The following is a 72,089-nucleotide window of genomic DNA, read 5'->3' as shown; positions in this document are numbered from 1 at the left end:
CCGGCGCTGTTCTAACAAGCTCTGAACAGGCGGGACCTCGGCGTTGAAGGGTCCAGCGGCGGCCTGTGGGGGGGAAGGGGGGGTCCAATCCCGGGGAGGAGTCTCTGATGTGGCCTGGCCCACAATCGGGGCCCATCGATCGGCGGGCCAGCCTCTCTGTCTCCCGGCCTCCTTTCTTCCGCGCCGGCGCCTGTACTCCTGCGCCATGTTGGGTCGGGGCCGGCGCGGACAAGGGAGACACCGCGCATGTGCGGGAGTCGCGCAGGTGGGACTGCGCATGCACGGGTTCGCACCGGACCCACTGCGCATGGGCATGTAGTGAGCCGCTCCAGCGCCCTGCTGGCCCCCTGTAGGGGCTAGAATTGCTGATTGTTTCCGACGGCGTCAACACTTAGCCTCAGGATCGGAGAATCAGATTTCTGTGCAGAAACACACTGTATTATAAAGATTGTTTGCAGATTGGGTCTTCCCAACCATTCAGATAGAGGGTTAAAGAATCGCAGGCCTGGTTGAGAAACTGCTTGCAATTTTCTACTTCCAAGATTTCCCTTCAGCGTTCTGATTGCTGTCTGTCTTTTAAACAGGATTGCCCTTACAGATCTGACTCGCAGCCTTTTAAGTCGCCTGGCAGAGAGAGCAGTGAGAGTGCGTCTTCCAGTTTCATCCTGGCTGAGTCGCTTCTTAGAACTGAGAACAAAATGGAGCTTGCCAGATGACCCGCCTTTCTTCTGGAAGATTCTGAATAGCTCCACCAATCGCAAGCAACAGCAGGAGATAGTTCAGAAGTCCAGCCACAATGATTGGCTGCTTGCCAAGTCTATCAAACTGACATCGCGGGCTCTACCACAGAACCTAAAAGGGAAGTCCTGGGCAAATCCATCAATGGTGTTTCATGTTTGACTAAAATCTGTAGTTTAAGCAGAAATCCCAATGGGCAGCAGCTAACCAGAAGACTTCAGATTAATGGCAGGCAGCCAGACAAGAATTCAAAGGAAGCACACAACAGATAAAGGTTTTACAACAGTATCCCAACATAACTCACCCCCCCCCCCCCCCCCAAAAGAATGGAACATCAGGACATGGACGTTTCATTTTGAGGTATGTCAGATACACAACACCCACACATACCTTTCTAAACTAGCTCCAATACAGCCCCCTGCCCAGTTTCAGCATTAATAACAATTTGACTTTTAAACACATGACAAAGTATTACCTGCAGGAAAGATGTACAATCTTTACATCAAACTATTGCAATAATGACTCTGACAGAAAACTCTTGCGTTCCAGGTGTTAAATGCCTCTGTAAACGTAGGGTGGTGCAGTGGTTAGCACTGGGACTGTGGTGCTGAGGACCTGAGTTCGAATCCCGGCACTGGGTCACTGTCCGTGTGGAGTTTGCACGGTTCTCCCCAAGTCTGCATGGGTTTCACCCCCACAACCCAAAGATGAGCTAGTTAGGTGGATTTGCCACGCTAAACTGCCCCTTAATTGGAAAAGAAAAATAATTGGCTACTCTAAATTTATAAAAAGTCAATGTCTCTGTAAATGCAAGTAGTTAGCGGTTTGGCGGCCAGCACCCATTCGTCCTCCGACATGACGGTCGATCTCTCAGACTCGCCTTGGCGTCCCATAGAATGAAATAGGTGAGGATTTCCTACAACCAGACTTCTCATAGGATTATCAATGCTGAATGAAGTGGTGGGTTCACTGTGAACCAATAGACTCTCTTCAACCCCACCAGCTTTACATTCTCTCTTGGCCTTCACAGGGCTACCTTCAGCAACAAGAGCCACTGAGGAGTCAGTCCACTCAGAGTTGATTGATTTGACAGGCACTGTTCCTGGGGTGATAACGGGTTACCTCCTCATTGAGGTTTTCGCAATCACTGCCTGCGTCTCCACTGTCAGAATCAGAATGTGGTACACCACTGACTCTATGAATGGTTTGGGTTTTCCTAGACCCTGTGATTGAAGAACCACTACAGGATTCGCTATCCACCTTCGCTCTTAACTCTCAAACGGAACTGATGACCCATTATTTCACTTTCCTGGCAATGTACCTCTGCTACCTGAAAGAGACATTCTAAGCCTGCAAAGATATGTGGGTTAACAAGCCGCTCGCTTGGTATCACTCCCCCAGTCCTTACTGTCCTCGTCCTGACTAACTGATGCTGCGCAGTCAGGTATTCTTGCCTTCAGAGCAAGCCTGCTCTGGGAACTTCTTTCACCCAAGCCCAAGTTCAATTGGTGATGAGTCTACCCGGGAACACCTGTCTATTATTGCATCATAGTCAGACCCGAGATCAAAGTTAACACTGTTATCTGACTCTTCCTCCCTACTATCACTCTTAAAACAACCAGCACGATGTTCACTACCATGGCCACTTGAAACATATCATAGAATCATAGAATTTACAGTATAGAAGGAAGCCATTCGGCCCATCGAGTCTGCACCGGTTCATGGAAAGAGCACCCCACTTAAGCCGACACCTCCACCCTATCCCCATAACCCAGTAACCCCACCTAATTTAAGGGCAATTTAGCATGGCCAATCCACCCAACCTGCACATCTTAGGACTGTGGGAGGAAGCCGGAGCACCCAGAGGAATCCCCTGCAGACACGGGGAGAATGTGCAGACTCCGCACAGACAGTGACCCAGCTGGGAATCGAACCTGGGACTCTGGAGCTGTGAAGCAACTGTGGTAACCATGTGCTACCGTGCTGCCTCAACATGGGCAGCACGGTAGCATTGTGGATAGCGCAATTGCTTCACAGCTCCAGGGTCCCAGGTTCGATTCCGGCTTGGGTCACTGTCTGTGCAGAGTCTGCACATCCTCCCTATGTGTGCGTGGGTTTCCTCCGGGTGCTCCGGTTTCCTCCCACAGTCCAAAGATGTGCAGGTTAGTTGGATTGGCCATGATAAATTGCCCTTAGTGTCCAGAATTGCCCTTGGTGTTGGGTGGCGTTGCTGGGTTATGGGGATAGGGTGGAGGTGTTGACCTTGGGTGGAGTGCTCTTTCCAAGAGCCGGTGCGGACTCGATGGGCCGAGTGGCCTCCTTCTGCACTGTCAATTTTATGATTCTATGAACATGCTCAACAGCCCTCAATATCTTTTTCTCTGAGCCATCCATTGCGAACAGCATGGCCTACAGTTGGCATTTCAGGTGCTAATTGCGGCACTTCCTCTGGATTCTCTGTAATCATAGGTGACGCTACAATCTTCACTCCTGCTAAATTGTTCCCCAAAACTAGGTCTATTCCTTCCACTGGGAATTCTTTAACCACTTCAACAACTACCGGACCTGACACTAAATCACATTCCAACTGATTTTTATACAATGGAACTGGGATATAACTTCCACCCACTCCATTCACAAATATCTCAGATTTCACTGAGCTCACTGGAGGAAAAACCAAATCCATGTCCAGCACAGGATTCTGAATAGCCCTTGTGCCTCTCAAAATCGTTATGGCTTTGGCTACTTGTGTCGATGAAAATGGGGTGATTTTCCCCTTAGACACAAAACCGGCATATCTATCGACTTCATTCTCTACACCTGTTCCCACAGCAGTGTTCGCCTTGGGACCCCTAAGTCCAGTTAACCTACCACCTGATCAAAACATTCTCCACCTTTGCCCCTTTCTCAGAATCCTCCTTCCAAATCCACATCAGGGTCATGGACTTTCCCTGCAATTTCCAACAGGCTGAACAAACAGGTCCCATCTTGTTACAATGGTAATATGTAGGCATCCCAATCTCACTTTCACCCCCAGTACCTTCATTTTTGGTCTGAGGCGGGAATCTTGGAGCCTTCCCAGCTATCCATTTTTTACCTTGGCTACCTGCCGTCTTCTCACTTTCCCATTTCCTATCCTTTTCAAAATAATGGGAGTTATGGAACAAAGGTTTAATTTTATGGATCAGCTCATAATCATCAGCCATAATTGCTGCCTGTCTAGCAGTTTTCACCCTCTGGTCTTCGACATGGATTCTTATTATCAAAGGTAAGGAATTCTTAAACTCCTCGAAGAGAATGTCTTCTCTCAGAGCCTCATAGATAGTCTCAACTTCCAAAGCTCGTACCCATCTATTAAAATTGTTTTGCTTAACCCTTTCAAATTCTGCAGAAGTCTGTCCCAGCAGTCTCTTCAAATTCTGAAATGTTTGCCTATATGCTTCAGGAACCAATTCACATGCATCTAGAATAGCCTTTTTTAACATTTCATAATCCCTAGACTCCTGCTCTGACAAGGTGGCATAAACTTCCTGTGCCCTTCCTGTCAACTTACTCTGCAGGGGTTATGTCCATTTCTCTTTTGGCCACTCCAATTGGGTTTTCTCGAAAGCCCTAAAGAATGTTTCTACTTCTTTCTCTTCAAATTTTGGGAGAGCCTGCATACACCTAAACATGTCAGCGCTAAGTTCTGTTCTAGGATTAGGCTCCCCTCCACATTCTGGCAGCGTGCCACTACTTTATCAGTACCACAACCTGGAACTTTCTCTCCCTTTCACTTTCTTTTTCTTTTCACTTGTTCTCTCTTTCCTCTCTCACTCATTTTCTCTTTCTTTTCTCTCGTTCTCTTTTTCCTCTCTCTTCATTTCCATTTTGTTCTGTTTTTGCTGCATTTCTATTTCTCTCTATTTTTGCTGCAGTTCTAACTGTTTCATCTGTAAGTGTATTTTAGCCAGTGCCACTGATAGTTGAACTGACCTCGGATGTATTGCCTATTTTCCTTCAAATGTAAATGTTGGGGCAGCACAGTGGCACAATGGTCAGCATTGCTGCCTACGGCGCTGAGGACCCGGGTTCGAATCCCGGCCCTGGGTCACTGTCTGTGTGGAGTTTGCACATTCTCCCCGTGCCTGCGTGGGTTTCACCCCCACAACCCAAAGATGTGCAGGCTAGGTGGATTGGCCACGCTAAATTGCCCCTTAATTGGAAAAAAATAATTGGGTACTCTAAATTTTAAAAATAAAAAATTTTTTAAAAATTTTAATGTAAATGTTGCGTCATTGCATCAATTACCTACGCCTTCTTAGCTCTAGCTGGTACAAACAGTTATAATTCCCTTGACAATTCGATGAACTGGTCTTTGCAAACCTCCTCCAAGTAATCCAGTGATATGTCGTCCACCTGGAGTTATTGCTTGGCAGCTTCCATAGCCATCCTGCTATATTACTACAAACCTGGTATCCCTTTATAATTTACCATGTACCCCAATTCGCCGTCTAACGTTTCCAATACCAGACGAGCCCCCAATTTATCATAGAATTTACAGTGCAGAAGGAGGCCATTCAGCCCATCGAGTCTGCATCAGCTCTTGGAAAGAGCACCCTACCCAAGGTCAACACCTCCACCCTATCCCCATAACCCAGTAATCCCACCCAACACTAAGGGCAATTTTGGACACTAAGGGCAATTTATAATTGCCAATCCACCTAACGTGCACATCTTTGGACTGTGGGAGGAAACCGGAGCACCCGGAGGAAACCCACACACACATGGGGAGGATGTGCAGACTCCGCACAGACAGTGACCCAAGCCAGAATCGAACCTGGGACCCTGGAGCTGTGAAGCAATTGTGCTATCCACAATGCTACCGTGCTGCCCCAATATATTACGACACCCTGGGGGAATGCGTGTGAGTTCCAGCCCCACAGACCCCGGTGTCCCAACATTAGTAAATTAACCAATAATTCCGGACAGGCGCCGGAATGTGGCGACTATGGGCTTTTCACAGTAACTTAATTGAAGCCTACTTGTGACAATAAGCGATTTTCATTTCATTTCATTTCATGTGTCCGGAGATATTTAACCCCTGACTGCTCCAATGAGTTACAGACAAAAGATTTATAAGTAAAACATTAACAAAATATTTATTTATATCAAGAGTAAAAGATGAACATAGAAAGTAAATAATGAAACAATGATCTACTAGTCTACCTACACCCAGAACCCCGTCGCACCCTTCACCCAGACACACACTAAACAGACACACAGTGAAGCAATGGGAAAAGACTTTGGATAGTGAGAACTGAAGAGAAAGGGTTGAGATGAAACTTCGCTGCTGCAGTTGTGACCTCTGAGGACTCCTCCAAATGCAACCTTGTAGGGAAATGTGTTTATACGAAAGTTTCACATCAGTGCAATTCATTCTACCAGATGAAGATTTACACAGGAGAATCAGGTCGGTGTAATTTTGACCGTCGACCACCAGAGGGAACCTCTGCCTCCCTGAGATATTGCTGGGCTTTAAATCTGGGAGTTTGCACTCTTTTCCCCTTTGCCAGATTTCTGTGTTGAAACACCAGCTGTATTATAAAGGTTGATCGCAGATTAGATCTTCATAGCTATTCAGATAGAAGGTTAAAGAATCACAGACCTGGTTGAGAAACTGCTTGTAATTTTCTACTCCAGAGGTTTCCCTTCACAGTTCTGACTGCTATCTGTCTTTTAAACAGGAGTGCACTCACAGATCTGACTATCAGCCTTTTAAATAACCTGGCAGAGAGCAGAGAGAGAGAATGTCTTCCAGCTGCATCCTCGCTTAATCTCTCTTAGAACTGAGGACAAAATAGAACTCGCTAGATGACCCGCCTTTCTTCCAGAAGATTCTGAATGGCTCCACCAACTGCAAACCACAATAGGAGCATTTCGAAAAGCATCAGATGGGGATGATTGCCTCACTTAAGGCGTGGCTGGGAAATACCCTTGCCCCATTGAGATGGGAGTTGGTAAGAACTTCGGCAACGGTGCGGGAGCAGGAGGAGAAAATGAAAGGGAAAGAGGAAGCCTTGTCACAGCATAGTGACCATTTCACCACGATGGATGAGGAGCTGCAGGGTGGCGGAGGTTAGCAGAGGGCTGAGAGTCAAGGTTAAAGAGCTGTAGAACAGGTCGCGAAGGCATAACGTGAGATTCATGGGTGTGCCCGAAGCGGTGGAGGGCCAGAGGCCTACAGAATATTTTGCAGTATGATAGCGAAGCTGATGGGGGAGGAAGAGGAGCCTTCCCAGTACAGGTTGGACAGGGCCCACCTGAAACCAAGGATGAATGAGCCACCGAGGGTAATGATCGTCGGTCTCCATAATTTTCAGGTGAAGGAGAGAGCGCTTAGGTAGGCGAAGCAGAGGCACGAGTGGAGTGGGAAGGCAGGAGTATACGCATATACCAGGACTTGACGACAGAGCCGGCAAGAAGGTGAGCGGCATTCTGACGGGCTAAGGCGGCGTAGTATAAATGCAACGTGCAGTTTGGTGTGGTCTACCCGGCGAATCTGAGGTCATGTACAATGGCAGAGACTATTATTTCAAGATGGTGGTGGAGGCGTTTGTGAAAGCCTGGGATCAGACTGTATTTGAACTTTTGGTGTTTTTTTGGCTGCATTTTTCCCTTCCCTTTTTTCTCTGTGTGTTTCTTCTCAGTTGTTTTTTTTTTCTTGTATGGGTGATGTTATAAGCTGCCTAATTACTACTGGCTGGGGACTAACGGCAATCCCACAATCCTTAGTGAGTATGAACTTCCCCAATGAGGGGAGCGGAGAAATCATTAGCAGAGTCCCCTGCATAAATAGAGCTGGTCAGTGTGGAACCGGCTTGAGAGGAATGAGCAGTGGTGGAGTAGTGCTGCTGCTGTGGTATATATGTAATTGTAAATAAAGTTATTTTGTTTCGATTCTACAATCTCTTGGTGGACTCTTTGTGGCCCTCGCAAAAGGAGTCATGGATAACTTTGTTATGGGGGGATTGGATGTAATGAGGCTTGGAGAGGTGAGGGGGCATTTGGTTGTTATGGTTTTGTTTTCGTATGGGGGAGGGGGCTCTGGTAGACACCATCGTGCTAGCAAACGCTACTTTGGTTAGTGAACAGGAGCGAGGTGGAGGGAGGGGCTGCAGCTGCTGGAACCTGAATGGACTGGTTTGGATGAGCCTGGGAGGTGTGAATGGCGGGGGGTGGGCTCGATCCTGGATGAGGTGTTTTCAAGAGGAAATGACGGAGGGGTTGGTGAGGGAGGGTGAAGGGGGGGACAGTGACCAGGACCAAGGCAGGGTACTGCTTGTGGGGTGGGGCCTGCAAGGATGGCCATGACGGATAGGAAGGGCGGGGGGGGAGGGGTAAGAGACCCCCAGTCAGAGTGAAATGTACGAGGGTTGATGGGACTGGTGAAGAGAGTGCAGTTGTTCTCGCATCTGTAGGGCTCGAAGGCGGACGTGGTTCAGACAGGAGACCCATCTGAGGGTAAAGGACCAGATAAGGCTGAAGAAGGGTTGGGTGAGACCAGACATTTCGTTCTGACTCTGATAGCACGGTTGTCTATACTGGTGGGTAAATGGGCGAGGTTCCAAATGGAGAAGGTGGTGGCAGACCAGGGGGACAGGTATGTGATAGTAATGGGTGGAGGGGAGGGAGGTGGTATTGCTCTGTGTGTATGCCCCAATCTGGGACAAGGTTGGGTTTGTGAGGAGGATTCTAGTGGCCATACCGGGATTGGATACCCACCAGCTGATAATGGGTGGGGATAGGAATATGGCGCTGGACCCAAGGATGGATAGGTCTCGGCAGGGCTGGCTGGCCCCCTCGAGGGGACGGGGGCAAAGGCATTTGGAGGATTTGTGAGGGAAATGGGAGGGGTGGATCCATGGAGGTTTTTCCACCCACAGGACAGGGAGTATTCGTTTTTCTCCTTGGTGCACAAGATATATTTGAGGATCGACATTTTTGTGGTAGGGAAGGCATTGCTCGCTGGGGTAAAGAAGGCGGAGTACTCGCCGATATTGATTTTGCGCCGCACTGGGTAAGTGTGGTCCTGGAGAAGGGACCGGCTCAGAGGCCGGCATGGAGGCTGGATATGGGCTTGTTGGCAGACCCAAACTTTTACATCAAGGTGTGGAGTATGTTGGAGGGTGGAGTTTAACCGAAATGGGGAGGTCTCGTCATCGGGGGTTTGGGAGGTATTAAAGGTGGTAGTGAGGAGGGAGGTCATCAGATTTAAGGTGAAGGTGGATAGGGAGTTGCAAGAGGAGCGGCAGCATTTGATAGAGGGGGTGTTGGAGGTGGATGGAAGATATGTGGGGGCCCCAGAGCCAGGGCTCTAGGTGAGATGGAAGGAGTTGCAGGCAAAGTTTGACCTTCTGTCTACGGGCAGGGCGGTTCTACAGTCGTGACGAGCGCGGGGTGTTTGGGTATGAGCATGGTGAGAAGGCCAGTGGATTGTTGGCGGGCCAGCTCCGTCAGCAGGCAGGGGTGTGGGAGATGTTTGGATTTTGGATGGGACAGGAGGGGTGGTGGTGGCTCCGGAGCAGGTGAACAGGGTGTTTGAGAGCTTTTAGAGGGGGTTATGTAAGTTGGAGCCACAGGGATGAGGGAGTTTTTGGAGCGGCCAGAAGTGGGAGAGATGGAAAGGATCGGGTTGGATGAGCTTTTAGGTCTGGAGAAAGTGAAGGCAGCGGCAGGAAAGACGCAGTCAGGTAAGGTGGCGGGGCCAGATGGGCTCCCAGTGGCGTTCTATAAAAAGCTTAAGGACATGTTGGCACCGCTGATGGTGGAAATGTTTGAGGATGCGAAAGCGAAGGGGGGCTTACCAGAGACTATGAGGCAGGCATCTATATTATTGTTATTGAAAAAGGATAGGGACTCAATGGGATGTGGGTTCTCTGCTGAATGTGGATGCCAATATGTTGGCAAAGGTATTGGCGGTGAGGCTGAAGCGGTGTCTTCCGAAGGTGGTGGGGAGGATCAGATGAGGTTCCACAAGGGTAGGCAGCTGTCGTCCAATGTGTGGCGGCTGCTGAATGTGGTGCTTTCTCCGGCAGAGGGGAGGAAGTTAAAGGTGGTGGTGGCGTTGGATGCGGAGAAAGCAATTTGACAGAGTGGAATGGATATATCTGTTCGCGGTACTGGAAAAGTTTGGGATAGGGCCTAGGTTTGTGGCTTGGGAAAAATTGCGACATAAGGATCCGACAGCCTGTGTGCGGACAAATGAGATGCAGTCGGAGTACTCCCGCTTTTCTGGGGAACGAAACAGGGGTGCCCTATGTCCCCCTCTTGTTCGCGTTGGTGATTGAGCCCTTGCTGATTACGCTGACGGGCTCGGGCCTATGGAGGGGGATAGTGAGGGAGGGGGGAATTGGAGCATAGTGTGTCTCTGTCCACAGATGATTTGCTGCTGTACATCACAGATGCAAGCTCTTTGGGGAGGCTGCTAGGGGAATTTGGGTCGTTTGCAGGGTATACATTGAACCTAGGGAAGAGCGAGTGTTTTGTTGTGTCCCCTTCGGGTGGAAGGGCGGGATTGGAGGGGTTGCCATTTAGGGTGGCAACAACTCACTTTAGGAACCTGGGGATGCAGGTGGTGCGGGACTGGGTGTATGGCCATAAGCTGAATTTCACAAGCCTGGTAGGGAAGATGAAGGTGGATCTGGGGAGGTGGGATAATCTCCCTTTGTCATTGGCTGGCTGGGTACAGGCAGTCAAGATGAATATTTTGCCATGCTTTTTGTTTCTATTCCAGTGTCTGCCGATATGGGATGGAGGATAGCTGCGAGCAGTGTGGGAGGGGCCCAGCCAACCATGTCCATATGTTCTAATCCTACCCACAGTTGGAGAGGCATTGGGGAATTTGGGTTTTGTTTATGTAAAAATGTGGAATAAAAATATATTTTTTGAAAAAGACAAAGACCCGATGGACTGTGCGCCATACAGAGCCATCTCACTCCTTAATACTGATGCTAAAGTCCTGGCAAGGCAACTGGGCAGCTGCGTACTAGAGGTGTTCGCGGAAGATCAGACGGGCTTTGTCAAGGGCAGGCAACTAACAGTGAACATCAGGGGCCTGTTGAACACAGAGGTACTGGAATGGTTTAGGGTTGGACCTCGTGGGTGAAACACTGTGCAGCGCTCCCATGGCGAGCATATGGACAAACACTACCAGCTCTGGATACTTCCGGCTGCACAGAGGCACGAGGCAGGGATGCCCATTATCCCCACTACTGTTCACCCTGGCAATTGAGCCTCTGGAGCGGCAAATGGATTGCGAGGTATCCAAAAGGGAGACAGAGAATATTGAGTCTCACTCTATGTGGATGACCTGCTCTACTCCATCTCAAACCCCCTGGCCAGCATGGTTGGAATAATGAAACTCCTGAAAGAGTTTGGAACCTTCTCGGGTTACAAACTTAAGCTGAGTAAGTGCAAAATCTTCCCTGTGAACCCGCATGGGGGGGTAGAGGCGGGAGGGTGGGGGTGGGGGGGGGGGGGGGGGTGTAGAGCTGGGGAGTCTGCCGTTCAAAGTGGCCCAGCCAAAATTCCGATATCTGGGGTCTAAGTAGCCCACGACTGGACGCAGATCCACAAATGGAACCTGATGAGTCTGGTGGACACAGTAAGAAGTCTTACAACACCAGGTTAAAGTCCAACAGGTTTGTTTCAAATCACTAGCTTTAGGAGAAGTGCATTCACTTGAGGGAGGAGCAGTGCTCCAAAAGCTAGTGATTTGAAATAAACTGTTGGACTTTAACCAGGTGTTGTGAGACTTCTTACTGTGCTCACCCCGGTCCAACACCGGCATCTCCACATTGAGTCGAGTGGAGGAAGTTAAAAGGGACCTGGAAAGGTGGGACTCACTCCCGCTCTCCCTGGCGGGGAGAGTGCAGATGATCGAGATGAACGTGCTGCCCAGGTTCCTCTTCCCGTTCAGATCCCTCCCAACCTTCATCCCTAATGCCTTTTTCACCACAATTGATAAACTAATCATGGCATTTGTTTGACAGGGAAGAGCCCGAGGATCAGGAAGTAGATCCTACAGAGAGAGAGAGAGAGACATTAGAGGCCCGGCCCTTCTGAACCTCCAGTTACACCACTGGGCGGTCACCGTGGAAAGGGTATGGGGTTGGGTCAAGGAACCAAGAGCAGAATGGATCAGAATGGAAGAGAGTTCCTGCACAGGGATATCCCTCTAAGCACTAGCCATGACAACACTCCCATCCCTCCCCGCCCCACAACCAAATACTCAAAAAGCCTAATGCTAGTTAGAAACCTGGAACAAATGCGACATCACTTCAGTTTGACTGAGATGTCCACCATCTGCAAAAATCACAAGTTCATTGACTCCCATGAAAAAGGACCCCCCCAACCCCCACCCAACAAACCAGTGTTCCAAGCTGGGATATCCTTACAGATACCATCAGCATAGTTCGTGAGAGAAAATTAGGGGTTTCGAGCCCGGAATCTCTTTGGGTGTCGGGGATTGTTGATTTTTTTTAAACATAACAAGAGTGAGGAACAAGTGGAACCAAGTGTAAAGTAAGAAGGCTGGAAAGGTAGCTATTGATCTCGCTCAATCTTATCAGGAAGTAGACATTATAACCTCAGCTAATTTGAAAAGTGTACCTAAATCTAACTTGATGGAATTAGCAGAGAAATTGGAATTAGGATTATCGACAGGAGCTAAGAAAGCTGAAGTAATTGAAAGCCTAGCAACCCATATAAAGATACAGGCGGGGTCAGACAGGTCCAATATTTCTAAAAGTGAGGAAATTGAATCACCTAAAACTCAATTGCAAAGAGACATAGAAATTAAGAAGTTACAGATCCAGGAAAAAGAGAGGAAAGGGAAAGGAGAGATCTTTCCAAAGAGAACAAAAAGAAAGAGAGACGGAGTTTAAAAGGGAAATGGAGCAATCCGCAAGGGAAGAAAGAGACAAAAAAAGAGAGAGACTTCACATGCAGGCAGCAGAAACCAGAAGGTTAGACCAGACAGTGGAGGACGTTGGTTCTAAACAGGAAACCAGTGGGGAGATGTTCAGATAAGTACTAGCTCCCCAAAATTCGATGAACAGGGGGACAAGATATCTTTTTGTGTGTTTTTGAGATGAAATGGCCACAAGACATTTGGACCTTATTGTTATAGACTGAACTTGTAGGTAGGGCTAGTGAAGGATAAACCGTGGAGCTTGTGGGCGACTGTGAAGTGGTTCATAGGCCAAAGTCTTTCTTTAGACCCGCTTTTAAATCAGAGACAGCTAGAAACTAGGAAGGCTTGAGAGGGTACAAGCCAGCAAGTGAAGGAGTGGACGAAAACTCCAAGGACGTTTCACCTCAAAATAAAACAGAGTCTGTTGTAGTGGTGAGGGATATCAAAATAAAACAGAGTCTGTTGTAGTGGTGAGGGATATCAAAATAAAACAGAGTCTGTTGTAGTGGTGAGGGATATGAAAAAGGTTGGGTGTTTTCACTGTAAACATCTAGGCCACACAAAGTTACAATGCTGGAGATTAAATGGGTGGCCAGTTGGGGTTATCAGTTTGAAACAGGGAGAAATGGACTTCGACACTGGAGAAAAGAGAAACCAGTTGGATTGGTACACCGAGAGACACCACTTGGTACACCACTGGGGCAGCAGGGTAGCATGGTGGTTAGCATAAATGCTTCACAGCTCCAGGGTCCCAGGTTCGATTCCCGGCTGGGTCACTGTCTGTGTGGAGTCTGCACGTCCTCCCCCTGTGTGCGTGGGTTTCCTCCGGGTGCTCCGGTTTCCTCCCACAGTCCAAAGATGTGCGGGTTAGGTGGATTGGCCATGCTAAATTGCCCGTAGTGTCCTAATAAAAGTAAAGTTAAGGGGGGGGGGGTTGTTGGGTTACGGGTATAGGGTGGATACGTGGGTTGAGTAGGGTGATCATGGCTCGGCACAACATTGAGGGCCGAAGGGCCTGTTCTGTGCTGTACTGTTCTATGTTCTATGTTCTAGAAAGGACAGACACTAGGGATCAAAATGTGTGCACAACTTGTACAAGGGTAGAGTGACAAGCAGGTGGCAGCTGTGTTTAAGGATTTTGTGTGGGGGGGGCAGCACGGTGGCGCAGTGGTTAGCACTGCTGCTTCACGGCGCTGAGGTCCTGCCCCGGGTCACATTCTCCCCGTGTCTCTGTGGGTCTCACCCACATGAACCAAAAAAAAGGTAGGTAGATTGGCCACACTAAATTGCCCCTTAATTGGAATAAAAATAATTGGGAACTCTAAATTTATTTTTAAAAAGATTTTGTGTGAAATGGTAAAATGTATCTATGTGGGCAGGATTGAATGGGAAAAGATGATAAAACTTTATCAGGTACAGGTGCAAGTCAAACCCAAATGTTGTGGGTTAAAGATATTTATTGTCCAGAATGGATAGTGAAAGAAAAGGTCCTAGTCATCAGCATTCACGGTGAAACAAAATAAATACTTTTAGTAAAAATAAATGTATGGTGTAGCTTGAAGATGAGGGAAGCCATGGTAGGTGTGGTAGCAATCTTATCCATTGCAAGCGTTCTGGGGAATGATCCAGCAGAATCCCAAATGGTAGTGGTGCCTACTGTAGTCGAACAGCCAATAGAGAATCCCGCCACAGAGAAATTACAAACATGTCATCCTGGGGTATTTATGGATCATGGGATGACATGATCACAGGCTCAGAAGCTAAGACAAAAGAGGGAGGAGTTACAGGCCCTGGGTGAAGCTAGTGAGGTATGGTTATCTGATACCATCTAAGCAAGTTAAATGAGAATGAGACAGACTCAGAGTATTCAATTCAAAGAATGACTAAGTTAATAGTCATTCATAATTGTTACACAATGACTGAGTTAGTTATTCTCATTGGGTCTTCATCTGACTTTTCACACCATTCCAAAAACAAAACTAAACACCCCTATGAACCAGTGTTCCACCTTGTTATAAACTAGAAAGACTAGTTGAAACAGGAGTTATTGAATCAGTTACTAGCAGTGGTTGGGCTACACCAATAGTTCCTGTATTGAAACATGATGGCTCAGTAAGGATATATGGAGAATTTAAAACCACAATTAACCCAGTATTGTGTGCAGACCACTATCCACTGCAACTGATTGAAGATTCATTCACTGGACTTTCTGGAGTTTGTTTCATTACAGGAGACTTCCATTTGGGATAACCTCAGCACCTGCTCTTTTTGGGAGATCCATAGACTAAATTGTGAGTGGGCTAACTAGTGTACAATGTTTTCGAGATGCTATCCTCATCACGGGTTCAAATGAACAAGAGCACTTGAAGACCCTGAAAGCTACCCTGGAACAGTTGCAAAACTGCAATCTTCAACTTAAAAAGGAAAAGTGTGACAATTTCAAGACATCCATGAACGATTTGGTCACATCACTGACAAAGATGGCTTACATAAAGAACCGATGAAGATGACCGAAATCTTAGAAATACCACATCCTCAAAATGTAATGCAACTGAGGCTATTTTTGGGATTGCTAAATTGTTACAGTAAATTAGTCCCAAATTTAACAATGGGGTTGAAGCCATTGCACACTTTACTATGTGCCAAACAGGAATGGCTCTGCACTAAAGAATGTGAAAGTGCGTATAAGGAGGTAAAAGTAGCCCTAAAGAAGTCAGAGCTAATGGTTTACGACCAACCGAGGGCCGAAGGGCCTGTTCATCGAGGGCCGAAGGGCCTGTACTGCGCTGTATCGTTCAACCCAAGCTGCGGTTACAGCTTGTTTGTCACTCATTACCATACACGTTTGACACAGTTGTCTCACACATAATGCCCTCAGGAGAGCAATAACCGATAACATTCACTTCATAAACATTTACTAGCACCAAAACAAATTACACTCAGCTAGAAAAAGAAGCTTTGAGAATTATATTCAGTGTAAGAAGGTATAGTAAATACCTTTTGCATGTCATTAGCAGGCCCGACCCAGTATTCTCCGGGGCCTCCACGATTCTCTGCCTCCGATGGGCCGAGTTCCCAATGGCATGGTTCACTTATGCTTTTAAAAATCGTGAAACCGCTGCATGGCTGCTGAGGGAGAGAGAGAGGAGGTAGGACCCGGAGAGGAGCAACTGCAGGCTGCCAGTCCGGACTCCTTATTACCAAATTGAATTTGAGGAAAGACACAGTCCGAATTTAACCCCTCATTTTCTTCTTCCTGCTTCATGACTACAAAGACCTTATATTGCTCCTTGTCATCTCTCTCACAATATTATTTAATTATGTTGATGTGACATCCTCAATGTAATTTACGTCTGTCTAGTGTGGATATCAAATAATTCATATTGCTCAGCTTCTTTTCAATTCGATATGGCCCACTAAATCTGCCTTTCAGTGTTGCTCCTGATATTGGTAATAAGAAAAGGACTTTCTGTCCTTCTACAATATTTCTATCCTGCGCTTTTCTCTCAGCTGCTGCTTTCATTCCTTGCTGTGCTACGCACGCCACGATTTGGATCCCACCTCCACTGGCCGTGATCCAGATAATCATATTTAAATGAGCCAATCGGCTCATCTGAATCTGCACATCCTGTTTGAGGCTGCGGTCTCCTCGCTCCTGGGAGTCACCGGCCGCAACGGCAAGGCCTCACTCGGGCGCCGATTAGGACTGGTCTCCACAAAGGGAGACCAGGTGTGATGGCCATGCCAGGGGGCACGAGGCCATTGGAGCCCATTGGGTGGTCGGGGACAGGGAAGGGCAGCACCCTGGCACCGCCCCAAGCACCCTAGTACTGCCAACCTGGCACCTGGGCATCCTGACAGTGCCAGGTTGGCACTGGCAAGGGACAGAGCTTGAGCGGGGCCCGGCCCATGGAAAAGGGGGTGAAGGACAGGTATGAAGGGTGGAGGTGAAGGGGGGGGTCCTGAAAGGGGGGCCCCTAAAGGTGGGGGTGGGGACTTTCAGCGACCCCATAACAGGGTATTCTCAATTGGGAGAGGGGGTAGTTGCTGCCCCGATGCCCACAAGCATGCATGGGTGTGGGGCAGGGTCACCTTCATGCCTGGGTTGTGGTGGGGCGGGGGGGGGGGCTCATGCTAACTTTTGGTGATGGGGTGGTTGCCCCTTGGGGGTCAGGGTTGGTGGTGTTGTCCATTTCTGTGGTGGTGTCGCATTGTCCGTGGGTGGGGGATGTGGGGGAACCTCAACCTCACTTTGAGACCAGAGCACCCTTTCAAAGTGGTGCCCCGATCTCTGAGGAGCTGGCCTGGCCGGCGAGTTTAGTTCCACACTACAGAAAAATGTTCAAGTATAGAGTTTACCGGTGAGAAACAACCAAGATCCAAACAAATGACTAAGTGTGGGTGAATACTGGTCTGGATCTCATCAAAAAGGCCAACGCCAATCACCTCGATAGACTCGTCCAAAATGACACTTAGTCAATTTGCGGGTGAATCGCACCCAGAAGTGTCGCTTCTGACTTTTTAATCTCACAGTTTTTCCTGAATTAATTTAAGTGTTCCTCTATGTCCATAGACTAATTCAAAAGGATGAAATTTGACACATCACGGATTGCAAATAGTAAAAATGGAATTCCTTTCTCCCACTGTGAGGGTAAACTTGATCATATGTTTTCATTGTGGTTTTCAGAGTTTGATGCCACCTCTCTAATGCTCCCTGTGACTCTGGATAAGCTGAAAAATGATATTGTCTTATCCCCAAATTATCCGTAACCTCTCTAAATATTTTTTTTTGAGAAATATTTTTATTCAAATTTTCAACATTTTAAACCATAAACATTTTTACAACCAATAAACCCCCCCCCCCTCCCCAAGCCACCTCCCATCTCCCCCTCCGAACAAACCCCCTCCGCCCCTTAATGCAAACCAGATCCCCAAAATGTAAGATAAACAAACGCCATCTCATGTGGAACCCCTCATCGGCCCCTCTCAGGGGTCAATAATTATAAAAGGTATTCCATCACAGAAGCACTTCTTGGCAATTCAGACTGCGTGTTTTCTTTCTGTCCAGCAGAGGGCAATCTGGTATCGTCAACAATACAGGGATTTTTAAAAACATTATACTCTGTGATCTCGCAGCCACGTTAGCTATGGGTGCAAATCCCGTAATGGCCGCTAAATCTCACGAGCAGCCAAAAATGGGATTTGCACTTGCAGGATCTCAGTTTGAGATCATCCCTGACCTACTGCCGGTGACATGATCAGGTTCATGCCCAGAGAGATTTCCATAAATTTAAATACATTTTAATTTAATTGCTGAGCTTGACGCCGTAACGTCCGCCCATGACATTCAGCGCTTCATTTGGCAGCAACCGGGGCCAGGAGTGTGAAGACTAGAGTGGTGTGGCCTGAGCCCATGGTTGCAAGGAGGGGAATTCGGGTTTGAGGTCGTGCCACCGCAGCATCTAGACTGCTGGGACTCAGATAGATGGAAAGGGGAGTGAGGACAGAGGGTGTGGCTGGAGGAAGCATCTGGAACAGTGGACCTCAACAGTGAGGGTGCCTATCTGCCATGGCCATTGTCTACTCAGGAGGTGCGTCCTCCAGCGAGGAGGAGCATGTAAGGGGGAAGGGCGATTCACTGACAGAATTTCAGACAGCAGCAATCTCATAGCCACCTGCAGCGACACCCCCGGAGAGAGGAAATGGGGGAAGGTCGAAGAGGAAGCTATGAGCAGCCTCCAGCATGGAGAAGGTCCAATGGTGTCCAGACAGTGGATGAGCTACTTCCAAATGTCGGGGTGGTGTGTCACCAAAGACTGTGCCTCTCCCAAGAGGCTGCCACAGATCTTTGTGTCATGATGGGGGATAAGTTGAGGCACAGTGATGTTGATAGTCACCTGGTGCCAGTGCCAACTCATTCCAGGGGCCCACTGGAGAAATGTGTGGAATCTCCCATTCAGCCGCACATCACTGCATCAAGGTGGTGACTAATGCACTCTACAGGAGGGCCAGCCAATGCATCCATTATCACCGGCCAATGCATCCATTATCACCGGCCAATGCATCCATTATCACCAGCCAATGCATCCATTATCACCAGCCAATGCATCCATTATCACCAACCAATGCATCCATTATCACCGGCCAATGCATCCATTATCACCGGCCAATGCATCCATTATCACCGGCCAATGCATCCATTATCACCAGCCAATGCATCCATTATCACCGGCCAATGCATCCATTATCACCGGCCAATGCATCCATTATCACCGGCCAATGCATCCATTATCACCAACCAATGCATCCATATCACCAGCCAATGCATCCATTATCACCAGCCAATGCATCCATTATCACCAGCCAATGCACCCATTATCACCAGCCAATGCATCCATTATCACCAGCCAATGCATCCATTATCACCAGCCAATGCATCCATTATCACCAGCCAATGCATCCATTATCACCAGCCAATGCATCCATTATCACCAGCCAATGCATCCATTATCACCGGCCAATGCATCCATTATCACCGGCCAATGCATCCATTATCACCGGCCAATGCATCCATTATCACCAGCCAATGCATCCATTATCACCGGCCAATGCATCCATTATCACCAGCCAATGCATCCATTATCACCGGCCAATGCATCCATTATCACCAACCAATGCATCCATATCACCAGCCAATGCATCCATTATCACCAGCCAATGCATCCATTATCACCGGCCAATGCATCCATTATCACCAGCCAATGCATCCATTATCACCGGCCAATGCATCCATTATCACCAACCAATGCATCCATATCACCAGCCAATGCATCCATTATCACCAGCCAATGCATCCATTATCACCGGCCAATGCATCCATTATCACCAGCCAATGCTTCCAACCTCATAGTCTCCCAACCCCGGACAGCCCGCTTTTACCTACTTCCCGAAATCCACAAAAAGGACTGTCCCGGCAGGCCCATTGTGTCAGCATGCTCCTGCCCCACCGATCTTATTTCCTCTTATCTTGACTCCATCCTCACTCCTCTGGTCCATTCCCTCCCCACCTACATCCGGGATTCCTCTGATGCACTGCGTCATATTGACAGCTTCCAGTTCGCGGACCCTAACCGCATTCTATTCACCATGGATGTGCAATCTCTCTACACCTCCATCCCACACCAGGGTGGCCTGAGAGCTCTTCGCTTCTTTCTCGAAAAGAGGCCCGAACAATTCCCATCCACCATCACTCTCCTCCGCCTGGCTGAACTCGTTCTATCTCTCAACAACTTCTCCTTTAACTCATCTCACTTTCTCCAAATCAAAGGTGTAGCAATGGGTACCCGCATGGGTCCGAGCTATGCTTGGCTTTTTATGGGGTAAATGGAACATTCCTTGTTCCAGGCCTATCCGGGCTCCCTCCCACAACTCCTTTACCGATACATTGCTGACTATTTTGGTGCCGCGTCATGCTGTCGCCCGGACCTGGAAAAATTCATCAACTTCGCTTCCAGTTTCCACCCTGTGGTGAATCACAGTCCGTGTAATTCACATTGTTATTATATATGATGTACTGTGTCTATGTAAGCTTGTTATACGAGCAGTTGCGCGGCTCTGCCCCTAGGGGGAGATGAGGAGTTTGTACTGGGCCCCACCCTTGGCTCCGCCCATGGCTCTGCCCATGGCCCCTCCCATTAACTGGAAGTATAAAGCCTGGCAGTCTGAGCCTGCCTGCCAGTTCATCTCGGCACAGGCAGGCTCCATTGTAAGATCATTAAAACCCCTGCTCACTTCCAACTACGTGTCATGTGAATTGATTGTCACATCAATTTAATGATCTTAGGAAACAAGAAGAAATCGATAAGAAGAAATTGAAGAAACAACTCAAGAAACAACTATGGAATCAGCCCTCAAACTTGACCGACTAGAACTCGACCCGCAGGCTGCAGAGGCAAGAGAAATCTTTCAGCACTGGCTCAGATGTTTTAAGGCCTACCTGGCTGAATCAAGTACTCCAGAAACTACAGAGGAGCAGAAACTCCGTCTACTGCACGCAAGGGTGAGCCACCGTATATCTTCTCAACTAAATAGTACCAACTCGTATACGGGGGCCCTAGCCATGCTCGATCGAATGTACGTGAGGCCCATCAACGAGGTCTACACGCGCCATATTTTTACGACCCGCCGCCAGCGCCCCGCGGAGTCGTTAGAAGAATTCCTGCGGGAGTTAAAGATTTTAGCTCGGGACTATAATTATCAGGCAGTATCAGCCAAACAGCACATGAAACTTGCCGTTAGGGATGTGTACGTGGCAGGCCTTGGATCGAATTATGTGCGCCAGCGGTTGTTAGAAAAAGGGGCCCAGAACTTAGAGGACACGGTATAACTAGCTACCACTATGGAGGTCTCATTCCGCAGCCTCACCTCGTTCCCCGCGGACCAAGCGACCCCATCCTGGGCCCCCGACCAGCGACTGCCCCAGGCCTGCGCCACGCAGCCACGCAGCCACCCAGCCATTACGCAGCCCCAGTGTGCCACTTTTGCGAGCAGCCCCAGCACCCACGGCAGCAACTGCGGTCGCAAAGGACACTATGCCCGGGTCTGCCTGGCGAAGAAATCCCCCTCTCCAAACTCTCCCGCAGCCCAAAGCACTCATTTCCAAAACTGACAGGCCCGCAGGCCCCAAAATGCTGCAGCATGTATGCCGACTCCGCCCCCACCTGACATCTGCGACTCATGGGAGTGGCCATCTTGGCAATCCTCCTCCATGCGGCCGGCCATGTGCGACTCATGGGGGCGGCCATCTTGGCAATCCTCTTCCATGCGGCCGGCCATGTGCGACTCATGGGGGCGGCCATCTTGGCAATCCTCCTCCACGGGGCCGGCCATGTGCGACTCATGGGGGCGGCCATCTTGGGATCCATCCTCTTCAAACTCTGAAATTCACCTCGACGAATACGAACTCAGAGGGCAGTCATCACGGGGCCACTCCTGCACAGTTGATTGACCCGCCGACTACCCGCAACTCAGCGCGGTCATGCTGGACCAGTCGCGTCAAAAGCACCTCCGCAACTCAATGATGACCATTAAAATCAACGGGTACAGGACACCGTGCCTCTTTGACTCCGGGAGCACCGAGAGCTTCGAACACCCAGATCTGGTAAGACACTGTTCGCTCCCTATTTTCCCTGCACGGCAAACTATCTCCCTCGCTTCGGGCTCACACTCCGTTCACCTCAAAGGGCGCACCGTCATGACCCTAACGATCCAGGGCACTAGCTACTCAAACTTCCAGCTGTACGTGCTCCCTGAACTCTACGCCCCACTCCTACTGGGACTCGATTTCCAGTGCAACCTGAAAAGTCTCACACTCAGCTTCGGCGGGCCCTTGCCCCCACTCACTATTTGCAGCCTCGCCACCCTAAACATCGACCCCCCTCCACTCTTTGCCAATCTCACGCCGGACTGCAAACCCGTAGCTACTCGCAGCAGGCGGTACAGCCTGCAGGACAGGGTATTTATCAGAACCGAGGTCCATAGGCTCCTACGTGAGGGGATCATAGAGGCCAGTAACAGTCCCTGGAGAGCTCAAGACCGGGGAAAAATTCCGAATGGTAGTGAACTATAGCCAGACCATTAATCGGTTCACGCTCCTTGATGCGTATCCCCTCCACAGAATTGCAGACATGGTGAATCAGATCGCCCACTATAAAGTCTTTTTCACGGTGGATCTGACGTCTGCATACCATCAGCTCCCAATCCGCCCGGAGGACCGCCACTTCACGGCGTTTGAGGCTGAAGGCCGCCTCTTTCACTTCCTCCGGGTTCCCTTTGGCGTCACTAATGGGGTCTCGGTGTTCCAACGAGCAATAGACCGAATGGTGCACCAGTACAGGCTGCGGGCCACGTTTCCGTACCTAGATAACGTCACCATCTGCAGCCACGACCAGCAGGACCACGATGCTAACCTCGATCGATTTCTCCAGACGGCCCAGAAGCTTAACCTCACATACAACACGGAGAAATGCGTTTTCCGCACGACCAGGCTAGCCATCCTCGGCTATGTCATGGAGAACGGAGTCCTGGGCCCCACCCGGACCGTATGTGGGTAGAACTCCCTCTCCCTCGTTGTCCCAGGACCCACAAAAGGTGCCTGGGATTCTTCTCGTATTATGCCCAGTAGGTCCCTCAATATGAGGACAAAGCCCGCCCACTATTTAAGGCCACACTCTTCCTTCTATCGGATGAGGCTCGTCAGGCCTTCACTCGTATCAAGGAGGACATCACCAAAGCGGCCATGTGGGCGGTGGATGAATCCGTCCCATCTCAGGTAGAGAGCGATGCCTCAGAGGTCGCTCTCGCAGCCACACTAAATCAGGCTGGGAGACCAGTCACCTTTTTCTCCCGAATCCTCTCCGCTTCGGAACTTCGACACTCCTCGGTCATAGAACATAGAACAGTACAGCACAGAACAGGCACTTCGGCCCTCGATGTTGTGCCGAGCAATGATCACCCTACTCAAACCCACGTATCCACCCTATACCCGTAGCCAAAACAACCCCCCCCCCCCCCCCCCAACCTTACTTTTTAGGACACTACGGGCAATTTAGCATGGCCAATCCACCTAACCCGCACATCTTTGGACTGTGGGAGGAAACCGGAGCACCCGGAGGAAACCCACGCACACACGGGGAGGCCGTGCAGACTCCGCACAGACAGTGACCCAGCCGGGAACCGAACCTGGGACCCTGGAGCTGTGAAGCATTTATGCTAACCACCATGCTACCGTGCTGCCCCAAAAGGTCGAAAAGGAAGCACAAGCCATCATGGAAGCGATACGTCACTAGAGGCACTACCTCGCAGGTAGGAGGTTCACCCTCATCACCGACCAAAGATCGGTTGCCTTTAGGGGCAGCAGGGTAGCATGGTGGTTAGCATAAATGCTTCACAGCTCCAGGGTCCCAGGTTCGATTCCCGGCTGGGTCACTGTCTGTGTGGAGTCTGCACGTCCTCCCCCTGTGTGCGTGGGTTTCCTCCGGGTGCTCCGGTTTCCTCCCACAGTCCAAAGATGTGCGGGTTAGGTGGATTGGCCATGCTAAATTGCCCGTAGTGTCTTAATAAAAGTAAGGTTAAGGGGGGGGGTTGTTGGGTTACGGGTATAGGGTGGATACGTGGGTTTGAGTAGGGTGATCATGGCTCGGCACAACATTGAGGGCCGAAGGGCCTGTTCTGTGCTGTACTGTTCTATGTTCTATGTTCTATGTTCGACAACTCTCAAAGGGGCAAGATCAAAAATGATAAGATCTTACAGTGGAGGATCGAACTCTCCACCTACAAGTATGATATTATGTACCGACCGGGGAAGCTCAATGAGCCCCCAGATGCCCTGTCCCGTGGCACGTGCGCCAGCGCGCACGACGACCGCCTGAAAGCTATTCACGATGACCTCTGCCACCTGGGGGTCACCCGGCTCGCCCACTACGTCAATGCCCAAAATCTGCCTTTCTCCACAGAGGAGGTGAAAGCCATCACCAGGGATTGCCCCATCTGTGCGCAGTGCAAACCACACTTCTATGGACCAGACAGGGCCCATCTGGTCAAGGCTTCTCGGCCCTTTGAACGCCTCGCTATCGATTTCAAAGGGCCACTCCCCTCGACCAATAGGAATGTGTACTTCCTGAAAGTCATCGACGAGTTCTCTCGTTTTCCCTTTGCTAACCCGTGCCCCGATATGACCTCCCACACAGTCATTAGGGCCCTGCATAGTATCTTCACCCTGTTTGGTTTCCCCAGCTATGTACACAGCGACAGGGGTTCGTCCTTTATGAGCGACGAGCTGCGCCAGTACCTGCTCGAAAAGGGCATTGCATCGAGCAGGACTACCAGCTACAACCCCTTGGGGAATGGGCAGATGGAGAGGGAGAATGCGACGGTCTGGAAGACCGTCCTACTGACCCTCCAGTCCAGGAAGCTCCCGACCTCCCATTGGCAGGAAGTCGTCCCTGATGCGCTCCATGCTATTAGGTCCCTCCTATGTACGGCCACCAATCAGACCCCTCACGAGCGGCTATTTGTTTTTTCCAGAGGCACTACCACGGGGGTTTCGCTCCCAGCATGGTTAAAGACACCGGGCCCGGTTCTCCTCCGGAAGCACATCAGGACTCACAAGACTGACCCACTCGTAGAGAGAGTGCTCCTGCTGCATTCAAACCCACACTAGGCATTTATAGAGTACCCTGACGGCCATCAGGACACTGTTTCCCTCCGGGACCTGGCACCTGCAGGATCCAACTCCAACACCACCGCCACTGAGATACCCCTCACACTATACCCCTCCCAACCTCCCGCGCCCGGCGCCCCCACGCCTGCAGTTCCGCTGCCCGTGCTCCGTGCCCCCACGCCATTGGGTTTCCGGTGCTCTCCGTCACCACTCGAACCAGTCGGATACGAAGATCTGGCCGAATCACCCCCGGAGTCCGCCATGGTTCCCTCGCTGACCGCCACTGCCCAGCCACCAGAAGAGGCTGCAGCCTCGGTGCTTCGTCGATCCTAGAGGACGACTCATCCGCCAGATCGACTTAACCTGTAATTTATAACCTGTAAATTGTAACTTGTAACTTGTAATTCACAATTGGGAATTGGTAGACACATCACCCCCGCTGGACTCAATTTTTACAGGGGGTGAATGTGGTGAATCACAGTCCGTGTAATTCACACTGTTATTATATATGATGTACTGTGTCTCTGTAAGCTCGTTATACGAGCAGTTGCGCGGCTCTGCCCCTAGGGGGAGATGAGGAGTTTGTACTGGGCTCCACCCTTGGCTCTGCCCATGGCCCCTCCCACTAACCAGAAATATAAAGCCTGCAAGTCTGAGCCTGCCTGCCAGTTCATCTCGTCGCAGGCAGGCTCCGTTGTAAGATCATTAAAACCACTGTTCACTTCCAACTACGTGTCGTGTGAATTGATGGTCACATCATACCCCTCCATCACTTTCACCTGGTCCATCTCAGACACTTCCCTTCCCTTCCTTGATCTATCTGTCTCCATTTCCGGCAATAGACTATCCACTAATATCCACTACAAACCCACTGACTCCCACAGCTATCTTGGCACCCTACACCCTGTAAGGACTCCATCCCTTTCTCTCAACTCCTTCGCCTCCATCGCATTTGTTCCGATGATGCCATTTTCCAAAATGGTGCTTCGAAAATGTCATCCTTCTTCCTCAACCGTGATTTCCCACCTACAGTTGTGGAAAGGGCCCTCAACAGTGTGCGGTCCATCTCCCGTGCCACGACCCTTGCCCCCTCCACTCCGTCCCAGAACAAGGATAGAGTCCTCCTCGTTATAGAACATAGAACATAGAACGATACAGCGCAGTACAGGCCCTTCGGCCCTCGATGTTGCACCGACATGGAAAAAATCTAAAGGCCATCTAACCTACACTATGCCCTTATCATCCATATGCTTATCTAATAAATTTTTAAATGCCCTCAATGTTGGCGAGTTCACTACTGTTGCAGGTAGGGTATTCCACGGCCTCACCACTCTTTGCGTAAAAAACCCACCTCTGACCTCTGTCCTATATCTATTACCCCTCAATTTAAGGCTATGTCCCCTCGTGCTAGCCACCTCCATCCGCGGGAGAAGGCTCTCGCTGTCCACCCTATCTAACCCTCTGATCATTTTGTATGCCTCTATTAAGTCACCTCTTAACCTTCTTCTCTCTAACGAAAACAACCTCAAGTCCATCAGCCTTTCCTCATAAGATTTTCCCTCCATACCAGGCAACATCCTGGTAAATCTCCTCTGCACCCGTTCCAAAGCTTCCACGTCCTTCCTATAATGAGGCGACCAGAACTGTACGCAATACTCCAAATGCGGCCGTACTAGAGTTTTGTACAACTGCAACATGACCTCATGGCTCCGGAACTCAATCCCTCTACCAATAAAGGCCAACACACCATAGGCCTTCTTCACAACCCTATCAACCTGGGTGGCAACTTTCAGGGATCTATGTACATGGACACCGAGATCCCTCTGCTCATCCACACTACCAAGAATTTTACCATTAGCCAAATATTCCGCATTCCTGTTATTCTTTCCAAAGTGAATCACCTCACACTTCTCCACATTAAACTCCATTTGCCACCTCTCAGTCCAGCTCTGCAGCTTATCTATGTCCCTCTGTAACCTGCAACATCCTTCCGCACTGTCTACAACTCCACCGACTTTAGTGTCGTCTGCAAATTTACTCACCCATCCTTCTGCGCCCTCCTCTAGGTCATTTATAAAAATGACAAACAGCAACGGCCCCAGAACAGATCCTTGTGGTACGCCACTCGTAACTGAACTCCATTCTGACAATTTCCCATCAACTACAACTCTCTGTCTTCTTTCAACTAGCCAATTTCTGATCCACATCTCTAAATCACCCTCAATCCCCAGCCTCCGTATTTTCTGCAATAGCCGACCGTGGGGAACCTTATCAAACGCTTTACTGAAATCCATATACACCACATCAACTGCTCTACCCTCGTCTACCTGTTCAGTCACCTTCTCAAAGAACTCGATAAGGTTTGTGAGGCATGACCTACCCTTCACAAAACCATGCTGACTGTCCCTAATCATATTATTCCTATCTAGATGATTATAAATCGTATCTTTTATAATCCTCTCCAAGACTTTACCCACCACAGACGTTAGGCTCACCGGCCTATAGTTACCGGGGTTATCTCTACTCCCCTTCTTGAACAAAGGGACCACATTTGCTATCCTCCAGTCCTCTGGCACTATTCCTGTAGCCAATGATGACCTAAAAATCAAAGCCAAAGGCTCAGCAATCTCTTCCCTGGCTTCCCAGAGAATCCTAGGATAAAATCCCATCCGGCCCCGGGGACTTATCTATTTTCAACTTGTCCAGAATTGCCAACACTTCTTCCCTACGCACCTCAATGCCATCTATTCTAATAGCCTGGGTCTCAGCATTCTCCTCCACAATATTATCTTTTTCTTGAGTGAATACTGACGAAAAGTATTCATTTAGTATCTCGCTTATCTCCTCAGCCTCCACACACAACTTCCCACCACTGTCCTTGACTGGCCCTACTCTTACCCTGGTCATTCTTTTATTCCTGACATACCTATAGAAAGCTTTTGGGTTTTCCTTGATCCTACCTGCCAAAGACTTCTCATGTCCCCTCCTTGCTCGTCTCAGCTCTCTCTTTAGATCCTTCCTCGCTTCCTTGTAACTATCAAGCGCCCCAACTGAAACTTCACGCCTCATCTTCACATAGGCCTCCTTCTTCCTCTTAACAAGAGATTCCACTTCTTTGGTAAACCACGTTCTCACATTTCATCCCACCAGCCTCCATATGCAAAGCATAATCCTCCGCCATTTTTGCCAACTCCAGCGTGATGCCACCACCGAACACATCTTCCTTTCACTCCGTCTGTCAGCATTCCGCAGAGACTGTTCCCTCCGAGATAATCCAGTCCACTCCTCCAAAATACCCAGTACCTCTCCCATCACCCATGGCACGTTCTCATGCAATCGCAGAAGGTGGAACACCTGCCCCTTTACCTCTTCCATGCTTAACATGCCAGGCCCAAAACACTCATTCTAGGTTAAGCAGTGTTTCACTTGCATTTCTTCCAATTTGGTTACTGCATTCACTGCTCCCAATGTGGTCTCCTCTATATCGGAGAGACCAAACGCAGACTGGGTGATCGCTTTGCTGAGCATCTTCGATCTGTGCGCATTCAGGATCCTGACCTTCCTGTTACTTGCCATTTTAACAAAAGACCCTGCTCCCATGCCCACATGTCTGTTGTTGGCCTGCTGCAATGTTCCAGTGAACGTCAACGCAAACTGAAGGAACAACATCTCATCTTCCGGTTAGGCACGCTGCAGCCTCAACATCAACATCAAATTCAACAACTTCAGATGATTAGCTCTACCCCACCTCGATCCATTTGTTTTCATCCCATTTCATTTTAACTGTCTTTTACCATTTCTTTCTTTATTAATATATATTTAATCACCCCCCCAATCTTATCTACCTTTCCTTAACCTTTCTCCTCTTTGCTTCCCCCTTCCCCTCCCCCCACATTTACAGTTCATCCTCTGATGTTAGTTTCTCGGCTGTTTGACCTTTCACATTTTTTGTTCTCTCTGGGGACTGCCATTAACACTCTTTCCCCTTGGTATCTGTGGCCATTAGCACCCGGTTTCCCTGGGTTTCTGTGGCTATGATTCATCTTTCATTCCTACTCCACAGTATAAATATTTCCCACTTTCTCTGTCTGTTAGCTTTGACAAAGAGTCATCGGACTCGAAAACGTTAGCTCTTTTCTCTCCCTACAGATGCTGCCAGACCTGCTGAGATTTTCCAGCATTTTCTCTTTTGTTTCAGATTCCAGCATCCGCAGTAATTTGCTTTTATATTTTGATAGAACCTGTCAATCTCATCGTCTACCAGAACCAGCGGTACCCAAGCCACTGCTCCCAACACTTCCAGGCATGGCCACTGTGTGCCCACCCCAAAATCAATGTGGCAGCCCCTGATTGGACTTGATTGATCAGGGTGATGGAGCTCTGATCAATTCATTGATAATGACCCAGAGACAGCCCACAAAAGGGGCAGGGAAATCCAAGCTGGTTAAAAGGTACTACGCAGGCCACCACACTCTCTCTCGACTGCAGCATCGACAGCCATCAACAACGGTGAATCCCTGCCCCCACATGGGGTACGGGACAGGGTGCTCTCGGGGGTGTGGGTCGGAGGGGGGAGGATTTCGGACGCGTACCACGTCATGCAGGAGGTAGATGAGGCCTCGGCGGGGGAGCTGAAGGGTAAATGGGAGGAGGAGCTGAGTGAGGAGATTGAGGAGGGGACGTGGGCGGATGCCCTGGAGAGAGTGAATTCCTCCTCTTCCTGTGCGAGGCTTAGCCTCATACAGTTCAAGGTGCTGCACGGGGCCCACATGACTGGGACGAGGATGAGTAGGTTTTTCGGGGGCGAAAACAGATGTGCTAGGTGCTCGGGGAGCCCAGCGAACCACGCCCATATGTTTTGGGCATGCCCAGCGCTGGGGGAGTTTTGGAAGGGTGTAGCAAGGACAGTGTTGAGGGTGGTAGGATCCAGGGTCAAGCCAGGCTGGGGACATGCAATTTTTGGGGTTGCAGTGGAGCCGGGAGTGCAGGAGGCGAAAGACGCCGATGTTCTGGCCTTTGCGTCCCTAGTAGCCCGGCGGAAGATTTTGCTTCAATGGAAGGATGCGAGGCCCCCAAGTGTGGAGGCCTGGATCAATGATATGGCGGGGTTCATCAAATTGGAGAGGGTGAAATTTGCCCTGAGGGAATCAGTACAGGGGTTCTTTAGGCGGTGGCAGCCTTTCCTGGACTTCCTGGCAGAAGGGCAGGAAAATAGGCCGGCAGCAGCAGCAACCGGGGGGGGGGGGGGGGGGGGAGAGAGGAGGGGGGGGTTTGTTGCGGGGGAAGGGAGAAATGTGTATATGTGTTTATTGAATATGCCGGGTGCTTATCTATTTCTTCTTTTTGTAGTTACTGGGGGGGGGGGGTTGGTTTTGGGGGTTATTGGTTTTTTTTCTTCTTGTTGTTAATATGGTTTTCTTGTTGTTATTTTATGTTTTTGATATGTTTTTGAAAATCTTAATAAAAATTATTTTTTTTAAAAAGAAAAAAAAAACAACGGTGAATCCACCACCAGAGGAATTCACGCCATCCACAGAGGGACTAGAACAGAGGACACAGACCACCTACAGGAACTTCAGAACTACCAGACGACCAGAATTCAGATAAGGCCATGGGCGGATGTGTTTTTTTTTGTTTTCTATTCTTTAAAAAAAAGTTTCTCGTTATTCGTTTTGTGGAAGCTGTTTGTAATGCCTTCTGTATTGATTTGGGACCAGTGGCAGAGCTGAGTGAGTTAAGGTTTTCATTTGCACTGTTGGGGGGTGGAGGTGTCCTTATTTAGATTTTGGTGTTTTTCTGTCGGGCAATTGTGTGGGGATTGTTTGATGTTGATGTATGTTTGTATGAGCTGGGGCGAGGGTGGGGAGAGAACAATAGGTGGGAGACTATCCGGTGCCAGGGATGGGGCCACCAAGGTAGCTGGGCAGGCTAGCTCCCGGAAGCACAGTGGGGGGTGTGCATATATTTGGTTTATTAAAAGGGTTGGGTTATAGTGTTGTTACGAGGAGGGGGGAGGGGGATAAAATGTTCTGCTGACGAGGGAGGGACTTGGGCAAAGGGACAGAGAGGAGGTTGGGGGCGGAGGCTGCCTGGGAGCGGGTCAGTGGAGGCGCGGAGCATGGGCTGGAGGCGGGCCCAAAAAAGCGGATGGCTGATGAGCGAAGGGGAGGCAATGAGCCCCATACTAGGCTGATCACCTGGAATGTTTGAGGGTTAAATGGGCCGGTCAAGAGGGCACATGTGTTCGCACATCTTAGAGAACTGAAGGCAGACATGGTAATGTTGCAGGAGACGCACCTTAGAGTAACTGACCAGATTAGATTGAGGAAAGGCTGGGTAAGTCAGGTCTTTCGCACGGGACTAGATTCAAAGACTAGAGGGGTCGCGATCCTGATCAATTAGCAGGTGGTGTTTGAGGCAGGTCGAATAGTCTCGGATGTGGGTCTCCATTATGGTCAGTGGGAAGCTGGAAGGGGTGCAGGTGGGATTAGTAAATGTGCATGCGCCAAATTGTGATGATGTGGAGTTTATAAAGAGGATGCTGGGGAAGATACCGGACCTGGACTCGCACAGGTTGGTCATGGGAGGGGACTTCAACACAGTTACTGACCCTGGCTTGGACCGGTCAAGCTCGAAAACGGGCAGGGTGCCAGCAATGGCAAAGGAACTAAGAGGGTCATGGAGCAGATAGGGGGTGGATCTATGGAGATTTGGGCAGCCAAGGGTGAAGGAGTTCTCCTTCTACTCACACGTGCATAAAGTGTACTCCCGGATTGATTTCTTTATTTTCAGCAGGGCCTTACTGGCAGGGGTGGTGGACACGGGGTACTCGGCGAGCAGCTAAGGAAATATATTCAGAACTACCTGCCAGTTAACGACATGGGGGAAATTTCAGCAACGGTGGTCTGGGAAGCACCAAAGGCGTTGGTTAGAGGGGAGCTGATCTCAATACAGGCCCTTAGGGAGAAGGTGAATAGGGCAGAGACGGACCGACTGGTAAAGGAGATATTACAGATCGATAGGAGGTATGCAGAGACCCCAGAGGCAGTGCTTTTAAGAGAACGGCGGAGGCTACAGGTGAAATTCGGCTTGTTAACCACAGGGGGGCGGTGGAGCAGCTGAGAAAGGTGAGGAGGCGATCTATGAGTATGGAGAGAAGGCCAGCAGAATGCTTGCACAGCAGCTTAGAAAGAAGGAGGCAGCCAGGGACATAGGGAAAGTAAAGGAGGGAGATGGGAACCTGGTTGGAGATTCAGCAGGGGTGAATAAGGCATTTAGGGATTTCTGCAGCAGGCTGTATAGGTCGGAACCCCCAACGGGGCTGGAGGGAATGAGACACTTCTTGGGGGGGTTGAATTTCCCAAAGGTGGATGGGGAGCTGGTAGAAGAGCTGAGGGCCCCGATCAGGTTGGAAGAGATAGTGGAGGGTCTGATGCCATGCAGTTGGGTAAAGCCCCGGAGCCGGATGGGTACCCAGTGGAGTTTTATAAAAAGTTCTCTGGGATATTGGGGCCAGTGTTGATGAGGATGTTCAATGAGGCAAGGGAAAGAGGGGTGCTGCCCCCGACGATGTAACAGGCCATGATTTCGCTGATTCTGAAGCGGGACAAGAATTCGGAGCTGTGTGGGTCCTACAGGACGATATCCCTGTTGAATGTGGACGCCAAACTGCTGGCCAAAATTTTGTCCTCCAGGATTGAGGATTGTGTTCCGGACGTTATTCGGGAGGACCAGACGAGGTTTGTTCAGGGTAGGCAGTTGGTGGCCAATGTAAGAAGGTTGTTAAACGTGATCATGATGCCCCCAGAAGATAGGGAGGTGGAGGTAGTGATCGCAATATATGCCAAAAAGGCTTTTGACCGGGTAGAATGGGATTATCTGTGGGAGGTACTGGGACGCTTCAGATTTGGGCGCGGCTTTATTGACTGGGTCAGGTTGCTGTATCAGGCTCCTGTGGCAAGCGTACAGAAGAATAGGACAACATCGGACTATTTTAGACTGCACCGGGATGCCCCATCTTCCCACTGTTGTTCGCGCTAGCGATAGAGCCGTGGGCAATTGCTCTGAGAGCCTCAAGGGGCTGGAAGGTGCTGGTCCGGGTGGGGTTGGAGCACAGAGTCTCACTCTATGCAGACGACCTGCTTCTGTATGTATCGGACACATTCGAGGGGATGGAAGAAATCATGAGGATTCTAGGGGAATTTGGGGTTTGTCACAGGCCGGTTTTTGGGGTATAAGCTAAATAGTCTAAATAGGATGAGCAAAACAGATGAGGGCTTGACAGCAGATTTTAGAGAGTTAAGATGTAAAAGGTTTTTAATTAGTTATTCATTTCATAAATTACAAAATAGACAAATCTATATAAACAAATAGAAAAAAGACATTAAAACGTAACATCAACACAACCCCCTCCACCACCACCCTGCCTCCCAAATAACTGACAGTGAGCAGTTCCTTAACGTATATAAAAGATTGCCACCTCCGGTGGAATCTCTCGACCTAAGTACTCACGGTGTACTTGACCTTCACTAAGTACAAAATCTCCATCAAGTCTCCCAACCACGCTGAGGCGCTGGCTGGAGATGCAGACCTCCAGATTTTTATTTTTATTTCACCGTCTGCCATGGTGGGATTTGAACCTGGGTCTCTGATTTACTAGTCCAGTGAAAACACCATTAAGCCTCTCCCCCCCCCCCCCCCCCCACCCAAGCAAATCCCGCCTCCGGGCAACCAACAAAGTGAAGCAAGACCATCTCGCTCGCATCTTCAGCCTCGGAAAATTCGCCAACCCAAATAAGGCAACTAACGGACACGGCTCCAATTCAATATTTAGAATCGCCGACATGATGCTAAAGAAAGAGACCCACAGAGTCTCGCTCTATGCCGACGACCTGCTTCTGTATGTATTGGACACATTCGGGGGGACGGAAGAAATCATGAGGATTCTCAGGGAATTTGGCTGGTTTTCGGGGTATAAGCTAAATATGGGGAAAAGTGAGATGTTTGCGGTCCAGGCAAGGGGACAGGAAAGGCGGTTGGGGGAGCTGCCGTTTAGATTAGTAGGGCGAAGCCTTAGGTACCGAGGCATTCAAGTGGCGGAGGAATGGGACCGGCTGCATAAATTAAAATCTGGCCCGACTAGTCGACCAAATGAAGGACGATTTTTGGAGATGGGATGCGCTCCCATTGTCATTAGCTGGGTGGGTGCAGAGGGTGAAGATGACGGTCCTTCCAAGATTCCTGTTCGTTTTTCAATGTCTCCCTATCTTTATTCTGTGGTCCTTTTTTAAATGGGTCAACAAAGTGATCTCTGGCTTTGTTTGGGCGGGCAAGACTCCGCAGGTAAGGAAGGTAATGATTGAGCGGAGTCGGGGAGAGGGCGGGCTGGCGCTGCCAAATTTTAGTAACTATTACTGAGCGGCAAATATAGCCATGATCAGGAAGTGGGTGTGGGGGAGGGGTCGACATGGGAGCATATGGAGGCGGCTTCATGTAAGGGCACCAATTTGAGGGCGTTGGTAACTGCGCCTCTGCCGTTCCCGCCGTCACGGTACTCCACCAGCCCCGTGGTGGTGCCGGCCCTGAGAGTCTGGGGCAATGGAGGAGACATGTGGGAGCAGAGGGAGCATCGGTCTGGTCCCCAATCTGTAATAATCACCGGTTTGCCCCGGGAAGTATGGATGGGGGGTTCCGGATATGGCGGAGAGAAGAAATTGAGAGGATGGGGGATATGTTTACAGAGGGGAGCTTTCCGAGTATGAGGGTGCTGGAGGAGACGTTTGGGTTGGCGAGGGGAAACAAATTCAGGTATCTGCAGGTGCGGGATTTCCTACATAAACAGGTGTCAACCTTCCCGCTCCTACCGCTAAGGGGGATTCAGGACAGGGTAATTTCCAGAGGGTGAGTCGGAGAAGGGAGTGTCTCGGACATTTACAAGGAACTTATGGGGTCAGAGAAGACGCAGACCGAGGATCTGAAGCGCAAGTGGGAGGAGGAGCTGGGAGGAGAGATAAAGGATGGTCTATGGGCGGACGCGTTGAGTAGAGTCAACGTGCCCACAACATGTGCCAGACTCAGCCTGATACAATTCAAGGTCGTTCATTGGGCTCACATGACAGTGGCCCGATGAGCAGATTCTTTGGGGTGGAAGACAGGTGTGCAAAATGTGCGGGAGGACCAGAGATCCATGTCCACATGTTCTGGGAATGTCCGAAGCTTAAGGTATTTTGGCAGGGGTTTGCAGATGTCATGTCCACGGTGTTAAAAATCAGAAGTGGCGATTGTTGGGCTGTCGGAAGACCTGGGAATCCAGGAGGAGAACGAGGCAGACATTCTGGCCTTTGCTTCCCTGGTAGCCCGGAGACAGATACTATTAGCATGGAGGGACTCAAAGCCCCTGAAGTCAGAGAGCTGGCTATCGGACATGGCTAGTTTCTCTGTTTGGAGAAAATTCGCTTTGAGAGGGTCACTGTTAGGGTTCGCCCGGATGTGGCAACTGTTTGTCGACTTCTTCGCGGAAAATTAATCGTCAGCAGAAGAGGGGGTTTAGTTTAGTTTAGAATAGGGGGTTAATAAAGGTGGGACCTGTAAGGGAGGGAGATTGCTTTAGCACTATGTTTATAGTTTCATGTACATTGTTTATTGTGTTGTTGTTATAATACCAAAAATACCTCAATAAAATGTTTATTATAAAAAAAGAGGAAATTACTCAATAGTGAGGAAGGATATTAGTTCCGACGATGTGGAATCTGTATGGGTAGACCTGAGAAACACCAAGTGGCAAAAAAGATCAGTGGGGTTTGTGTATAGACCTCCATACTGTAAAGGTGATGTTGGGAAGACATTAAATAGGAAATTGGAGACACTTTCGATAAAGGAACAACTGTAATTATTGGGGACTTTAATGTGCATATAGATTGGGCAAATCAAATTAATATTAATACTGTAGAAGAGGAATTCCTGGAGTGTGGATGGGATGGTTTTCTGCACCAACACATTGAGGAACCAACTAGCGTACAGGCCATCCTCGACTAGTTATTGTGTAATGAGAAATGAATCATTTGCAATCTAATTATGCGAGGCCCCTTGGGGATGAGTGACCATAATATGATAGAATTCTTCATCAAGGTGGAGCGTGACATAGTTGATTCTGAGACTGGGGTCCTAAATCTAAATACAGAACACAACAATGGTATGAGGCGCGAATTGCCTATGATGAATTAGGGAACATTACTTAAAGGGATGACGGTGGATAGGCAATGCCAAATATTCAAAGAGTGCATGGATGATCTGCAACGAATTGTTCATTCCTGTCTGGCACAAAAATAAAACAGGAGAGGTGGCTACACCATGGCTTCCAAGATAAATTAGATATAGTATTATATCCAAGGAAGAGACATAAATACAAATCGGCCTAAAAAACCAACAGACCTGAAGATTTGGAGCAGTTTAGAATTCAGCAAAGGAGGACCAAGGGTTTGATTAAGAAGGGGAAAATAGAGTGTGTGAATAAGCTTGTGGGGAACATAAAACCTGACTGTAAAAGCTTCTATAGGTATCTGAAGAGAAAAAGATTGGTGAAGACAAATGTAGGTCCCTTACAGTCAGACAGAGGGGAATTTATAATGGGGAACAAAGAAATGGCTGACCAACTAAATATATACTTTGGTTCTGTCTTCACAAAGGAGGACACAAATAATGTACCAGAAATGTTGGCGAACACAGGGTTTTAGAGAGAGGGAGGAACTAAAGAACTAAAGGAAGTCAGTAGTAGTAGGGGTATAGTACTGCGGAGTTTTATGGGATTGATGGCTCCAGGGTCTGTAATCCAGATCCCAGAGTACTTAAGGAATGGCTCCCATAAATAGTGGGTGCATTGGTGGTCATGTTCCAAGATTCTGTAGATTTTGGAACAGTTGCTACAGATTGGAGGGTAGCTAATATAACCCCACTATTTAAAAAGGAAGGTAGAGAGAAATCAGAGAACTATAGGCCAGTCAGCCTGACGTCAGAAATGGGGAAATGCTAGGGTCCCTTTTAAAAGATTTAATAGCAGAGCACTTGGAAAACAGTGGCAGGATCAGACAAAGTCAGCACGGATTTACAAAATTGAAATCATGTTTGATAAATCTACTGGAATTCTTCAAACATGTAACTCGTAGAGTTGATGAGGGGTAGCCAGTGGATGCAGTTTATTGGCCTTCCAGAAGGCTTTCAACAAAGTCCCACATAAGTGACTAGCGTGTAAAATTAAAGCGCATGGGATTGGGGACACAAAGCTGGGAGGGAGGGTGAGGTCTGAGGAGGATGCAGAGATGATTCAGTGTAATTTGGGCAAGTTTTATTGAGTGGGCAAATGAATGGCAGATGCAGTATAATGTGGATAAATGTGAAGTTATCCACTTTGGTAGCAAAAGCAGGAAGGCAGATTATTATCTATAGATTGAGGGAGGGGATTGTGCAATGAAATAAGAATGTCCATGTGCACCAGTTGCTGAAGGTAAGTGTGCAGGTTCAGCAGATGGTAAAGAAGGCAAATGCTTTGTTGGCCTTCATAGCGAAGGGATTGGAGTATTGGGACAGGCATGTCTTGCTGCAATTATACAGGTCTTGGTGAGGCCACACCTGGAATATTGTGTGGCCTTTTGGCCTCCTTGTCTGAGGAAGGATGTTCTTGCTATGGAGGGAGTGCAGCGAAGGTTTAACCAGACTGATTCCTGGGATGGCGGGACCGATGTATGAAGAGGGGTTGAGTCAGTTAGGATTATATTCAATGGAGTTTAGAAGAATGAGGGGGAATCTCATAGAAATCTGTAAAAAGGACTAGACATGGGGAGATGCAGGAAGGATGTACCTGATGGTGGGGGAGTCCAGAACCGGGGTCACAGTCTGACAATCCGGGATAAACCATTTAGGACTGAGATGAGGAGAAATGTCTTCACTCAGAGAACTTGCTAACACAGAAAGCAATTGAGGCTAAGATTTTGTGGGCGCGATTTAACCACTGCGTTGCGCCCAGCGTGGATCTGAGCGCACTGTGTAAATAGCGGGAAAGGCCAAAATCGAGATTTGTGCCAGGCGCCAACCAGTTTGCAATTGATCCAGCCCGCTCCCGATGGCAAGTTCCGGATCTCGCCCAAAAATAACAAGCATATCATTAACCCTCATTTGCATTCATTTCAGTCTCATTACCAAGATTGAAGTTGAATGCAGTAGTCTCCTGGGAATTACCAAACTCCCCAGTGAGAAATTGCACAGGTGTCATTCATACTCCTTTTGAAAATGTGAAGCTTGCTCAATGGTTGCTGAGGGGAAATGAGAAGGTGAGTAGCCATTGTGACAACTGGGAGACTTTAGGAATATTGGATTCTAAGTATTCGACAATTGAAGGGTGTTGGGGGGGGCTCATCTTTCTAGTTGGGTTGACGGTTTGTTAAGGTTTTGTTTTCTTTATAGGGGTAAAGTGGGAAAGGGTTTGGAGGGACTGGCTGGGGGTATTTTAGGAATAAAATAGGGTTGGGGTTAGTTGTATTGTTTGTTATAATGTTAATCTTGTTTGAATAAAAATACATATTTTTAATGTTTTAATAAGAACTCTGTACAATAAACTCAATACTTTCACCTGAAAAAAAAGCCTGGTGTTAGAGTGCTTTTGACTGCAGAGGTCATTATTTTTTAAGAATTCTGTTTTGCAGGCAAGGGGCCAAGAGAATAGACTGAAGGAGCTGCCATTTAGGCTGGTTGAGGAAAGTTTCCGGTACATGGGGATATAGGGGGCACGAGACTGGGGCAGGCTGCACAAGTTAAATTTGACTAGAGTGGTGGAACAAATGAAGAGGGAGTTTCGGAGATGGGATGCACTCCCGCTGTCACTGGCGGGGAGGGTGCAGACTGTAAAGATGACAATCCTCCCTAGATTCCTGTTCATCTTCCAGTGCCTCCCAATCTTTATCCCGCAGTCCTTCTTCAAAAGGACTGGCAAAATCATCATGAGCTTTGTCTGGGCGGGAAAATCCCCGCGGGTGAAGAACGTGATGCTTGAAAGGAGCCGCAGCAAGGGAGGGCTTGCATTGCCGAGTCTGATCAACTACTACTGGGCGGCTAACATAGCCATGATAAGGAAGTGGATGGAGCGGGTGGAGGCGGCTTCGTGCAGGGGCACCAGTTTGGCAGCCCTGCTCACGGGTCCCCTACTGCTGTCGCCGGCCAGATACTCCACCAGCCCGGTAGTGGGGGCAGCCCTGCGGATATGGGGCCAGTGGAGGAGGCATGTAGGGGAGGTAGATGCGTCTGTCTGGGCTCCAATATGTGATAACCATCGTTTCGCCCCCGGGAACATGGATGGAGGGTTTCGAACACGGCGGCGGGCGGGGGTGAGGAGGGTGGGCGATATGTTCCTGGAGGGGAGCTTTGCGCGTTTGAGGGGCTTGGAGGAGAAATTTGGGCTGGTAAGGGGAAATGACTTTAGGTACTTACAGATGCGGGACTTTGTACGCAGACAGGTCCCATCGTTCCCACGCCTCCCGCCAATAGGGATCCAAGACAGAATAGTCTCTTGAGGAGAAGGAGGAGAGGGTAGAGTCTCAGATATTTACAAGGTGCTCATGAAGGGGGAAGAGTCCCAGACGGAGGAACTGAAACTCAAATGGGAGGAGGAGCTTGGCAGGGAGATGGAGGACGGGCTGTGGGCGGAAGCCCTGAGTAGAGTAAACTCAACCGCAACATGTGCCAGGCTCAGCTTGATTCAATTTAAGGTCGTTCACCGGGCCCACATGATGGTAGCTCGGATGAGCAAATTCTTTGGGGTAGAGGACAAGTGCGTTAGATGCGCGGGAGGACCAGCGAACCACGTACACATGTTTTGGGCATGTTCTAGTGGGTACTGGGAGGGATTTGCGGGGATCATGTCCCGGGTGCTGAAAACAAGGGTGGTGATGAGTCCAGGGGTGGCAATTTTCGGGGTTTCGGAAGACCCGGGCGTCCAGGGGGAGAAAGAGGCCGGTGTTCTAGCCTTTGCTTCCCTAATAGCCCGGCGGCGAATACTGCTGGCATGGAGCGACTCAAAACCCCCGAAGACCGAACTATGGCTTTCGGACATGTCAAGTTTTCTGGGTATGGAAAAAATTAAGTTCGCCTTGAGGGGATCTGTACTGGGGTTCGCCCGAAGGTGGCAACCATTCATCAACTTCTTCGCAGGAGAGTGAACGTCAGCAGATGGGGGGGAGGAGGAAGAGGGGGGAGGGGGGAGATTAGAGTAGAGTAGGAGGGATAAATATGCGGGTAATGTCTATGGGAGAGGAGCGGGCATGTGCAGTATGGTTTGATTGAAGTATTGGTTTTACGTTGATGTTTGCACATTTCTGTTATCTGTAACTGTTTACAATGCCAAAAAATACCTCAATAAAATTGTTTGTTAAAAAAAAATTCTGTTTTGCAGAGCCTGGGAGCTTTTAGCAGTCAGAGGTAAAATTGACAGAGGAATGTGTTTTTTAGTCTGGACTAATGGACTGTGATTTGACTGAGAAAGTTTCTGGGGAGTTAATGTGCTTTGCAGAGATCATTTGTTTTTCAGCTTGGGGAAATTAGATCATTGCTGGGAGGAGCCAAGGAATGCAGAGAGACACTTTTGAAAAACTCTAGATGGCAGTTTTTGGAGAAAGCTTCGGAGAGAGGAGTTGTATTCTGATCTGCCTGTTGCTGAGCCCACAATTCCCCCACAGTTAGATAGATTGAGAGCTGTATGTTTCTTTTCTTGCTGTTTAATGTGAAATTGAGTAATGGTGTTTAAGGGGTAATTCTAAGCTGTTCTTTTTGGGTGTGAAGTTAAAAAGTTTAATATTGTATTTAGAATAACTTTTTGTTTTAAAAATGCCAAAGCCCTATTTCTTCATGCAATTGCTCCTGGAGTGAATCTTTCTTTCATCACAGTCTTAAAATAATCTAAAATATTGAAGTTTCGTTCCAGTATCCTAGCCACTGTTAGGGGCAGGGCTGGGATCGTAATACCATATACATTTTCTGGCTTGCAGCTCAAGGGCACCGGAACTGGCCCAGTGCTCATGGTTGCGGGGGGCAGCCTGAAGTGTCCTGGGGCGGCATTGCTCCTGGGCTGGGGGTGATAGGCTTTGCATATGTGAGGCCTTCAAGCCATCTTTCAATAAAGTGGAGACCCATAACAGGGGCAACCACAGCTGCAGCCTGTCTGTCCTCCCAAACACTTCCAGGACAGAGCTCTGCACTTGGTTCTATGCTTAAAATCAATTGCACTCCCTTTGACTTTGAGCAGCCTCTAGCTTCACAGCTGGAAGCTCTTGCAATGAGGAATTGGCCTTGTACGTTGTGAGAGCACTTAACACTCAACTCTCAAGTGCCTTGTCGAGGGCACACGTGTCATGTCTCAGAAGGTGATTAGTGCATTGCATTTCAATCAACCTTTGAAGCTTGAACAGTGTGTCTGAACTCTAGGAGCGTCAACAATCAAACTCTAAAGAGCAGGACCTCAGCATTAAAGATTTTCTCATGGCCAAAGGCTAAGGGCGCGATTCTCCCAAACCGGGAGAAATCGTAAGGCTGGCGTCAAACCCGGGCGGGTTTGACGCCAGCCCCCCCCTTCCCGACCGGGAACCGATTCTGGTCCCCGGTCGGGGCTAGCAGCCCGACGCCGTAAGCTCCGGCATCACGGGCTTAACGAATTTCGTTAAGCCCGCTTGCCCGCGTTAGCGCCGACTGACGCGTCATATGACGTCAGCCGCGCATGCGCGGATGGGAAGACTCCAACCCGCACATGCGCGGATGACGTCATCGCGTATTTGCGCGAAACCCGCGCATGCGCGGGCCGGGATGCCCCTCAGCCGCCCCGCAAATGGATACTGCGGGGCGGCGGAAGGACAAATAGTGCGCGTGCATCGGGCCCGCTGCCCGCGATCGGTGCCCACCGATCGCGGGCCCATGACACCCTTGGCACGGCCGTGGTACTGCCGTGCCAATCGGTGCCATGGTTATAAAATGCGAGTGTTTACGGCCGTTTTAACACCTGGTCAGACCAGGTGTGTTTGCCGTTCGTAAAAACAGCCGTAAAGGGCTGGGAACTCGGCCCATCTATCAGCTGTGAATCGCTGCCGGCCGTAAAAAAACGGCGGCAGCGATTCGTGTCGGGAGTTGGGCGTGGGGGGGGGGGGGAGAATAGCGGGAGTGCGTCGGAACAGCGTGGCCGTAAAATTTTACGAGCCACGCTATTCTCCGCACCGTCGGGAGTGCGGAGAATCGCGCCCTAAGTGTGTGGATCAGGGGAGGGCACTTGAGCACGGTCTCCCTAATGTTCCCGGCAGAGGTCTGGGATCTAGAAGCTCCTGATGTGGCAAGGGTTCAGTGTGCAGAGCAAGGTTTGCCAGCACAACTGGCTCGGTGGATGGCACTCTGAGAGAATGCGGAACACGTAAGGATGGGGAGGCATGGGGAAATTTGAGGATCCTGGGATGGAAGGCCTAACTGATTTTTTAAAATATAATCTTTATTGTCACAAGTAGGCATACATTAAAACTGCAATTAAGTTACTGTGAAAAGCCCCTAGTCGCCACATTCCGGCGCCTGTTCGGGAACACAGAGGGAGAGTTCAGAATGTCCAAATTACCTAACAGCACATCTTTCGGGACTTGTGGGAGGAAACCAGAGCACCCGGAGGAAACCCACGCAGACACAGGGAGAATGTGCAGACTCCGCACAGACAGTGACCCAAGCTTGGAATCGAACCCGGGACCCTGGCACTGTGCTAACCACTGTGCTACCGTGCTGCCCATTGATCTATCTCCTTCTCCAAATCCTAACAGATGCCAAAATGGATGGTGGTGTTGGTCCTGTAGCGGCTGCCATCAGGTTGCTGGTGGAAGCCCAGGTGGCCAGATATCGGAGAAGGCTACAGCAACATCTCTGGCTGGAGGTGACACCACATATCCAGGGGCCAGAGCACACCCTGAAGACTTGGCCTCCCATCAGGCCGAGGAGGAATCCAGACGGGTGGCTAAATAATTTGCAAGGTGTACAAAAGTCGTTGGTCTTTTGATGATTCTTTACTCAGAGAGTAGTAAGGGCATGGAATGCCCTGCTTGTAACAGTAGTGCACTCGCCAACACTAAGGGCATTCAAATGGTCATTGGATAGACATATGGATGATAAGGGAATAGTGTAGTGGTTTCACAGGTCGGCGCAACATTGAGGGCCAAAGGGCCTGTACTGCGCTGTAATGTTCTATGTTCTATGAGATGCCTGACAGCATGTGCTGCAGTAGACTCTGTCTCAACAAAGAGACAGTGAGGCATCTGTGCCACATCCTCGCAACCTTGGCACCCGATGGAGGTGGACACCTGCTCCCGGGGCCATCAAGGTCACCGCAGCCATGACCTTTGATGCAACCAGCTCATTCTAGGGCTCGAGTGTGGACCCGTGCAGCATTTCACAAGCTACAGCCCACAGGTGTTCAGGAGGTCATGGATGCCCTGTATACCCAGGAATTCAATTACATCACATTTGAGCTGGACTAGGCCCACCACGATGTCTGGGCTGCAGGATTCTCCGCCATTACCGGGATGCCCCAGGTTCAGGGAGCAATCGATGATACACATGTCACCTTGTGCACACCAGGACATCAGTGTGCCCTTTATTGACAGGAAGGGTTTACACTCCCTGAATATTCAGATTGTCTGTGACCACTGCCTCCACATCATGCATGTGCCACTAACCAGGGAGGGTGCATGACAGCTGCATCCTGGGGCACTCGGGGATCCCTGTGCTTTGTCTAGGATTGTCTTGCCACCATCCTCTGGCTACTTGAGGCCTAGAGGGCCCCAGCATGCTGCAGTAGCCTCCTCTGTCACGCCGGAAACTTGAGGCACTGATATCACTGGCAGAGGGGCTGAGGAGCCACTATCTATACTCAGGGCACCCTGAGAAACGCCGCCAGATGTAGAGGGCAGCTGCTTCCCTTCCCTGAAAGCCTTGCTGTGGCTGCATAATAGCATGCGGGCCTACTTGCATCTCCAGCATCCACAGCTTGGCCGACTGGATCTGGTTCCCCAGGAGAGTTGTCAATTTCCTAATGCAAGAGACCGGACGTGCAAAGGAAAATGGAAGCACTCATGGCCTATGTGGACTCCTCCACTATCCAAAACAGGGTGATCATGCTTTCTGGAAGCTCCATCAGATCTTCATGCTCTTGACACTGGATATTCAGCATTTGCCACCTTACAGACAATTCCAGATGCCTGGAGCTCAGCACCAGCCTCCTGGACTCCCAAAATTCTCCAGCGTCAGTGACCTCAGCAGTCGGTCAATCTTGTGCATTTGTGGCTCACTCACCAGATAGTGACTCTGAATCGAAAAGTGAACACATACACATCAGCCTGAGAGTATCCGTACAGTGGAAGGTACGGGGGAATGATTAAAAGTTGCACCCTCTGAGGTTTCCTCGTCCTCCTCAGAGGTGGACGATTGCCCCTGGAGACAGTAATTCTCTGTTTATATGGTTGATGTACATTAAAAAAACAGATAGATCAAAGGGTTTTGCCCTTCCAAAGCAAATGCCTCCAGAATCGGCTCATATGCAGATTGATAAGTGTGCAATGAAGGGCACTAGAACACCCTCCCTTATGCTCATGCAAGGCTGCTTCATGCCCAATCAAGAGACTACTCACTCTCTTCTACCCACACCTGCCTCACCTTCTGCTTTGGAGCAGGTGCCATCATGCTGCCCTGCCAGTTCCACAGCCTCCTCTTGCAGTGATGGTGAGGACTGGTGACCCACCACCAGTCTGGTTCATTTCTTTGACATAATGGGCTCTTTGTGCCTGCAGGGACAAAAGAGAACAATGTTGGTTGTCCAACAATAACAGACTAAATAGGTGCCGATGGATATCTGCCCATCAGCACACAATGCAGTGAATGTTACTGGGCTGTTCTCCTTGCTCCACCTTCCCCTGCAGACTTAAAAATAGTGGTGGAGGTGGAATGAGGCCCTCGTGCGATAGTTAGGGCAGGCTGCCTGAAGCCTTGCACACTTCAAACCCCATAATAAAGGGGACAGGTCAAGATGGGTGGGAAAGCAGTGCACTCGCCCCCCTCCCCCCTTCAAATACAATGGTGGGTGTTAAATTCACCAGAGTTAATGCTTCGAGTTGGTCACTGATGTGTTAGAAGTCTTACAACACCAGGTTAAAGTCCAACATGTTTGTTTCAAACACTAGCTTTGGGAGCACTGTCTGGTGATTGGTTGTTCTGTGTTGTGTGTTCATTGGTCATCCTGTGTGTCAATCACTGCCTGTCTGCATCTCATTATATACATGAGTGGATATTATGACAGTCACCAATTTTCATAATAATAATCTTTATTATTGTCACAAGTAGGCTTACATTAACACTGCAATGGAATTAGTGAAAATCCCCTAGTCGCCACACTCCAGCACCTGTTCGGGTACACAGAGGGAGAATTCAGAATGTCCAATTTACCTAACAGCAGGTCTTTCGGGACTTGTGGGAGGACACCAGAGTTTTGTTTGACAAAAGGGTTTCTCTCACTAACGCTCTTCCATAGTCATTGCCTAGTAAATAGAGGGAACCTGTAGCAGTAGCTACAGCTATCTTCACTCTTGTGAAGCACAGCAATGCAGAGGTCTGCGGCGATCTGATGCCTTCTTTTTCGGAACACCAGTCTTTTCAGAACCAGCACCACCACCCCCACCCACCCCACCTACCCAATCCATCTGTTATGCTGTCTGCAATTGGGGGGGGGGGGGGGGAGAGAGGGGTGTGGGAAGAGAGGGCGGATAGAGTGGGAGGGGGGTTTCAGAGGTGTCAAAGCAGCCAAAGGGTGCAAGCAACATTTGGGGTGCGGTGAAGCACAATCTTTAATTGGTCCAAGTTTTTTTTGAGGATCCCCTAATTTTCTCCTAGAACGTCCTAAGTGCATTTGCCTTAATGGTGTTCATTTCCGACTGGGAGCAGTGGGACTATCACCTTTACAATTATATTTTAAAAGTCTCATCTTTCTCTGTCACCATTTTTAATCCATCAAGAAAAGGCCGACTTTTAACCAGAATTTGAAATGCCACCTAACAAGGAGTGACAAGGGTGTTATCTTGGCAAAAACACGGATCTCCCCGAAAGGAGGGAATCCCCGTCAGCTTCCACAGCCGCGTCACCCGCTGCGCAGCCAGCGCTGGTCATGTGACAGGGGGACGATGACATCACGGAACGGCCTCTCTGAGCTGGAGCGGGCTACTGCGCATGCTCTCAAAGGGTCAGCGCGATGTGGCGTCTGAACGCAGGTCAGAGCGACGATGTGTTCGACGAGGAGGCGGATGAACTGCGGTTGTCAAGGAATGAGTGGAACATCAGCATGGGGCAGCGGCTCAAGGTACCCCGGGGGCCGAGTCAGTCAGTCAGCCAGTCAGCGACCACCCGCAGTGGAAGCTGCCTCTGTGAAAGCAGGCCGGACGTTGCGAGTGCTACCCCTGTCGGTTCGTGCACGCGCCCGGTGCGCGTGACCGGGTGACGCGCGCGGTAACCCCGCCCTTGTGGACCGCGCGCGAGCGGCAGCCGAACCTGCCGGCCTATCACCAAGTTGCACAATTCATACCCATCCTCACCCCCCCCCCCCCCCCCCCCCCATACCCATCCTCACCCACCCCATACCATCCTCATCCCCATTCCCCCATACCCATCCTCACCCCCTCCCCCCCCCATACCCATCCTCACCCACCCCATACCATCCTCATCCCCATTCCCCCATACCCATCCTCACCCCATACCCATTCCCCATACCATCCTCAACCCCCATACCCATCCTCAACCCCCATACCCATCCTCACCCCCCATACCCATCCTCACCCCCATACCATCCTCAACCCCCATACCCATCCTCACCCCCCATACCCATCACCATTCCCCATACCCATCCTCACCCACCCCTTACCCATCCTCACCCCCATACCCATCCCCATTCCCCCATACTATCCTCAACCCCCATACCATCCTCACCCACCCATACCCATCCTCACCCACCCATCCCCATTCCCCCATACCCATCCTAACCCCCATACCCATCCTCACCCACCCATCCCCATTCCTCCATACCCATCCTCACCTCCCATACCCATCCTCACCCCCATACCCATCCCCATTCCCCTCACACCCATCCTCACCCCATACCCATCCTCACCCCCATACCCATCCTCACCCCCCATACCCATCACCATTCCCCCACACCCATTCCCCCATAGCCATCCTCACCCCCATACCCATCCTCACCCCCATACCCATCCTCACCCCCATACCCATCACCATTCCCCCACACCCATTCCCCCATAGCCATCCTCACCCCATACCCATCCTCACCCCCATACCCATCCTCACCCACCCATCCCATACCCATCCTCACCCCCAGACCCATTCCCCCACCCCCATTCCCCCATACCCATCCTCACCCCCATGCCCATCCTCACCCCCATCCTCACCCCATACCCATTCCCCACCCCATACCCATTCCCCCCATACCCATTCCCCCATACCCATCCTCACCCCCATACCCATCCTCACTCCATACCCATCCCCATTCCCCTCATACCCATCCTCACCCCCATACCCATCCTCACCCTCCATACCCATCCCCATTCCCCTCATACCCATCCTCACCCCCCCATACCCATCCTCACCCCCATGCCCATCCCCATTCCCCCATACCCATCCTCACCCTCCATACCTATCCTCACCCCCATACCTATCCTCACCTCCATACCTATCCTCACCTCCATACCCATCCTCGTCCCCATACCCATCCTCGTCCCCATACCCAACCTCACCCCCCCACCCCGATTCCCCCATCCCCATTCCCTCCATACCCATCCCCATTCTCCCCATACCCATCCCCCCATACCCATCCTCACCCCCTATACCCATCCTCACCCCCATACCCATTCCCCCATACCCATCCTCACCCCCATACCCATCCTCACCCCCCATACCCATCCCCATTCCCCTCACACCCATCCTCACCCCATACCCATCCTCACCCCCATACCCATCCTCACCCCCATGCCCATCCTCACCCCCATGCCCATCCTCACCCCCATGCCCATCCTCACCCCCATGCCCATCCTCACCCCCATGCCCATCCTCACCCCCATGCCCATCCTCACCCCCATGCCCATCCTCACCCCCATGCCCATCCTCACCCCCATGCCCATCCTCACCCCCATACCCATTCCCCAGCCCTATACCCATTCCCCACCCCCATACCCATTCCCCCATACCCATCCTCACCCCATCCCCATCCTCACCCCCCATCCCCATTCCCCTCATACCCATCCTCACCCCCCATACCCATCCTCACTCCCCATACCCATCCCCATTCCCCTCATACCCATCCTCACCCCCCATACCCATCCTCACCCTCCATGCCATCCTCATTCCCCATACCCATCCTCACCCTCCATACCTATCCTCACCCCCATACCTATCCTCACCTCCATACCTATCCTCACCCCCATACCCATCCTCGTCCCCATACCCAACCTCACCCCCCATCCCCATTCCCTCCATACCCATCCCCATTCTCCCCATACCGATCCCCCATACCCATCCTCACCCCCCATACCCATTCCCCCATACCCATCCTCACCCCATACCCATTCCTCATACCCATCCTCACCCCCCATACCCATCCTCACCCCCCATACCCATCCTCACCCCCATACCCATCCTCACCCCATACCCATCCTCACCCCCATACCCATCACCATTCCCCCATACCCATCCTCACCCCCCCATCCCCATTCCCCCATAACCATCCTCACCCCCATACCCATCCCCATTCCCCATCCCCATTCCCCCATCCCCATTCCCCCATACCCATCCTCACCCCCATGCCCATCCCCATTCCCTCCATACCCATCCCCATTCCCTCCATACCCATCCCCATTCTCCCCATACCCATCCCCCATACCCATCCTCACCCCCATACCCATCTCCATTCCCCCATCCCCATTCCCCCCATACCCATCCTCACCCCCATGCCCATCCCCATTCCCTCCATACCCATCCCCATTCTCCCCATACCCATCCCCATACCCATCCTCACCCCCATACCCATCCTCACCCCCATACCCATCCTCACCCCCCATACCCATCCTCACCCCCCATACCCATCCTCACCCCCATACCATCCCCATTCCCCTCATACCCATCCTCACCCCCCCCATACCCATCCTCACCCCCCCATACCCATCCCCATTCCCCTCATACCCATCCTCACCCCCCATACCCATCCTCACCCCCCATGCCCATCCCCATTCCCCCATACCCATCCTCACCCCCCCCATACCTATCCTCACCCCATACCTATCCTCACCCCATACCTATCCTCACCCCATACCTATCCTCACCCCATACCTATCCTCACCCCATACCTATCCTCACCCCATACCTATCCTCACCCCATACCTATCCTCACCCCATACCGATCCTCACCTCCATACCGATCCTCACCCCCATACCCATCCTCATCCCCATACCCAACCTCACCCCCCCATCCCCCATTCCCATCCTCACCCCCCATCCCCATTCCCCCCATCCCCATTCCCCCCATACCCATCCTTACCCCCCATACCTATCCTCACCCACATACCCCTCCTCAAACCCCCATACCCCAAAATCATGATGGGGCGGGGAATCGTGCGCGGCGGTCTACGCGGTGTGGGTTGGAGGCCATTGACAGTGGCCCCCGCGGTGATTCTCTTAAGTGTAACTGGCGGTGTTCCCGGCAACGTGGGTCTCTCATTGTCTCACCCATCGGGAACTTGACGTGGTGGCGGCTGTGGATTCAGTCCGCGAACGCCCTGGTTGGGGACGGGGGGGATCTTTCACCAGGAGGGGCCTAATGACGGTCAGGCAATCGATCGGGGGCCACTTATCCACGCGCGCGATCCTGGGGGTGGGGGGGGGGGGGGGCTGTATTTTCAGGGTCGGTCTGCAGTGTGACTGCCATGTCGCGCAGGGCGGCCAACGCAGGCTGCCGCCATGTGCAGATGCCCGACCGGTAGTGCAGGGTGACGTATCGGCAGCCGTAGCTACAAGGACCATTCCAGGGCCCTGCCAGCCCCCTTCAGGTAGCAGAATCGCTCTGGACTTGCTTCAGGAAATTCCAGAGTGATTCGCCCATGTTTTGACGCTGGAGTGGGGACATAGCCCCATTATTGGAGAATCCCGCCCCGTCACCCAAATACTGCACTCCAACTGGTGTTTCCTTAGAGATGCTGTGCTGTACATTTCTGTGAAAGGTGGGATCGGGATACACTGTAAGAAATGCTCAGCAGCATCAAGTCAGGGGAATGTGTGGGCACAGCAATCCAATTATTGCCATTGCTCAGAAGGTCCAAGCCAACTTTTCACGTTAACAACCAGTTCGCAGTTTGCAAAGCTAATGGAAGACCAATTCAAAACATTAATTGCTGCCAAACCTACAGAATTGTTCCAATGTTTCCTATTTTATTTCAGATTTCCAGCCTCTGCAGTGTTTTTTTTTTGTTTCAGTCCTTTACTCCAACTCTCCCAACTATTGATCGATGATCACAGTGGAATATACTGGCACTGGTGGGAAGCCATCTCTCTTATGACGATGGTTTTACCTGAAGCAGGAAGTGTAGTGGTCATTTCCCTTCAAAACACTCGCCTGTCCCTGGGGGAAATAGTAGATCATCAGCCTTGGCTTTGTAGTGGCCAACTCTTAAGTTAAAAAGCTATGGGTTCAAATCCCAATTCTGGATTGGATCATGTAATCCTATCTGAAATCATTCATCAGAGATGCTGTCAACTTGAATAAGTCTCTGACCTCATCTGCCCTTTCAATATCCCTATAGCACTATATGAACAAGCACTTGGAGGTTCCGGCCAACATTTATGTCAACATCTCCAATTGTAGTCTGAATTGGGCGATTGGGTTTTGTGTGAATTACCCTCTTATGGACTGAAATGATCTCATGCGTCGTCTCTATTGCTGTAGCACTATACTCCGGATGTTTCACCTGATGGCTATGTTTTTACATTGTATATTTATCGTATGTCCAATGTTTTTTCATGTATGGAACAATCTGCCTGGAACGATACTTTTTATTGTACTTTGGTACACTTGACAATAAATCTAAATCTAATAAACTGAAGTTTTTTAAATCTAATAAGCTGAAGTATTGTATCTGAGCATTTCCAGACTTGCCTTATTATATAAATTTGTTATTTTTTTCCGTGTTAAAAATCATCCATTTCCCAATTTCACATCCTTCTGCCTCTGGCCCACGAAAAGAAAACACACCCAAGTTACTTATAACTGCACTCCAAATTCCCTCCTGTTTAGCCTTTTGGCTTTTCATTCAGCATGACAGTTTTGCAGCTTACTGGCCTGTTCAACCACATTGCCATACTTACCATTTGTCCTTGTCTCCACTAAAACCATTACTCCCTCATTACCTGGTTACTCCTTCCAGTACAGCCCTCATCTCCGTTCCTTTGTGTCCTTGACATGAACATTTTATGGAGGACACTAGTTTAGATATTCATCGTCCGTATCATCCTGAAATACAGAGGTAATCCCCCAAGGTGCTTCTTTACTGCAAATTGTCATCTTAAACCTCCCTCCCCTGCCTCCTTGACCCTTACCTTCAAGGGCGAAGTGCACATGGCCTTCTTAGTTACTAAGGTCAAGACCATCATTCAACTGCACCTGCTATTTTCCACCTCCTAATCCACCAAGTCAAACCTCTAAGGTCCTTTAATTCTAACTCTGAACTTGTATCTTTCTCACAGTTCTCTCCTGGCTCCCCGTGTGAGCCGCCACCTGTTCCTGAACCTAATTCCCACCGAACTGCTAGCTAACCAACTTGCCTTTCTAGCCTCTGATAGCTAATGTTGTTAACTGTTCCCTCTCCTTTATGGCACCTCCCCTTCAAATCGGTTGTCATCAACCCTTTTTCAAAAACTCCACTCTTGACCCCTCTGTCCTTGCAAACTACTGCTCTCGAACCTCCCTTTCAGCTCCTAAATTAATACAAACATATGAATTAAGGTGCTCTGCCATTCAATAAGATTATGGCTGATCTGATTGTAACTTCAATCCCACAATCCTACCTATCCACAATAACCTGTCACCCCCTTGTTAATGAACAATTTATCTAGCTCTGTCTTAAAAACATTCAAAGACCCTGCTTTCACTCTTGAGGAAGAGAGTTCCAGAGACTCGTGACCCTCTGAGAGAAAGACTTCTCTTTATCTCTGTCTTAAATGAGCAACCCCTTATTTTTAAACGGTGGCTGTCCTTGAATGTTGTTTCCCGAATCCATGCCCATTTTTCTCTCAGCTTCATGTTTGTACCCATGCAATCGTGCAAGTCATCTTCATCAAAGTCATAAGTGACATGCTATGTGACTGTAACCACGGTAAACTTTCTCTCTTCCTCGTTCTTGACCTGTTTGCAGCCTTCAACACCGCACCATCTTCCTCCAACACCTTACCGTTGTTACTCAGCTGGGTATGACTGCTGTTGCCTGATTCCATTCTTATTTGTCCAGTCACAGCAAGAGGCTTCTCTTCCCACTCACACATTACCTCTGAAGCTCCATCAACTATATGCTGCCTCTTGGTGACATCATTTGATTTTTCATATTCTGCATATAAACTGACGACACACAGCCCTACCTCACCGCCACCTCTTTTAACCCCTCCCACTGTCTCTGATGTACCTTGATGCTGAATGAGCATAACTTTCCTTCTGTTATGTACATTGATTGGAGAAGTTGGGACTGTTCTCCTTGGAAAAGAGGAGATTTGATAGAGGTATTCGAAATGGAGAGATGTCTGGGCAGAGTAGATGGAGAGAAACTGTTCCCATTGGTGGAAGGATTACCAATCAGAGAGCACAGATGTAAGTTAATTGGCAAAAGAAGTAATTGTGACATGAGGAAAACCTTTTTGCACAGCGGGTATTTAGGATCTGGAATGCACTGCCGAAGAGTGGTGGAGGCAGATTCAGTCATGGATTTCAAAAGGAAATTGGATCAATTTCTGAAAAGGAAAAATATTCAGGGCCACAGGGAAAAGGTAGAAAATGGCATTGGTGGGTTGTTCTTGTAGAGTCAGCATGGACACAATGGGCTGAATGGCCACCTGCTATGCTGTAACTACTCTTATGATTCTATGAACTAAATGTCGGTTTGACCAAAACCATTCTCTTTGGCCCCACCACAAGCTGACTCCATCCCTGTCCCTCGTCGTTGTCTGAGCCAAAACCAGGCAATTCACAATCTTAACATTCTGCTTGATTTTGATATGAGCTTCTGATCACATCCACCTCCATCATGTTGTCTGTCTCTGCTCCCTGAGTTCATCTGTTCATCATCAGTGCCTTTTGTTATCTCTAGGCCTGACTACTCCAATATTCTCCTGGTTTGGCCTCCACCCTCCGTGAACTTGAACTCATTCAAGTCCCTCCACTTTCTGGCTTTATGTTCTCCAAACCTACAACCTTCAGATATCTTCACTATTCCCACTCTGCCCTGTTATGCATCCCCATTTAACTGCTTCATGTTTGGTGACTGTACCTTCAGCTGCCTGGGATCTGAGCTCTGGAATTCCTGCCCTAAATCCTGTACTATCTTAAAAACAACAAAGCTTTCGCTCATTTACTCTAATGTCTCCATATGCAACTGGGTGTCAAATTATGTTTGATAACTCTCCTGTGAAATGCCTTGACATATTTTACTAGCTTAAAGGTACAATATAAAACAAATGTTATTTATTAGGCCATTCAATCCCTTGAAAACAAGTCAAATTCTCAGACTTGGTGGGATCTAAATTTGCATCCTCTGGATTGTTTGTCTAGTTCTGGATAACTGGATTACTAACTGGAGTACCAGCCTCCCCAGACAGGCGCCGGAATGTGGCGACTATGGGCTTTTCACAGTAACTTCATTGAAGCCTACTCGTGACAATAAGCGATTTTCATTTCATTTTCATTATGAGCTGGAATAATGTTCATCGCTTTTATTGGTGTGTTAGATATAGTCTTTGTGGGCCCGTGATGCAGATGACTTGTCATTTTTAAAGTTTAATCAGCCAACTGCTGGACACTGATTAATTCACTAGTTTCCAATGGTTTATTTCTAGGAAGGCTATAGGGATGGGGTAAACGCTGGTCGAGAATCCACTTTACAGCGTGGCTTCAATGAAGGTTACCAAGAGGGTGTGAAGAAGATGTTGGTTCCTGGACAGATGAAGGGACTTCTGAGGTGAGAATACAGCTCATAGCAGCTGTGGCCTAATTACTCATATGGCCCATGTCATGTTTCTTTGTAAAAAGCACACCCACATGGAATTTATAGATCATTAAAGCACACCCACATGGAATTTATTGATCATTAACAGACTATTCAGCCAAACTGGCCTGTGCTTCACATGAGCCTCCTTCACCAAACACTATCAACATATACTTCTATTATTTTTCTTCCTTACCTTATGTACTTTTCTAGTTTCAATTTAAATACATCTATGCTATTCATTCAATCACTGCACGAGATAATGTGTTCTACATTCTAACCACTAAATGTATTCCTTATTGGTTTCATTAATGACTACAATATCTTATCTTGATCTCTGGTTTTGAATTCCACCACAAATGGAAATATCTTCCCCAGGTATATCCTATTGAATCCCTTAATTTTAAAGACCTGTATTGGTCACCTCTGTCTTCCCTTCTAAAATGAACACCAGCCTATTCTGTCTTTCCTGATAGTTGTATCCTCACAGTTTTGGTCCTTATAAAATCATTTTGCACTTTTATCAAAGGCTTCTGTATCCCACACCTTCACAATTAATGTCACAAAAACCTGACAGCCTCAACAACAATGTATGCCAGTGAATCTAGAAAAATAAAGCTGTATATCGAAGAACATCCTAATACTGTGTTAGATGATGGAGAGTGATCTGAAAAAAGAACATGGATATCTGTGCTTTGACAAACTCCAGTGAATGGAAGTGGGAAAAACCGAAATAGTCAGGGTGTGCCATTGACTATATTATAGATGTAGTGTCACTTTTCTCTCAATAACAATGAACATATATTGGAAGCTTGTAGGGTTATCCATTAACCTGATTTAACGTGTCAATTTTAACTCTGATTAGAATCTTTTTTTTTTTAAATAATTTTTATTGAAGAAATTTTTCAAAATACAAACATTTTAACCCCCCCTACATTTTAATTTAAATTACAGCAAAACAAAGTCAAACCCCCCTACTTAACAAAAACAAGTCCCCCCCACCCCCTAATCGCGCGTCCCCCCCACCCACCCCCCACCCGCCGGCGAACCGACAGTCAGACCAACTTATCATTTCTGGCAGTGTCCTCGGGCAGGCCTTGCCCGTGCCACCACCGCTACCGTACTTCCTTCGTTGTTGTCCCCCCCCCCCTCCCCTCCCCTCCCGGGTTGCTGCTGTCACGGCCTCAGTTTCTATCTCTGATCTAAGAGGTCCAGGAAGGGTTGCCATCGCCTGAAAAAACCCCTGCACCGACCCTCTCAGGGCGAATTTGATCCTTTCCAATTGGATGAAGTTTGCCATGTCGTTTAACCAGGTGTTAACACTTGGAGGCCTTTCGTCCCTCCACTGGATCAAGATCCTCCTCCGAGCCACCAAGGACGCAAAGGCTAGTATTCCAGCCTCCCTCGCCTCCTGTACCCCCGGTTCCACCCCAACCCCGAAGATCGCAAGTCCCCATCCTGGCTTGACCCTGGACCCCACCACTCTCGACACCGTCCCTGCCACCCCCTTCCAGAACTCCTCCAGTGCCGGACATGCCCAAAACATATGTGCATGATTCGCAGGGCTTCCCGAACATCTAATACACCTGTCTTCACCCCCGAAAAAACCGACTCATCCTTGTCCCCGTCATGTGGGCTCTATGCAGTACCTTAAATTGAATGAGACTTAGTCTCGCACATGACGACGACGAGTTGACCCTCTCCAGGGCGTCTGCCCATGTCCCGTCCTCTATCTGTTCCCCCAGCTCTAACTCCCACTTATCTTTTAGCTCCACTACTGGTACCTCCTCCACCTCCTGCATAATCTTATAGATGTCCGAGATCTTCCCCTCCCCGACCCAGACCCCTGATAGCACCCTGTCACTCACCCCCCTGTCGGGAAGCGCGGGGAACCCCTCTACCTGTCGTCTGGCAAATGCCTTCACTTGGAGGTACCTGAACGTGTTCCCCGGGGGAGCCCAAATTTCTCCTCCAGCTCTCCCAAGCTCGCAAACCTCCCCTCTATAAACAAGTCCCTCAGTTGTCTAATACCCGCCCTCTGCCAGCTCTGGAATCCCCCTCCTGTATTTCCCGGCGCAAATCTGTGGTTCCCTCTTAGTGGTGCCCCTATCAGACCTCCCACTTCCCCCCTGTGTCGCCTCCACTGCCCCCAGATCTTGAGGGTGGCCGCCACCACCGGGCTCGTGGTATACCTCGTGGGAGGGAGCGGCCATGGTGCCGTTACCAGTGCCCCTAAGCTTATGTTGCCGCAGGACGCCCTCTCCATGCGCTTCCAGGCTGCCCCCTCCCCTTCCATCATCCACTTTCGTACCATCGATGTATTTGCCGCCCAGTAATATCCTGAAAGGTTGGGTAACGCCAGCCCTCCACTATCCCTACTCCGCTCCAAAAAGACCCTTCTAACTCTCAGGGTGCCATGTGCCCACACATACCCCATGATACTACTCGTTACCTTCTTGAAAAAGGCCCTGGGGAGGAAGATGGGCAGACACTGGAACAAAAACAAGAACCTCGGGACCGTCATTTTAACTGACTGCACCCTCCCTGCCAGCGACAGCGGCACCATGTCCCACCTCTTAAACTCCTCCTCCATCTGTTCCACCAGTCTGGAAAAGTTCAACTTGTGGAGGGTCCCCCAGTTCTTTGCCACCTGCACCCCCAAGTACCTAAAACTTTTAACTGCTCTTTTGAAGGGGAGCCTCCCAATTCCCTCCCCTTGGTCTCCCGGGTGTATTACAAAGACCTCACTTTTCCCCAGATTTAATTTATACCCCGAAAAGTCCCCGAACTCCGCTAGTATCCCCATTACCTCCGGCATTCCCCCCTCCGGGTCTGCCACATACAACAACAAATCATCCGCATAGAGCGAGACCCGATGTTCCTCCCCTCCCCTTGTCAGTCCTCTCCACCCCCCTGAACCCCTCAGTGCCATCGCCAACGGCTCAATCGCTAATGCAAAGAGTAAGGGGGATAGGGGACATCCCTGCCTAGTACCTCGATGGAGCCCAAAATATTCTGACCTCCTCCCGTTTGTTACCACACTCGCCATCGGAGCTGAATAGAGCAGTTTTACCCACTTGATAAATCCCTCCCCAAACCCAAACCTTTCCAACGTCTCCCACAACTCTGATTAGAATCTAAATTAAGTTTATCATGTTAGTTGACTTAGCATCACAAAACAAGCTGGAAAGATGAGATAAAACACAAAATGCTGCAAATACACAAGTCTCCCATTGCCATATGAAAAGTAAAATAAAAAGGCTGATTAAAGTTTTGGTCGAGAACCTTGGTCTGATAACTGAAATGTCAGTGCCCAAAACCTTAACCTACTGTTCCATCTCTCTTTGGATATTAACGGACCTACAATTCTTTTTTGTATTTATTATTACTAGTGTTTGAAGAGCCATTTCATAAAATGGTATTTATCGGTCCCTATTACTAGTGGAAAATGGAAATTTTTCAAATCTTGTAGTGAAAGTACAGAAATTATAAATTAAGGTTTCAAATATAAGGCTTGGCTCCCTTCAGGTGAGTGACTTGATCATTCTGGCATAGCTCAGTGTTTCATGTTTGTAAAGTTTATCAAAAGATTCGAATAGATAATTTGAAGTGCAATAATCTCTCGAGTACAATATATTTTTTGTAACCCATAGGAATGTACAGGAGCAGATTAAACTTTTTCAGTTCTTGTGGCTGGCCCCAGAATTCAAAAGCAGTGCAATGCTCACTGTGCCCTCTAATTGATTTTCATCAAATGCTTGTCGAATTCCCTCTAAAAATTACTGGTATTACCAGTTTTCGTTGATAACAGAGCAATTTTTGATATATCCATCGCCCTTTGTGAAATAATGTTACATCTGATCTATCCATTTGCTCTCTTCTTCCACCCTCTTCATTCTTTGCTCTTTGGACAATTATAAACGGTTTCCCAAGGTTTGTGGAAACTGTTCTTTGCTTTTTAAATAGTTACAAAGAAATCTTGAATGCTGAAAATCTGCAATGAAAGCAAAATCTTGAAAAAAAGCAACTGTAAACGAAAGGTAGATGTTACTGGAATTAAATGAGTTGAGTTTTTTAGACCAATTGGAACTTTAACAAAATAGCTTTATTTGCCACATGCATGCGGGAGAGCTAAATAGTCCAGACTAATTCAAAAGGATGCAAGGTGATTCAAAGTACTACAATACCATCGATTATCGATACTGGCAGTTTGATTAGGTTACAGTCACTTCCCTGATTAGATGATGTGGATACATTGTCTGACATACTCTACTTTTAATCATTGGGTGGACCCACATCTTGTTCACTGCAATATCAAGGAACGTCCTTTAGACAATCAGCCCGTAATGAGGTGGTGAGTGCTCTATTTCTCTGATACATGTATATGGGTGGGTCCACAATGCCTCTTCCAGACATTCAGGAGCCAGGCTGAGCATTTTTGATTTGTAGGCTGAGATATGCCTGCATTTAGTATGCTAATTTGTGTTTATCCACATTTTGGGTTTTAGAGATTGTCAGGTTAACCCTTTCCAGGCATTCCCTTCCCTGCTGCGCCATGTGTACCTCAGATCCTCCATTTTCCCTTTTACAGTAGATTACTTGTTTAGATGGGAAATTCTCATAAAGGCTAATGCTTCCATATAACCTTTCACACAGTGATTGTCTGACTTGTGTCTTTTTTAGATATGATTTTGGTTATGATGTGGCAGAGAATAGATTGAAGCTACAATACTAGCTACCTGCAGCTTACAACTGTAATGTTACCAGGAACAATTTACACTGCATTTTCATATTAAATGTTGATTTAAAATGTCTGACCCAACAATCACGACAACAAAAATTTAGTTTGTGGGCAGGAAATGCAGACCTACACCATATTTTAATTATGAATACATTATTCTGTGAATTACATATAGTTCTTTATTAGCACCTGAAGCTGGTCTTGTATTGCCTAATATTGCTTTTATTTCTACTGTAAATTAAATGATGCAAGTATGAAATATCCTAAACAAAACTTAGTGCATGTTCTATATCTGCAGTGCCTTGTTATCATGGTATCACCTGAATGGAAGTGATCCTAATCTCCTGGCCAAAGTAAACCAACTCCTTGGTGTTGCTGCCCAGCAAGAGGAACTTATTTTTAGAAATCTGAGTGCACCGCCCCAAGAAACAACTGTTGGTGACGTAACGGAGTGCATTGAAGACATGGGCTTGGACACATTGCCAGAGAAGCAACCAGAGGGAGGCAGCTGCAGTCGTGCTGAAGGTGAAAGCTACAGATCTGACAGTGAGATTGGAAACCATGACCATGGGATCAACAATACCACTTTGCAACATCAGGAGTGCTGTAGGACTGCAACAGAAATTGATGAAGCAGAAATGGTTAAGCAATTGTGTCGAGACTGTGCTCTCTTGTTGAAAGACTGTGATCTACCATCAGATATAGCACTTCATTTCCAGCTGCAACCTTAACAGTTTTTCAGCAAACGCTTTCGCCCAATAATTTTCAACATCTTTTGGGCTTTTATAATGTGATTAATTGTACCTATTCACTCCCTCTAGCAGCAATAAAAAAAACTTAAGAAACTATTAAGGCGATATCTGGTTTTTATGTGCCAAGGATAAGGAGTGACCGTTTGGCCCGTACACATTTCCCTACTTATTTCAGATCCACTCCCAGTCTCTTTTCTGTCCCCAACCCCCCCCCCCCCCCCCCCCCCCCCCCCAAACTTTAGGAAAGTGGAAATATAAGTCAATTCGAGAGCCTTCTGTCAAAACTTGCTCTTTGATCTATCACAGGTGATGACATAATCCTCAGAACCTCCACACCCATTAATTAATCTTCTGAAATAACTGGTCTTGCATTACAAATGATGTGACCACCTCGTTTTCCAAATATCCATGTACTTTTTAAAAATAAATTTAGTGTACCCAATTCATTTTTCCACTTAAGGGGCAATTTAGCGTGTTCAATCCACTGACCTTGCACATCTTTGGGTTGTAGGAATGAGGGCGAAATCCACGTAGACACGGGACGACTGAGACGAACAAGGGGTGCAGTTTATGAACATGGAGATAAGGCATGGAGGTATGTTAGCAGGTCAGCTCCGGAGGGAAGCAGTGGCAAGGGAAATTCTTCAGGTGAGGGATAGGGTAGGGAAGTTGGTGGTGGTGATTTGATTAACAAGGTTTTTGAGGACTTTTTTGAGAGGTTGTACAGGTCAGAGTCACCTGGGGGAGACCGTGAGATGCAGGAATTTCTAGATGGGTTGGAGTACCCGAGATTAGTGCAGGGGGTCAGGGCTACATTAGAAGGAGCAATAGTGGAGCAGGAGATAAACAATGCGATTGGGAGGATGCAGTCAGGGAAGGTGGCAGGGCCGGATGGGCATCCAGTGGAATATTATAAAAAATTCAAGGATAAGCTGGCACCCCTGATGGTGGGGATGTTTGAAGACGCGATAGAGAAGGGGATGTTGCCACAAACCTTGGGGCAGGCATCAATTTCCCTGTTGCTAAAAAAAGATAAGGATCTGACGGAGTGTGGGCCGTATAGGCCGATATCACTTTTGAATGTGGACGCAAAAGTATTGGCGAAGGTACTGGCGGATAGGCTGGAGGAGTGCCTCCCGAAGGTGATAGGTGAAGATCAAACTGGGTTCGTGAGAGGGAAGCAGCTCTTTTCGAACATTAGGAGGGTATTGAATGTCGTTATGGCACCGGCGGAGGGGAAGGAAACAGGTGGTTGTGGCATTTTCGCCGAGAAGGCATTTGACCGGGTAGAATGGGGGTACTTGATGGCATTTCTGGAGCGGTTTGGGATTGGATAAAGATTTGTGAACTGGGTAAAGCTACTATATAAGGAGCCGAGGGCGAGTGTCCGCACAAACAAAATCAGCTCGAGATACTTTTCCCTCCACCGTTGGACGAGGCAGGACTGTCCTCCCTGCTGTTTGCACTTGCGATTGAGCCTCTGGTACAGCGTCTCTAGTTTGGTGGGGAGAGTGAAAGCTGATTTGGCAAGGTGGGATGGTCTCCCTCTGTCATTGGTGGGTCGGGTACAGGCGGTTAAAATGAATTTGTTGCCGCGATTTCTGTTTATTTTTCAATGCCTACAGATTTTCCTGCCAAAGGCTTTTTTCAGAGAGTTTGAGGGAAGGATTACCTCGTTATATGGGGAGGGCAGGTGGCCAGAGTGAGAAAGGTGCTGCTTACAGAGGGGAAGGCAGGCAGAGGGTTTGGGTCTTCCGAACCTGATGTACTACTACTGGGCGGCGAATGTGGAGAAGGTGCGGAGCTGGGTCAGAGGCGTTGATTGCCAGTGGGTCAGAATGGAGGAGAGTTTGTGCAGGGGGTTGGGACTGAAAGCACGAGCAATGGCGCCGCTCCCGATATCTCCAGGGAAATACTCGGAGTCCGGTAATAATAGCCTCATTGATTTGAACATGGCTAAGAGCGAGTTGTTCGTAATTCAGACGAGGGGGCAGGAGAGTAGGCTGAAGGGGTTGCCGTTAAACTGTCCCGATTGGTGGAACGAGTGAGGGAGGAGGTTCGGAGTTGGGATGCACTCCCGCTGTCACGAGCGGGGAAGGTGCAGACTGTCAAGATGACGATTCTCCTGAGAGTCTTGTTCATATTTCAGTATCTCCCCATTTTCATCCCGAGGTCCTTCTTTAAGAGGCTGAATAAAATTATCCTGGGATTTGTCTGGGAAGGGAAGTCCCCGTGGGTGAGGAAGGTGATGCTCGAAAGGACCAGAGAGGAGGGGGAGCTGCCGTTGCCTAACTTTAGCAACTACTACTGGGCGGCCAACATAGCGATGATAAGGAAATGGATGGTGGGCACGGGGTTGGATAGAGGCTGCATTGTGCGGGGGCACCAGTTTTGCGGCTCTGGTTACGGCGCCTCTGCCACTCCCGCCGGCACAGTACTCCACCAGCCCTATATTGGTGGAGGCTTTGCGGATCTGGGGCCAGTGGAGGAGGCACATAGGGGAAGTGAGAGCATCGGTGCGGACCCCAATCTGTGGCAATCCCGATTTGCCCCGGGGAACATGGACGGTGGGTATCGACTGTGGCGGAGGGCGGGGATTGTGAGGGTAAGTGATCTGTTCCTGGAAGGGAGCTTTCCGAGCATGAGGGCGTTGGAGGAGAAGTTTGGGCTGGCGGGAGGGAATGGCGTTTGATACCTAGAGGTGCGGGATTTTGTGCGCAGACTGGTGCTGTCCTTCCCACGCCTCCCGCCAAAGGGGAGGCAGGACAGCGTAGTTTCTAGGGGGGAGGTAGGTGAGGGTAGAGTCTCAGATATTTACAAAGAGTTAATGGAAGCAAAGGATACACAGACTGATGACCTGAAGCTTAAGTGGGAAGAGGAGCTCCGGGGGACGGGAGGGGGGGGAGATGGAGGACGGTATTTGGGCAGAAGCTCTGGGTAGAGTAAACATGACCACAATGTGTGCCAGGCTCAGTCTGATCCAGTTTAAGGTTGTGCACCGGGCCCACATGACGGTGGCCTGGATGAGTAAATTTTTTGGGCTGGAGAACATGTGCACATGTTCTACGTAGAACAGTACAGCACAGAACAGGCCCTTCGGCCCTCGATGTTGTGCCGAGCAATGATCACCCTACTCAAACCCACGTATCCACCCTAAACCCGTAACCCAACAACCCCCCCCAACCTTACTTTTAAGGACACTACGGGCAATTTAGCATGGCCAATCCACCTAACCCGCACATCTTTGGACTATGGGAGGAAACCGGAGCACCCGGAGGAAACCCACGCACACACGGGGAGGACGTGCAGACTCCGCACAGACAGTGACCCAGCCGGGAACCGAACCTGGGACCCTGGAGCTGAGAAGCATTTATGCTAACCATCATGCTACCGTGCTGCCCCTGGTCGTGCCCTAGACTCAGGGGGTACTGGCAGGGATTCGCGGACATCATGTCCCAGGTTTTGAAAACTGGGGTGGTAATGAGTCCTCAGGTGGCAATCTTTGGGGTGTCAGAGGACCCGGGAGTCCAGGAGGAGAAGGAGGCCGATGTCTTGGCCTTTGCTTCCCTGGTAGCCCGGTGCCGAATACTGTTGGCATGGAGGGACTCAAAGCCCCCGAAGACCGAAGCATAGCTATCTGACATGGCGAGCTTTCTCGGTCTAGAAAAGGTTAAGTTCGCCTTGAGAAGTTCACTCTCGGGGTTCGCCCGGAGGTGGCAGCCATTCATTGACTTCGCGGAGAATTGATCGTCAGCAGGGGGGGGCTGGGGTAGTGTTGGGTGGGGGGGGGGGGGGGGGGGGCGGTGGTTTAGGCAGGTCCTTGTACGCATGGAGTCGTGGTTTGCACTGTATTATTTGCTTTTCCTTTTGTATGGTACTATACAATGTCATTGTTTTATATGCCAAAAATATCTCAATAAAAATTGTTTATTAAATAATAGCTTCATTGAGAATTTGGAAGCAGTTTCGCCAACACTTCGGGTTGGGGGCAGGATCAAGGGAAATGCCGATTCGGGGGAACCACAGATTTGGGCCAGGGAGGTGGGATGGAAATTTTTGGAAATGGGAGGAGAAGGGGATTAAGACACTAAAAGATTTGTTTCTTAGGGGTCGGTTTGCAGAACTGAAGGAGCTGGAAGCGAAGTATGGACTGGAGCAGGGGGAAGTGTTTAGAGACATGCAGGTTTGAGATTTTGCCAGAAAGGAGATACAGAGCTTCCCGGTTGAGCCGGCCTCCACATTGCTGGAGGAGGTGCTGACGACAGGAGGACTGGAGAAGGAGGTAGTGTCAGCGGTTTACGGAGCTATTTTGGAAGAGGAGAAGGCACCACTGGAAGGGATCAAAGCAAAGTGGGAGGAAGAGTTGGGAGAGGATATAGAGGAGGGGTTCTGGTGTGAGGTGCTCCGGAGAGTGAACGCCTCCACCTCGTGCGCGAGGTTGGGGCTGATACAGCTGAAGGTGGTATACAGAGCACACCTCACAAGGGTGAGGATGAGCCGATTCTTTGAAGGCGTAAAAGATGTGTGTGAGCGTTGCGGCCGGGGGGGGGGGGGGGCGCTAATCACATTCATATGTTTTGGTCCTGTCCAAAGCAGGAGGATTACTGGAAGGAGGGTTTTAGGGTAATTTCCAAGGTGGTGCTCGTGAAACTGGACCCGGGTCCCCGGGACGCAATATTCGGGGTGTCGGACCAGCCAGGGTTGGAAACGGGTGCGGAGACAGATATTGTAGCCTTCGCCTCGTTGATCGCCCGAAGGCGGGTCCTGATGGGTTGGAGAGCAGCCTCTCCACCCTGTGCCCTGGCGTGGCGGGGGGACCTATTGGAATTCTTGACTCTTGAGAAGGTTAAGTTTGAACTGAGGGGAAGGACGGAGGGGTTCTACAATTCATGGGCATTATTCATTATGCACTTTCAAGAACTGGATAACATCGAACATTAGTTGGGGGGGATGGGTGGGAGGGTTGGGGGGGAGGGAGGCTGTGTGTATTAAGGATTACTATGGATGATTCCTGATTCCTTTTTGTCATTTGTTTATGTAAACATGCGGGCTAATGTTTGGGGTTTGGTGGGAGGATAGGATCGTTGTTATTGTTATGGGGATTGACATATTTGTTGCTGATTATTGTTTATTGTTGGTGGGTGTAAATTTGGGAGAAAATGTGAAAAAGGAGGAGAATAAAAATATTTTTTTTAAAACACGGGAAGAGTGTGCAAACTCCACACAGACAGTGACCCAGAGCCAGGATCGAACCTGGGGCCTCGGCACCGTGAGGCAGCAGGGCTAACCCACCGTGTTACCGTGCTGCCCTGAAACCGCAACCTTTTAACTCAGGCAACAGTATGACCAGTGTCTTCAAGGTGATCCATCAATATATGTCAGAGTAATCTCCAGTACATGTTTCCAGCACACTGCTGCATATCTGGTTGCCAGCCACTTAGGAAAAAAATACTGACCCTTGGATTTGTACCCATGCCTCTTTCAGAATGGAGCAACTGTGGAATCAGACCATGCAATGGAGCCGTCATTCGACACAACTGGTATTTTTGTAATTGTGCTAACTATAACTCTGAAAAGCAAATGAGAACTACCATCCATTATTTTTCAAAGCATCATCAGGACTGTGAAAACTATTTTTCAGTGAATTGTTACACCATCCATTCATAATTACACGAGGAGAAAGGCCATCATGCCAAATCTCAGAACTGACCTATTAACTTAGTATCTGTCCATTTCCTCCACGTAATATTTTGTTCCATTGATTCCCTATTTGTCCTGGACGGATATAGAAAAACATATTGTCATTAGAATTGATAAAGGGTGATCTGGACTCGAAACGTTAGCTCTTTTCTCTCCCTACAGATGCTGCCAGACCTGCCGAGGTTTTTCAGCATTTTCTCTTTTGGTTGTCATTAGAATTGTTTGCTCACACGGAGGATTGGGCTGAGAGGTTGTTGTCTGTGTTGTAAATTTGTATGTATTTCTACATCCTATTTGTTCCTGTATTCATTTGCTCTTAAACTGCTTTGTGCCTAAACTCTGTTTGTTTGCCAACATGGTAATCCATTTGTGTCCTATTATTATCCATTTAATATGGATATTTCTTTCAGATATGTTGAATGTGTAGCATCTACAGAACAACAGGATAGGTTTCTAAACTGAGCTATAAAGGAAATAAAGCCTCAGCCATCAGTTGCTGATTCGCCTGCTGCTTTGTTTAAAAGGCACATCCCATATGTGTTTTGATGCTTTACTAGAGGAAAATAGGCCACTACGATTTTCAAAAGATACAGAATTAACTGTGCAGTTTTTAGCCCAAAATAGGGACAGATCCATAAGTTTTCAAATGACAAGTATTGCATCTATCATGATTACGTGGTAACTTATGTCAGGCAAAAGTAATATCTTGGTTCATGTCAGCTTAGACTATTACTTAAAAAGTATTATTCCTAGGGGCGGCACGGCGGCGCAGTGGTTTGCACTGCTGCCTCATGGCGCTGAGGTCCCAGGTTCAATCCCTCCCTGGGTCACTGTCCATGTGGAGTTTGCACATTCTCCCTGTGCCTGTGTGGATCTCACCCCCACAACCCCAAGATGAGCAGAGTAGGTGGATTGGCTGTGCAAAATTGCCCCTTAATTGGAAAAAATATAATTGGATACTTTAAAAAAAAAATTTAATGTACTAATCCTTGTTTCCTTGTACAATTTCCTTGTACAAATCCATTCCTGTGCTCTTAGCATCAGTGAAGAACAGAAATGTGCATGCATCTAGTTCCATGCAACCAAATTTGTGAAGGAGGTCTAGGAATCTAGTACCTATCCACTCTCAAGCCTTTCCCCTAGGCCCTGCAATTTCTACCTTTCCAAATATATATCCAATTCACTTTTTAAGAATTATTATTATACTTGTCGGCACCACACTTTAAGGTGTTATATAAATCAAAATAATTTGTGGTGTAAAAATGCCCCATCTTCCCCTGGTTCTCTTACTAATTATAAATTGGTATCCTCTTGTTATTGTTCCCTCCTCTCATTTGAAACAGTTTCTCCATATTTAGTGTATCAAACCCTTCATTTTTATTACCTCTATTTAACCACCTATATTCGAAAGAGAATAATCATGGCTTCTTTGGTCTCTCCACGCAATCCAAAACGCAAGACTAAACAAGGTGAACTTTAAACAATGCAGCTGATGTGAGTGACCTGGATGAGGTTTGCAAGACATATCAACTGGCTGAGATCTTCTAGAGAAAGCGAGCAGTGAGTTCAGCACTGTTAACATCCCGCATTGAATGGAACAAAGGGACACTGTGAAACAGTATAGCAAGCATCAAAAACCATTCATTAAACATGCCAATGCAACACAATACTAAACTGAACACAAAACTATGGTAAGCAAAGCACTTGGATTTTGCAGGAAACATCTAAGTTAGCCTTATAACCTGGCCAGTTTTTATTGGCGCCAAGGCTATATTTACCGTTGCAATTGTACCTGTGCAATTATAATTTGTTTCCTTTCTGCAACCATTTCATCTACAAATGAAATTATAATTTTTTTTCTTGATGACTCCAGATTTAGCCATTATTTTCAAAACCGATCTACATGCCTTTTAGTAAGCTTGCAAAAACTATTCTTAGTCCCCATCTTTGGTTGTAACTCATAGAAAATAGGAGCAGAATAAGGCCAGTTGGCCCTTCAAACTTGCTCCACCATTCAACATGGTCAATGGCTGACCCTCTATCTCTTCCCGCTGCCTTGAGAAAGCGGGCAGCAGAATCAGAGACCCCTCCCACCTGGCTTATTCACTCTTCCAACTTCTTCCATCAGGCAGGAGATACAAAAGTTTGAGTGTTACAGGGTGTGGAGGCAGCACTCTCGGACCAGAGTGATCGGATTGCCTCTCTGGAGGCTTAGATGGAAATATTAACCAGTGCTAATAAAGCACTGCACGCCAAGTTGGACGACCTGGAGAATCGCTGCAGGAGACTGAATCTTAGAATCATGGGGCTGCCGGAGGGAGTGGAGGGCCCAAATCCGACTGATTACATATCGAAGATAGAATCATAGAATTTACCATGCAGAAGGAGGCCATTCGACCCTTGGAAAGAGCACTAAGACCACACCTCCACCCTATCCCTTTTTTGGACACAAAGGGCAATTTATCATGGCTAATCCACCTAACCTGCACATCTTTGGACTGTGGGAGGAAACCGGAGCACCCGGAGGAAACCCGTGCAGACACGGAAGAACATGCAGACTCCGCACAGACAGTGACCCAAGCTGGGAATTGAACCTAAGACCCTGGAGCTGTGCTACCATGCCGCCCGTTTGGGAAGATGGTGGGGGTGGTTGGATCGGCAGCCCCTCCCGATCTGGATTGAGCCCACCAGCCACCATGGACAATCATCATAAAGTTCCACAGTTATCAGGAGGAACGAGTCCTGAGGTGGGTGAAGGATCAGCGCGACTACAAATAGGGCCACGCCATCAGACTCTATCAAGATGTGGGAACAGAGCTGGCAAAAAGGTAGGTAGCATTTAACAAGACCAAGGTTGCATGATATAAAAGCGGAGTGCGGTTTGGGGTGATATACCCTGCATGCCTCCGAGTGACTTATGACTCAAAAGACTAATACTTTAATGCGCCAGAGGAGACTGATGCCTTTGTTAGGAAACATGGACTGGGGGCAAGTTAATTGTATTTTGTCTGAAGTCATGGTATTATTGGGGAGAACATCTGGTTTTGGTGGTGCGCCAGTTTGTATTTCCTAGTTCTTGTGTGGGATAGGTGTTTTTTTCTTTGTTTATTAAAATTGGATGAGGGCAGGAGCTGGTTGTTACAGCTATTTAGTTGTTTTTATTCCAGGCGGGGTGCCCTGCTAGCTGAAGAAGTTAGCTAATAGGAGCGAAGTGTTGGGAGTAACTGCAGCTCATTATTTTAGGGTAGTTTTAGATAATGAGCTTAGTGTTTTGGTGTTGTTTGGGGTTAGGGGTAGTTGAGGTCGTGGTTTGGGGCTTTTGTTCACCTTTTGGCTGTTTGTGTCTTTGGGTGTGGTGTTGTTGGGAGGATGGGGGGTAGGGAGGGTTTTCTGATGATGACTACAGCTTGTTCTTTGTTCTGTCTTGACGGGGGGAGGGGGTTGGTGGCCATCTTGTGTGGGCCCAATGCCTGTACAAGTTGTTGGATTATCTCTTTTGGTGAAAATGGCTGACTCGGTTGGGGGTGTTGGGTGTGTGGAAGGCCCGCAATTCAACTGATCACTTGGAATGTGAGAGGGTTGAATGGCCTAGTAAGAAGGATGAGGATATGTGTTCATCTGAAAAGCTTGAATGCCGATGTGGTGTTTCTGCTGGAGACCCACTTGCGGATCAGGAACCAAACACAGTTCTGGAGGGGTTAGGTGGGAAAGATATTCCACTAATATCTCGATGGTAGGGCCTGTGGGGTGGATGGCTTCAGTTTTGATTCATAAAATAGTTTATTTTTCGGCTGCTAAGATCCAGGCGGATCCAAATGGGAGACATGTGATTATCAGTGGTTCTTTGGTTGTCCAAGTTAATCTGTATGCTCCAAATTGAGATGATATGGCTTTTATTAAGTTATTAGCTCTTATTCCTGTCTTAGATTCACACCAGCTAATTTTGCGGGGTGGGGGTGGGGGTGGGGGTGGGGGGGGGGGGTGTGAACACACACACTTAAATTGTGTTTTAGACCCTCGATTGGACAGATCTAGGTTGGAGTCTCTGATTCCTCAGGGGTAGTTTAAGCATTATTGACTTTTATAGAGCAGATTGGGTTTGGGGGGGGGGGGGGGGGGGGGGAAGAGGCCAGACCCATGGTGGTGTTTGCATCTGAGTGACAAAGACTTTTTTCTCCCATGTCCATCACACTTTCTCGCGGATTGACTTTTTGTGGTGGGTCGGTCTCTACTTCTTGGGGTGAAGAGGGCGGGGTACTCAGCAATTGTTATCTCTGATCACAGCTCATACTTTGTGGATTTGATGTTGGAACTGGGTTCTTCTCAACACCCGCCATAGATATTGGACATGACATTGTTGGAAGATAAGGGATTTTGTAAACGCATATCCTCTGCTTTTGGGGAGTACATTACGTTTGACAAGAGGCAGTCTATCTCACCTTCTATGTTGTGGGATACCCTTAAGGCGGTCATTAGGGGAGAGATAATTTCCTACAAGTTATACAAGGAATGGATTGGGAGGGTGGAGCAGCAGAGACTGGTGGATTCCAGCCTTAAGGTGGACCGCCAGTACTCGCTTGCGGTACACCGGAGTTGCTGGCAAATAGGAAGAGGTTGCAGACGCAATTCGAGTTACTCTCAAAAGGTAAGGCAGTGGGCCAGCTGTGACACTTGAGGGGGACATTTTATGAACGCGGGGAGAAGGCCAGTTGCCTTTCAGTGTACCAGCTGAGGTGACAGACTTCCTCCTGGAAGATTGTGCAGGTAAGGGACTCAGATGGTAGGTTGGTTTCCATCCCCTCGAAGGTTAATGCAGCGTTTAACTCTGTTCAGATCGGAGTCCCCAGAGGCGAGGTCACCCATGATGCAGTTTTTGGAAGAGTTGACCTTCCCAGTGGAGAGGGAGAGAAAGGAGGAGTTAGAATCCCTGATGGTCCCCGAGGAGGTTCTGAAATGTATTGGTTCAATACAGTCGGGCAAAGCTCCAGGCCCGGTTGGGATTCTCATCAAATTCTGTAAGATATTTGCGGGGCAGTTGATCCCAGTGATATTATACATAATTAATGATACCTTGACCTGGGTCTATGGCCGGTTACATCGGCGCGGGTCTCTAATTCACTGATTTTGAACAAGAATAAGGACCCTACAGAATATGGGTCGTATCGGCCTATCTCATTGTTGAATGCTGATGAATACATTGTTGGCTAAAGTGTTCGCAATGCGGTTTGAGCCCTGCCTTCCAGGGGCGATTTCAGAAGAACAGATGGGTTTTGTCAAGGGTTGGCAGCTGTTGGCCAATTATACGTCAATTATTGAATATCGTCTTGTCCCCCTTTCCGGCACCTGGACCGGAGCTGATTGCACCAACAGACTCAGGGTCGAGTGGGGGTGTCTATTTGAGATTCTTGGAAAGTTTGGTTTCGGCAGAAGCTTATATCTTGGATTCATTTGTTCTATAAGGCTCCCACCGCTAGTGTTCGCACAAATGACTTGAACTCGGGTTACTTTCAGTTGGCTATGGGTATGAGGCAGTGTTGTCCATTGTCTCTGCTTCTGTTCATCTTGGCAATCGATCCACTGGCCATAGTGTTAAGGTCTTCCACTCAATGGGGAGGGAGAGAGCATAGGGTGTCATTGTATGCAGATGAGTTCTTCTTTATGTCACAGACCCAGTCTCTACCATGGATGAGATGATGAAGTTACTTAGGATTTTCGGCTCTTCTCCGGGTATAAGTTGAATTTGGATAAGAACGAGTATTTTTCGGTGAACCCAAGGAGGGAGCTATCCTGGGGTTGTTGCCTTTTTCCCTTGCCAGATCTAGCTTTTATTATCTGGGAATATGGGTAGTCCATGATTAGGCCTCACTTCAAAAACTAAATTAAGCTGGTCTGGTGAGTGGGGTTGCAACTGATTTGCAGAAGTGGGATACCCTCCCCAGCCCTTGGCAGGCAGGGTTCAGTCGGTTAAAATGAACGTGTTTCCGAGGTTTTATATTTCTTTTTCAGTGCCTCCCCATTTTTGCTCCTAAATCACTTTCTCTAGAGTTTTATTTTCAATAAAATGATCGCTTCCTTGATTTGAACGGGCAAGACTCCGAGGATTCGTTGGGTGTTTCTTCAGAGAGAGAGACACACAGTCGTGAGGCTTAGCTTTACCTAATTTGTTATTTAATTACTGAGCAGCTAATATTGAAACGGTACTGAAGTGGCTCAAGGATCCGAATTCCATATGGGAGTGGATAGAGGTGGGTTCTTGTAGTGGTTCCAGCTAGTGGGCCTTGGTAACCTCACTTCTGTTTTCCCCTGCAAAATTTACTGCATGTCCAGTAGTGGTGCCATGCTGAGGATTTGGAGGCAGTTTAGACAACATTCTAAGCTCGGTTCCATGTTGTTGTCAGCCCCTATTTGTATGAATCATTACTTTGTGCCAGTGGATTTGGACTCAATATTCAGGTCCTCGGGGAGGAAGGAGCTGTAGAAATAGGTTTGCCGGATTTGAGGAGCTGTTGGATAAATTCCAACTCTGAGGTTTCATTGATTCAGGTATTTCCAGGTGTGTGATTTCTTGCGTAATTTCTCTGTTTCCCTGGCATCTTCGCCCTCCTTCCTGAATCGGATTACATCTCTGGCAGAGGTC

At 48.9% G+C, this 72,089-nt stretch overlaps 1 protein-coding gene across 1 annotated transcript; it reads left to right on the top strand.

Annotated features, from left to right (window-relative positions):
• The first annotated feature begins 46,123 nt into the window (after positions 1 to 46,123).
• Positions 46,124 to 59,848, top strand: otulina (OTU deubiquitinase with linear linkage specificity a). The gene is made up of 3 exons (XM_038809936.1): positions 46,124 to 46,317; positions 54,111 to 54,232; positions 59,299 to 59,848. Exons 1-3 carry the CDS (start codon positions 46,210 to 46,212, stop codon positions 59,729 to 59,731), a joined length of 663 nt encoding a protein of 220 aa, XP_038665864.1. The 5' UTR covers positions 46,124 to 46,209; the 3' UTR covers positions 59,732 to 59,848.
• The last annotated feature ends 12,241 nt before the right edge of the window (positions 59,849 to 72,089 follow it).

This window comes from Scyliorhinus canicula, chromosome 10 (assembly GCF_902713615.1).
Source record: "Scyliorhinus canicula chromosome 10, sScyCan1.1, whole genome shotgun sequence".
NCBI lineage: Eukaryota > Metazoa > Chordata > Chondrichthyes > Carcharhiniformes > Scyliorhinidae > Scyliorhinus > Scyliorhinus canicula.
This window is presented reverse-complemented; position numbering and strand designations above follow the sequence as displayed.

Excerpts from the sequence above, each read along its gene's own strand:
- otulina (XM_038809936.1), top strand. The coding sequence starts at position 46,210 with ATGTGGCGTCTGAACGCAGGTCAGAGCGACGATGTGTTCGACGAGGAG. Across the intron at positions 46,318-54,110 it reads GCATGGGGCAGCGGCTCAAG|GAAGGCTATAGGGATGGGGT; the intron begins GTACCCCGGGGG and ends GTTTATTTCTAG. Across the intron at positions 54,233-59,298 it reads CAGATGAAGGGACTTCTGAG|TGCCTTGTTATCATGGTATC; the intron begins GTGAGAATACAG and ends CTATATCTGCAG.